This window comes from Scyliorhinus canicula, chromosome 17 (assembly GCF_902713615.1).
Source record: "Scyliorhinus canicula chromosome 17, sScyCan1.1, whole genome shotgun sequence".
NCBI lineage: Eukaryota > Metazoa > Chordata > Chondrichthyes > Carcharhiniformes > Scyliorhinidae > Scyliorhinus > Scyliorhinus canicula.
This window is the reverse complement of record NC_052162.1, coordinates 101724066-101796154: the sequence shown is the minus strand read 5'-3', so window position 1 is coordinate 101796154 and position 72089 is coordinate 101724066. Positions and strand designations below refer to the sequence as shown.

Here is a 72089-nt window from a genome sequence, read left to right as displayed (position 1 = left end):
AAGAAAACACGAGAAAACCCCAGTTCTAAAGGGGGGGTTACATATATACCACACAATGTAACTTAATTCTAGTCTCAGGTCCAGTACAGAATCACCATCATTCCATGGCCAGGATTCTCCGAGCCTCTGCATCTTAATTGCACTCGGCATGAGGGTGGAGAATTGGGCGTCAGCCGCTCCCACGATTCTCCAGGGATCGGAGAATCACCGCCAATCGCGCGATCGACGCTGCGCCAGTCGGGGGCCATTGAAAGAGGCCCTCGTGGCGATTCTCTGGCAGCAACTGGCCAAGTTCCAGCCGGTATGGTTCACTCATGATTCCACCCAGTGGGCACCCGGAGTGGGGGCATCCATCACCAGCGGAAGCCTCCAGGATGGCCAGGCTCGCAATCGGGGACCACCAATCTGTGGGCGGGCGCGATCTCGGGGGGGGGGGGGGGGGGAGAGGTCTATATTCTCACGGCCAGTCCCCTGTGTGGGTCCACTATGTTGTGTGGGGCCTCCGACACAGGCGGCTGCCGCGCACATGTGCGGACCTCCGGCCGGAAGTGCAGAGCTCCGTATCGACAGCCAGCTGTGAGGATTACTCCAGGGTCCTGCTAGCCCCCTGGAAAATGGAGAATCACTCTGGACTTTCTCCAGGTTACTATTACTATTAATGAGTTTGAGAGATAACATCCGCAAAAAAGGGATTAATGAGTATGTGAATGGTAAAGCGAAAGATTGGGAGACTTTAAAATTGTAATGTGAGCTTTGGGATAAAGACCATCAAAATGATAAAAAGCAATCTGGCAATAACAAACCTCCTGTTAGCAGAAAAGTAGGACTGGCCAATCAGATTATACGAAAGGAGGATCCTCCCAGTTGCTCTGGTATGCCGATGTTCCCCTACTCAGGCAATACGGAAGACAAGGAGGATTGCAACCCTGGACCCCACCCTCATACTCCCCGATCCTACAATTCCACTGTCCCAAGTCCTGACTCCCTCTTCTGATCCCATTACCAATGAAACTCCCGCTAACGTGTCCCCCTTAGCGACACGCACTCGGTCACAGACGCAAGCCATAAATATCGAACAACCCTTCTCTTCGGAAGACATGATAATTGACTAAAAGGTGTTGATTAAAAGGTCCACAGTAAGGAAATTATAGAAGTGAAGTTAATAAGTTACCAATTTAGAAGCATGCTGGCAATAATGACTAAAGTTTAACATTGCTTTTGAACGAAATTTAGTAGATCAGATGATGTAAACTAATACTGCTTGGAATGTTGTACTGGCCTTATTATGATAACAAGTGGTTCTTCTGAAGAACAACAAAACGTATACTCGTATTATTTTTAAACTAATGGCAAAACATTCATAATTCCTCTTGCAAATGTTCCCAAAGTTGTTCAGTTCACACTATATCAGTTTAAAAGAAAGTAACTTTACAAATAAGAGTAATTGAAATATGAATAAGTTTTTAGATTGCGTGAAAAGACGTAAATGGCATCACGCCAAGTTCTCCGCCCCTTAGATTCTGCAGGAAACATTAACCATTTCAGCAGACAGTTGATCTTTTTTGAATTGACAAAGAAAAAATACACGTCTCTAAGAATAGCTAATGCCTCTAAAATTAATCAGTGCAATTGACTTAAATGGAATAACACAGATAAAGTTTTCGAAGAAGAATGAAAAATTTTTGTTCAAAATTTGTCCCCAAGGACAAGTGCTGAATCCAAGAGAGAGAAAGAGAGACAGAGGAAGAGATTGAAGGAGAGAGAGAGAGCCAGGAACAGAGACAGGAACTGTTAGAGACAGCGAAAGTTGAGAGAGCGAAAGAGAGAGCGAGTCAGGGAGAGGCAGAGATGGAGAGGTAGGCAGATAAAGAGAAAGAGCAACAAGAGTTCCAAAGACAGACAGAGTTACGTAGAGAGGGAGAGAGATAGATAAGAGAGAGAGGGAAATAATTCGTATTTCATTTTTCAGACTTTGACTTTAAAAATTATGTTTCAAGCTGTGATTATTTGAAAGAGGTAAAGAGATATTGATGCCAACATGGTCCTTGTTATTACCTGAAACCTTTGCGATAAAAGGTTCCCGTTAACTTTGTAAGGCGGGTGACATAGAATCTTTACGGTGTCATCTTCGAGCTGTTAATTGGTTTGCATGGAGCGCGATTACTCCGTGATTTAAATTATAATCTCCTGCAGATGCAGATAACTCTGCTTAACAACAAATAAACAGGGCAAAAAGCGTGCGGACCCTGACATAAAACATCATACACGTAATTTCCTTAATCAATTGTTAAAATTGTAATCGGAAGGACCATCTGGTATCAGACAAAGGGTGCAATGGGTAAAACTTTAGATACAACTTTTAAAATGGCAGCATACTGCAAACGCTGTGTGAACAATACCGGGGGGAACTAAAGACCTATAAACAGTCATAGAAGCTCAACAAGTGATTTGGGAAAATAATAGGGGGTCAACTGCTAAAATGTTAGTTGCTGCATGGAGGGAATATTGTCCAAAATTGAAGGATGCCTCCTTGTTAGCCAGCTGGCAGAATAAAGAATTAAAATTGGGTATAGAATTGACAGGTCTTGAAAACGGAATGCGCATATGGGAAAAGAACCAAGTTAGGCTATCCACCTTGATCAGAAAGGGGCTAAAGCACTCCATTAGAGATCCAGCAGAGGGCAGCAGAGTAGAGCTACTGATCAGCTGTTCTGGGGAAATTTGCATACGTGCAGTGCGGTCAGCCTAAATTGAAGGTGAATCTGCGAAGGAGACCCGAGGAGTTTGAGTAAAGGCAATCATCCAGCAGAGGGCAGCAGAGCAGAGCTACTGATCAGCTGTTCTGGGGAAATTTGCATACGTGCAGGGCGGTCAGCCTAAGTTGAAGGTGGTTTGTGGAGAGGCTGTTGGCAAGTGACAGTTAAACCTGAAACACTTTGTGAGTGTTTCCCACCCTACCTCCTCCTCTAACCAACCCCCCCCACCCCACGGTGGTTGGGAAGCGGGAGCAGGGGCCTGTCGTGAAGGTGAGTGAGTGCCTTTAAATTTGCTTACCTTTCAGCGGGAGCAGGGTTTGACGTAATATCAGGTAAGCTCTTCCTTTCTTTTTCTTGTTTTTTTTTAAATCTAGAGGTGATGTCAGGGAAGGCAGTACAATGCTCCTCCTGCAGAATGTTTGAGGTGAGGGACGCCGTCAGTGTCCCTGCTGATTTCATCTGTGGGAAGTGCACCCAACTCCAGCTCCTCAAAAACCGTGGTAGGGACCTGGAGCTTGAGCTGGATGAACTTCGGATCATTCGGGAGGCAGAGGGGGTCATAGATAGGAGCTTCAGGGAAGTAGTTACACCAAAGACTGGAGATAGATGGGTAACTGTAAGAGGGACTGGGAAGAAGCAGTCAGTGCAGGGACCCCCTGCGGTCGTTCCCCTGAGTAACAAGTATACCGTTTTGGATACTTGTGGGGGGGACGACTTACCAGGGGTAAGCCATGGGGTACGGGCCTCTGGCACGGAGTCTGTCCCTGTTGCTCAGAAGGGAAAGGGGGAAAGGAGTAGAACATTAGTAATTGGAGACTCAATAGTCAGGGGCACAGATAGGAGATTTTGTGGGAGCGAGAGAGACTCACGTTTGGTATGTTGCCTCCCAGGTGCAAGGGTACGTGATGTCTCAGATCGTGTTTTCCGGGTCCTTAAGGGGGAGGGGGAGCAGCCCCAAGTCGTAGTCCACATTGGCACTAACGACATAGGTAGGAAAGGGGACAAGGATGTCAGGCAGGCCTTTAGGGAGCTAGGATAGAAGCTCAGAGCGAGAACAAACAGAGTTGTTATCTCTGGGTTGTTGCCCGTGCCACGTGATAGTGAGATGAGGAATAGGGAGAGAGAGCAATTAAACACGTGGCTACGGGGATGGTGCAGGCGGGAGGGATTCAGATTTCTGGATAACTGGGGCTCTTTCTGGGGAAGGTGGGACCTCTATAGACAGGATGGTCTACATCTGAACCTGAGGGGCACCAATATCCTGGGGGGGAGATTTGTTAGTGCTCTTTGGGGGTGTTTAAACTAATTCAGCAGGGGCATGGGAACCTGGATTGTAGTTTTGGGGTACGGGAGATTGAGAGTATAGAGGTTAGGAGCACAGATTTGACTTCGCAGGAGAGTGCCAGTGTTCAGGTAGGTGGTTTGAAGTGTGTCTACTTCAATGCCAGGAGTATACGAAATAAGGTAGGGGAACTGGCAGCATGGGTTGGTACCTGGGACTTCGATGTTGTGGCCATTTCAGAGACATGGATAGAGCAGGGACAGGAATGGTTGTTGCAGGTTCCGGGGTTTAGGTGTTTTAGTAAGCTCAGAGAAGGGGGCAAAAGAGGGGGAGGTGTGGCGCTGCTAGTCAAGGACAGTATTACGGTGGCGGAAAGGATGCTAGATGGGGACTCTTCTTCTGAGGTAGTATGGGCTGAGGTTAGAAACAGGAAAGGAGAGGTCACCCTGTTGGGAGTTTTCTATAGGCCACCTAATAGTTCTAGGGATGTAGAGGAAAGGATGGCGAAGATGATTCTGGAAAAGAGCGAAAGTAACAGGGTAGTTGGTATGGGAGACTTTAACTTTCCAAATATTGACTGGAAAAGATATAGTTCGAGTACATTAGATGGGTCATTCTTTGTACAATGTGTGCAGGAGGGTTTCCTGACACAATATGTTGACAGGCCAACAAGAGGCGAGGCCACATTGGATTTGGTTTTGGGTAATGAACCAGGCCAGGTGTTAGATCTGGAGGTAGGTGAGCACTTTGGAAACAGTGACCACAATTCGGTGACCTTTACGTTAGTGATGGAAAGGGATAAGTATACCCCGCAGGGCAAGAGTTATAGCTGGGGGAAGGGCAATTATGATGCCATTAGACATGACTTAGGATGTGTCGGTTGGAGAAGTAGGCTGCAAGGGTTGGGCACACTGGATATGTGGAGCTTGTTCAAGGAACAGCTATTGCATGTTCTTGATAAGTACGTACCAGTCAGGCAGGGAGGAAGGGGTCGAGCGAGGGAACCGTGGTTTACCAAAGAAGTGGAATCTCTTGTTAACAGGAAGAAGGAGGCCTATGTGAAGATGAGGCGTGAAGTTTCAGTTGGGGCGCTTGATAGTTACAAGGAAGCGAGGAAGGATCTAAAGAGAGAGCTGAGACGAGCAAGGAGGGGACATGAGAAGTCTTTGGCAGGTAGGATCAAGGAAAACCCAAAAGCTTTCTATAGGTATGTCAGGAATAAAAGAATGACTAGGGTAAGAGTAGGGCCAGTCAAGGACAGTGGTGGGAAGTTGTGTGTGGAGGCTGAGGAGATAAGCGAGATACTAAATGAATACTTTTCGTCAGTATTCACTCAAGAAAAAGATAATATTGTGGAGGAGAATGCTGAGACCCAGGCTATTAGAATAGATGGCTTTGAGGTGCGTAGGGAAGAAATGTTGGCAATTCTGGACAAGGTGAAAATAGATAAGTCCCCCGGGCCGGATGGGATTTATCCTAGGATTCTCTGGGAAGCCAGGGAACAGATTGCTGAGCCTTTGGCTTTGATTTTTAGGTCATCATTGGCTACAGGAATAGTGCCAGAGGACTGGAGGATAGCAAATGTGGTCCCTTTGTTCAAGAAGGGGAGTAGAGATAACCCCGGTAACTATAGGCCGGTGAGCCTAACGTCTGTGGTGGGTAAAGTCTTGGAGAGGATTATAAAAGATACGATTTATAATCATCTAGATAGGAATAATATGATTAGGGACAGTCAGCATGGTTTTGTGAAGGGTAGGTCATGCCTCACAAACCTTATCGAGTTATTTGAGAAGGTGACTGAACAGGTAGACGAGGGTAGAGCAGTTGATGTGGTGTATATGGATTTCAGTAAAGCGTTTGATAAGGTTCCCCACGGTCGGCTATTGCAGAAAATACGGAGGCTGGGGATTGAGGGTGATTTAGAGATGTGGATCAGAAATTCGCTAGTTGAAAGAAGACAGAGAGTGGTAGTTGATGGGAAATGTTCAGAATGGAGTGGCGTACCACAAGGATCTGTTCTGGGGCCGTTGCTGTTTGTCATTTTTATCAATGACCTAGAGGAGGGCGCAGAAGAATGGGTGAGTAAATTTGCAGACGACACTAAAGTCGGTGGAGTTGTAGACAGTGCGGAAGGATGTTGCAGGTTACAGAGGGACATAGATAAGCTGCAGAGCTGGGCTGAGAGGTGGCAAATGGAGTTTAATGTGGAGAAGTGTGAGGTGATTCACTTTGGAAAGAATAACAGAAATGCGGAATATTTGGCTAATGGTAAAATTCTTGGTAGTGTGGATGAGCAGAGGGATCTCAGTGTCCATGTACATAGATCCCTGAAAGTTGCCACCCAGGTTGATAGGGTTGTGAAGAAGGCCTATGGTGTGTTGGCCTTTATTGGTAGAGGGATTGAGTTCCGGAGCCGTGAGGTCATGTTGCAGTTGTACAAAACTCTAGTACGGCCGCATTTGGAGTATTGCATACAGTTCTGGTCGCCTCATTATAGGAAGGACGTGGAAGCTTTGGAACGGGTGCAGAGGAGATTTACCAGGATGTTGCCTGGTATGGAGGGAAAATCTTATGAGGAAAGGCTGATGGACTTGAGGTTGTTTTCGTTAGAGAGAAGAAGGTTAAGAGGTGACTTAATAGAGGCATACAAAATGATCAGAGGGTTAGATAGGGTGGACAGCGAGAGCCTTCTCCCGCGGATGGAGGTGGCTAGCACGAGGGGACATAGCCTCAAATTGAGGGGTAATAGATATAGGACAGAGGTCAGAGGTGTGTTTTTTACGCAAAGAGTGGTGAGGCCGTGGAATGCCCTACCTGCAACAGTAGTGAACTCGCCAACATTGAGGGCATTTAAAAATTTATTGGATAAGCATAAGGATGATAAGGGCATAGTGTAGGTTAGATGGCCTTTAGATTTTTTTCCATGTCGGTGCAACATCGAGGGCCGAAGGGCCTGTACTGCGCTGTATCGTTCTATGTTCTATGTTCTATTAGTTTTTATTCAGGAATATCTGAGGATGACAAATCTCCCAAAATGAAAAAAAGGGGAGCAAAGTCAATACAAGATTACGGTTAGGAACTTAACAATGGATTCTTGTCTAAAATAACTTCAGATCGTTTCAGGCGTCCAGATGGACTCGGCGGTGGTTCAGTTCATTTGAAATAAAAAAATAATAAACATCCAGTAATGTCTCTTTCCCAAAAAAAACTGGTTAAATTGCAAACATTGAAAATTGACTACTCCTAGCCCTCTCCCAGGAAGGATGTACCTCAACTAGCGACACCTGACCCTATTAGGCAGACAGACACTGCAAATTCGGAGCGGTAATACAAGTGCATTGATAATGGAATGTTTATAGAACTGTCTTAAATACGAGGTCACCAGCTGCAGAATTTAATAACTATTGAGCCTGCGCCTGATTGCTCTCTGTTCTATGCTGGCAGCTAACGTTAACCCTGAGTACCACTGTTTAAAAAAATAAAAATCTAAAAACTGCAGGAAGTCTTACAAAAGATTAATGACACTTGGGCACAACTATTAAAACACCCGATAGAGTCCAGATGAGAGAATATAGTGACCCAAGCCTTGATAACGGCATTACTATGTCACCTATCCCGCAGGCTAAGCTTCGAAATTTTCCCTATACAAGCTGATCCTTTCCTTAATGGTAGTCAAACCCGACCTGCCCATTTGTCCTCATTGGCACACTGCACCATCATCATTCAACCCAATCTACGACTTCTGAACTACCCGCAGATTTATGGGCAGCCTCCAAACACGAAGTTGGTCTCACTAATGTCCCTCCCATTGTTATTAGAATCAAACCTGATATGCCCTTGCCCTCGATTTCACAGTACCCTTTGCGCCCCAAGGCTGAAGAAGGAGTCTCGGTCATGATTCAATCGTTCCTTCAACAGGGAATTTTGATACCATGTCAATCGCCCTGTAATACCCCGATTCTTCCAGTTCCTAAGATAGGAAGACCATCCGAATGGCGTTTGGTCCAAGACCTCCAGCGTATTAATCAGATAGTAGAACCCTTACATCCTATTGTCCCAAACCCGGCGACAATAGGGCAGCATGGTAGCATAGTGGTTAGCATCAATGCTTCACAGCTCCAGAGTCCCAGGTTCGGTTCCCGGCTGGGTCACTGTCTGTGCGGAGTCTGCACGTCCTCCCCGTGTGTGCGTGGGTTTCCTCCGGGTGCTCCGGTTTCCTCCCACAGTCCAAAGATGTGCGGGGTTAGGTGGATTGGCCATGCTAAATTGCCCGTAGTGTCCTAAAAAGTAAGGTTAAGGGGGAGTTGTTGGGTTACGGGTATAGGGTAGATACGTGAGTTTGAGTAGGGTGATCATTGCTCGGCACAACATCGTGGGCTGAAGGGCCTGTACTGTTCTAAATTCTAAATCTTTAGTAATGTCCCACCGGAAGCGACTATTTTCACCCTTGTTGATTTACAACATGCCTTTTTTGCGATACCTCTGCCCCTGAATCACAGTATTTGTTTGCCTTTACATTTAAGGGCAAGCAATACACTTGGACTAGGCTCCCACAGGGCTTCATTCATTCTCCAACCCTTTTCTCACAGGCATTGCACTCCCAGTTATTGACATTAGCACCTCCTAGTGGCTCCACCATCATTCAATATGTTGGTGACTTATTCCTTGCCAGCCCTGATTTCATCGCTAACCAGCGTGACACCTTTTACCTGCTCATCCGTCTCCATTCATGGGGATATGTGATCCCGCCCGCTAAACTTCATAAAGGCCAACGACAGGTCAGATTTTTGGGTGTCCTAATAAGTGCTACTGATCGCTCCCTTACTCAGGAACGCATTACTCCTATACTCCAGGCCCCATTTCCTACATCGCCCAAGCAGGTGCGAGCCTTTTTAGGATTAGTGAACTTTTGCAGACAATGGATTCCGAATGTTACTGTACATACTAAAGAATTAACTCCGTACTCCTCTCAAAATGCTCCTCTTAAGTTTGAACTACCTGATTCAGCAAAGCAATCTTTTATTACTCTGAAAAACGCCCTGGCTACCGCCCCAGCACTAGGACGACCTATGTATGACAGGCCTTTCCAGCTGTACGTTAATGTTCTTGATAAATGCGCCACTGGTGTTCTTACACAAGAACACGGTGACCAGCGTCGTCCGGTCGCCTACTATTCTACCAAATTAGATCCTGTAGCTTGTGATCTACCTCCCTGCACCCAAATTCTTACTGCTGTCCATTTGTTAGTCCAGGCAGCCTCTAATCTAACCCTTCACCAGCAAGTACAAGTGCATACTTTACACTCTATCGTGGCTCTCCTAACGTCTCAGCAAACCCAACATCTGATTCAAGCGTGCTTGAGCCGCTATGAGGTTTCACTATTGCAAAACCCCTACCTCTCTTTTCATTATTGTTCAACCTTAAATCCTGCTGTGTTCCTCGAACAGCCCCCCGATAACCTAGGGGACCCACCACACGATTGTTTGCTTCGGAATCACTTCCTTACCGCACCTCGCCCGGATTTAACAGACAGGCCTATTGATAATCCAGATCTAATTTTTTATGTTGATGGCAGTTCTTCCATTTCCCCATTTGGCATCCCACAGTCGGGATATGCTGTGGTAACCGACACCGACGTGCAGGAAGCAGCAGCCTTCCAGACCCCTGTCTCTGCACAAAAAGCCGAGCTATTCGCCCTTACTCGAGCATGTATTTTGGCCACAGACAAAAGTACTAATGTTTACACTGATTCTAGGTATGTCTTTGGCGTGACCCATGATTTCGGCCGCCTCTGACAACAGCGATATTTTCTCACCTCTGCGGGAACTCCCATTCAAAATGCTCTTTGGGTTAAAAATCTCCTCGATGCTATTCAGCTTCCCCGTCAATTGGCAATTATTAAATGCGTTGCGCACACGAAGGGTGACACTCCTGTTTAATTAGGAAATGCCCGTTCTGATTCAGCTGCTAAAACTGCAGCTTCATCAACCTCTTTAATTGTTCCCAGTGGGGCTAATCAGGCTCTAAACCAGGTACCTGCATTAAGGACGAAGGGCATGCCAGAGATAGCTGAAGTTCAAAATTTACAGAGGGACGCCTCTGATTCTGAGTGAACACTATGGAAGTCAATGAGGTGTTTGCACTCCTTGACACGAGACCTCTGGCTGACTCCAGTTGGTCAAGTTTGTATTCCAAATTTTTTATTGCCGGTACTTGTTGATTATTTGCATTCTTGTACCCGTCTTGGCAAGGAGGGAGTGGTACAGCTACTCCTAAAAACTTGGTGGCACCCAGATTTGAATACAGCAGCGCAAACGCGGCTGGATCGATGCGTAATTTGCATGAAACATAATAAGGGTAAAGGTATTCAATTCCCTCCGGGAACCACTCCCTTGCCAGATGATCCTTTTGCTTGTATACAGCTTGATTTTATCAAATTGCCAAAAGCACAGTGCTATAAATATTGTTTAGTAATAATCGATGTGTTTAATAAATGGATTGAAGCCTTCGCCACCACTAATTGTACGGCACATACAGTAGTGAAGTTGTTGTTAACGGAAGTCATTCCTCATTTTGGGGTACCAAAATGGTGAGCTCAGACAATGGACCACATTTTGTAGCTCGGCTCAATACTGAATTGTGCAAAGCACTTGTAATTAAACAGCAACTGCACTGCGCGTATCACCCGCAGGCAGAAGGAATTGTGGAAAGAGCCAACGGGACTTTAAAAGAAAAATCATCTAAATTAACTGAAGAAACTGGGTTAAATTGGCTAAAAGTATTACCCTTGGCACTGTTTCACATGCAAGTGACTCCCCATTCGCGGACCGGACTGTCAGCTGCAGAGATAGTCTATGGTCGGCCAATGAGGACTCCCTGGGATGCCCATGAAAAACCTAGAGGGAGTAGACCTCCATGTGATGGGGGAACAAATGCAGAACTATTTGAAGCAATTAACACTTTCTTTGAAGTTTCTCCACTCACAGGTAAAACAGGCACATCTCCCAGTAACGACAGGGACAGCCGTCCCTCGATATCCAGTGGTCAAACCCGGAGACCACTTGTTGGTGAAAAACTGGGACAGAAAGAAACTAGGACAACGCTGGAGCGGACCCTTCCTCGTACTACTGACGACACCGACTTCGGTCAAACTTGAAGGACATGCCAGTTGGATACATCTATCCGATTGCAAGAAGATAGTCTCCAACCCAGACGAGAACACAGGATGAAGATCTTCAGTATAACTTTTGGACTTTCTGGACTGTTTAGCCTTAATGGCCACTTGGTAGTAAAAAAACGAACTAAATGAGACCTGCCTTCCAATACCTATTTACATATGTCATATCTTTACGCCGAAAAATTGAATATTAGCAAGTGTTGGGTTTGTACCCACATCACCATCCATTCGAGGGAAGGAATACCTCTCCAATCCCTCCCCTTTCATACCGCAGAGACAGTTGAATGGGTTTTACGACAAAATTAAACAGGCATCGGGGAGATAGGGGGAATATGAAAATATGGAGATCTGCTGGCTATGACATGACTAAATTTTCAGCTTCATATCAACCTACCTATAATCATGCCTTAACTCCACCCTTCCTCACTGTCAACTCGTATAATGTTCAAGGTTCCATATGTTTTAATAAATCAGGGAAAGGAAAGTTAATGGGGCAAAGTAGGTGCAACTTACCAATACAATCCCCTGGATGACATCAGCTGATGATGTTACAGCCTACAATGGAACCTATTTCATATGCGGCACTAAAGCATATCCGTGGCTCCCCATTGATTGGACAGGATCCTGCTTTCTGGGATATGTCGTACCCTAAATGCATCACCGACCCACCCTTAAGCACTCCCCCTCGTGAGCAAAAAGAACAATTTCTAAAACGGAACAGTTCCTTATGTTGGCCTTTCCCTTGTACGGAACAGGCAAGGCATCCAACGAACTGATCTACATGGCCTCAGCATTGGAACATCTGGCAAACGTAATGGCAACAGAAGCCAGGGACACTGGACAGGCACTGGCCGAGGTCTCAGCTGAGCTAGTGGCTGTCCGGACCATGGCATTACAAAATCGACTGGCTTTGGATTATCTGTTAGCCTCGCAGGGAGGAACGTGCGCTATCATAGGCCAAGAGTGCTGTACTTACATTCCAGATGGCCCTGAAAATATCACTAACCTGGCCGACCATATTAAGAAACAGGCTGCTCAAATTCAAGAAATTGGCAGCGAATTTCACGACTATAACCCGCCGGGTTGGCTAGGGTGGTTGGGTCATGGATTATTTGATTGGATCTTTAAGGCCTTTATTCTACTACTACTACTAATGCTACCAGGGATAGGATTGCTTGCCTGCTTGTGTAAATGCATTTTCAAATGAATCATGGATATACCTATTTAGCTAGTTGTCATGATATGACAAAAGGGGGGAGTGTGGTATTGTGCAAAGCAAATAATGGCATGATGGGAAAACTAGTCAAGGCTTCTTGGTACAATTGAATTTAAACTGACTTCACATAACCTAAGGCATAAATACAAACAGCCAAGGTCAACTTGACCTGAGAACTGGCTGACTCTAAAACTCGGATAAGGCGCGTTCGTCATGAGACCAGAGCAGTCTAAATACATACGATAAGCTAAAAGATTGTCTCTTCCTGTACTTAAACAAATTTGCTCCATCTCTTAAAACAAAGAAAAGATAATGATATGAGACCCCAGTCCCCTAAAGGTCAGCAACGTGACGCCTTTGTAATGATTATTACTTATGTTTTACGTTTGATCAAATTCCTGACCAAGCTGTATTCATGTTATCTTGATTCTATAATGTATAAAAATTGTCTTATTCTTCTGTGATATCGCAGACTTGGAAGGGAACCAGCAGTTTGTACTTGACTGCCTTTAAAACTTTGATCTAAGGCCCATCCTTGGCCTTTTCCATAACAATCTTGTATCTAACAGAGTTTTTATCACTGTCTGTAAAATGCTCCCTCCCTGATACTTCAACAACTTGCCAGGCTTTGTTACCTAAAATTAAGTCCAGGTCACCCACCCTCATGTAGCACTTTCTCCGTACTGGCTCAAAAAGTTCTCCTGGATGCATTTTAGGAATTCTGTTCCCTATAAACCTTTGACACTGTGGCTACCCCAGTTAATGTTGAAGAAGTTGAAATCGCACTCTATCACTACCCTATTGCTTTACCACTTCTCTGAAATTTGCCAATATATCTGCTCTCCTATTTCTCTTGGACTGTTAGGGGGCCTGTAGAACACTCCAAGCAATGTGATTTTTGGTTTTTAAGTTCTATCCATATTGCTTCAGTTGAAAAGACTTCTATGATGTCATCCCTCCTTACTGCTGTAATTGATTTCCTGATCAAATTTGTGACAGTCCCCCTTTTTTTTACCTCCATGCCTATCTCACCTGAGGATCCTGTCACCTGGAATATTGAGTTGCAAATCCTGCCCCTCTCTCAGCCATATCTCAGTGACAGCAATTACATCAAAACCCCATGTTTTAATTTGTGCCCTCAATTCATCTGCCTTACCTGTCAGACTCCTTGCATTAAAATAAATACCATCTAATCTTGCCAAACTCCCTTGTGACTTAATAGGTCTGGGCATGAATCAATACTCCAACATGTTGAACACCACTAAGACGAAGCAATGAGGGTGGCATCTAAAGTGGTTTGGTAGTACCACCACAGACCGAGCTGGCCGGGTCCCAAACGACATAGCTGCTAGGCTGGGGCTGCAGAAGGTGGTGAGGAAACCAACAAGAGGGAAAAATATAGTTGACCTCATCCTCACCAACCTGCCTGTTGCAGATGCATCTGTCCATGACAGTATCTGTAGAAATAACCACCGCATAATCCTTGTGGAGACAAAGTCCTGTCTTCACATTGAGGATAGCCTTCATCATGTTGTGTGGCTCTATCCCCATGCTAAATGAGATAGACTTCAAACAGATCTACCAAGTCATGAGGCGCTGTGGTCTATCAATAGCAGTGGAATTGTATTAAAGCTCAATCTGTAACCTCATTGCCCAGCATATACCCCACTCCTTTTTCATTATGCTTGGTATTGCTCCTGGAATACTCTCCTGCATTCTTCATTGTACCAGGGTTGATCCCCTGGCTTGTTGGTAATGTACAGTGAAGAGTATAGAAGAGTTTTCAAGGAGTAACACTAGACATACCAAAAATTGAGGTGTCAACCTGGTGAAACTACTTGTGTGCCATCTGTAGTTGCTTTAACAATGACCTCCCTTCCATAATAAGGTCAGAAGTGGGGATGTTCGCAGATGACTGCATAGCGTTCAGCATCATTCACACCTCGTCAGATAATGAAGCAGAAGCGAGGATCTAACTATGCCCTTGACATTCAATGGCATTCCCATCACTGAAAACCCCACAATCAACTTCCTAGGAGTTATCATTGATCAGAAACTGAACTGGACTAGCCATATTAATAATGTGGCTACCAGGCAGGTCAAAGGCTAAGAATCCTATGGTGAGTAACTCACCTCCAGACCACCCCGCCATCTGCAAGGCACAAGTCAGGAGTGTAATGGAATACTCTCCACTTGTCTGGGTGAGTGGAACTCCAACAACAATCAAGGACCTCAATCCGGGACAAAGTAGCTCACTTGATTGCTCCCCCTTCCACAAACGTACAAACCCTCCACCACCGACAAACAGTGGCTGCCATGTGTACCACCTACATGATTTACTGCAGTAACTCACCAAGGTTCCTCAGACAGCACCTTCCAAACCCACAACCATTATCATCTAGAAAGACTAGAGCAGCAGATACCAGGGAACCCCACCACCTGGAGGTTCCCTTCCAAGTCACATACCACCATGACCTTTTTGCTTTCATTCATTAGATGTGGGCATCACTGGCTCGGCCAATATTTATTACCCATTCCTGAGAGTATTGAAAAGTCAACCACATTCGGGCAGCACGGTAGCATGGTGGTTAGCATACATGCTTCACAGCTCCAGGGTCCCAGGTTCGATTCCCGGCTGGGTCACTGTCTGTGTGGAGTCTGCATGTCCTCCCCGTGTGTGCGTGGGTTTCCTCCGGGTGCTCCGGTTTCCTCCCACAGTCCAAAGATGTGCGTGTTAGGTGGATTGGCCATGCTAAATTGCCCATAGTGACCTAAAAAGTAAGGTTAAGGGGGGTTGTTGGGTTACGGGTATAGGGTGGATACGTGGGTTTGAGTAGGGTGATCATGGCTCGGCACAACATCGAGGGCCGAAGGGCCTGTTCTGTGCTGTACTGTTCTATTGCTGAGGATATGGAGGCATGTAGACCAGACCAGGTAAGGATGACAGATTTTGGTCCCTGAAGGACATTAGTGAACCAGATGGGTTTTAACAACAGTCAACAATGGTTTCATGGTTACCTTTAGACTTCTAATTCCAGATTTTTATTGAATTGAAATTTCACCATCTGCCATGGCGGGATTTGAACCCGGGCCCCCAGAGCATGACTCTGGGTCTCTGGATTATTAGTCTAGTGACAATACCACTACGCCACTGGAAATATATCACCTCCGTTTCTTCACTGTTGCTGGGACAAATCCTGTAACCCCTCCCTAACAGCACGGTGGATGTACCTACACCTCAAGGAGCTGTTCAAAACGGCCTTTCACCACCATCTTCTGAAGCTCAATTAGGGATGGGCAATAAATGCTGGCGTAATCAGCAAACCCACATCCTTAAATGAATTTCTAAAAACTTCTATGTATTCCTGACTCACTTAGTGTCTCCTCTAATTTTTGGTTGTGCATCTATAATCTGCTGAACATTCTCTCAGGATCCCAGGTCCCTGCAAGGTTAGTTTAAACCCTCCCTAATATCACTACCAAACCTCCCTGCAAGGGCACTGATCCCATTTTGGTTCACATGCAAACCATCCGTTTTGTACAGATCCCTACACCCCCCAAAATAGTCCCAATATCCCAGACATCTTAACCCTCCATCCTGCACTATTTTTCCAGCCACGCATTCCTCTGGGTGAACCTGCTATCTCTATATTCAGTAGCACGTGGCACTGGAAATAATCCAGAGATTACTACGGTCTGGTCCTGTTTTTTAATCTCCTTCCTAGCTCCATTTTTCTTTTTTTTGCTAAAATTTAGAGAACCCAATTATTTTTTCCAATTAAGGGGCAATTTAGCATGGCCAATTCACCTATCCCGCAAATCTTTTGGGTTGTGGGGGTGAAACCCACGCAGACAAGGGGAGAATGTGCAAACACCTCATGGACAGTGACCCAAAGCCGGGATTCGAACCTGGGTCCTCAGCGCCGTAGGCAGCAATGCTAACCACTGTGTCACCGTGCTGCCCCAGCTCCCTTTTTCTACCAATATTGAGAGTACCAATATGTACCACAATATCTGTTTTTTTTTGCCCTCCCCCTTCAGTATGTTCTGCAGCCATTCAGTGACGTCCCTGACCCTGAGAGGCAACATACCATCCTGGAGTCTCTTTTACGGCTACAGAAATGCCTGTCTGTTCCCCTTAAAATTGAATCCCCTACCATTATAGCCCTGCCATTCTTCCTACTCCCTCTTTTGCAGCAAACCCACCCATGGTGTCATGAAGTTGGCTGCCACTGTTTTCCCCTGCACAGTCATCTCCCCCAACAGTATCCAAAAATGTATATCTGTTAGAAAGGGGGATGGCCACAGAGGACTCGTGCACTACCAGTGTTCCTCTACTCTGCTTGGTGGTCATCCATGTCCTTTCTTCCTTTTACTTACCTCCCTTATGCTAACTTTACTTCCATCACCCTACTTTGCTTACTTATATAAATTTATTATAATAACCCTGACTTTAACTTATTTGTGCTGTTTCTCAGCTAATCCCTTCCTCCAAAAAAACTCTGTAAACTCATGACTGCTTCACTGTGACGCTGACTGCGAAGTCAATGGGAATAGAAATGTACGTAAACTACATCAACTACTCTACCCTCATCAATATATTTAGTTACCTTTTCAAATGTTATGGGCCAGGGTTTTGTACGCCACTCGTAACTGAACTCCATTCTGAACATTTGCCATCAACCACCAACCTCTGTCTTCTTTCAACTAGCCAATTTCTGATCCACATCTCTAAATCACCCTCAATCCCCAGCCTCCGTAGGAAGAAGCCGCGCTCCGAAAGCTCGTGTTTGAATCAAAACTGTTGGACTTTAACCTGGTGTTGTAAGACTTCTTACTGTGCTCACCCCAGTCCAACGCCGGCATCTCCACATCATAAAGAACTGAATCAACTTAGACAGAATTTCCCACCAACAACCCGTGTTGACTATTCCTGCCCTGATTTAGCCTGTCCTTCAGAATATTTTCCAATAATCTTTCTACCACTGACGTTGGACTAACTGGCCTGTAATTACTTGGCTTATCCCTGCTGTCCTTCTTGAATAAAGGTACCACTTTAGCTATCCTCCAATCATCCGCCACTTCACCTGAGGCCAGCGAAGATTTATCCCCACAATCTCCTTCCTTGCCTCCCATAGTAGCCTAGTATAGATCACATCATGCCCTGGGGATTTATTCACTTTGATGTCCACTAAAACATCCAACACCTCATGTTTATTAATCTTAACATGCTCTAGAACAAGGGTGGGCAAACTACCGCTTGCGGCCCGCCAAAGGTCTTTATGCGGCCCACCAAGTCATTAAAAAAAAAGAAATTTGTTTTTTATTATTTTTTTTAAGGTTAATGGGGGGGGGGGGCTGTTGGGTTACTCACTGGTACAGGGTGGATACGTTGACTTGAGTACGGTGATCATTGCTCGGCACAACGTCGAGGGCCGAAGGGCCTGTTCTGTGCTGTACTGTTCTATGTCCTATATGAGGCGCCCAGAATCATAACCGGGTGAACTAATTATTTTACTTAATATACTATGCGGCCCTTTAAAATTGTGAATTTCTGAATGTGGCCCTTGCACGGAAAAGTTTGCCCACCCCTGCTCTAGAACTTGCTAACTGACGTCTCTAGCGACCATATCTGTTATAACTCTGCATGGGTTGATTTGAAACAAACTTTGATTGTTCCATGCAGGGTTATAACAATGTCTCTCTCCTGAGTGAATACAGATGAAAAATATTAATTTAAGACCTTGTCCACATCCTCTGGCTCCATGCACATATTGCCCCTTTTGTTCCAAATGGTCATCCTCTTGCTATTATTATATTTATAAAATGCCTTGGGGTTTTCCTTAATCCTAGCTGCCAATGATATTTCGTGGCCCCTCTTTGCCCTCTGAATTTCTTTTTTAAGCTTCCCCTACAAGCGCTATACCCCTGAAGGATCACCCCTGTTTTTAGTGTTCCGTACCTACATATTCTTCCTTTTTTTTCTTCATCAAACCCTCGCTATCCCTTCACATCCAGGGGCTTGCCACCCTTTCCCTTCATTGATTTATATGGCTAACCCAGTTCAGTTTCTGGTCAATAGTAACCCCCAGGATGCTGATAGTGGGGGATTCAGCAATGGTAAGGCCATTGAATGTGAAGGATGATGGTCAGATTATCTCTTGTTGGAGATGGTCGTTGCCTGGCACTTGTGTGGGGTGAATGTTACTTGCCCCTTGTCAGCCCGAGTCTGCATATTGTCCAGGTCTTGCTGCATTTGGATATGCGTTGTTTTAAGTGGGGTGGAGCTAGTTAAAAGTCTGCCGTATCTTTCAACTACCTTAAATACGGGAGGTGTGAAAGGATTGGAGATTGGGACTGTGACACCCATATTCAAGAAAGAGTGCAAGGACAATCCAGAAAACTACAGACCAGTTAGTTTAACGTCAATGACGGGTAAGGTTTTAAAACAATAATCAGGGACACATTCATCCGGCACTTTCACAGTAACTTCATTGAAGCCTACTTGTGACAATAGGCGATTATTATAAAATAAATTAGGGACAGCCTGCATCTTTTGTTAAAGGCAGATTGTGTTTGATGTGTTGTGAAGGCTGAAGAAGGGAACATGGTTTGAAGAAAGGGTTTGACAAAGTACTGCATAAAAGGCTGGTCAACACATCTGTGGCTCCTGGAATAGGAGGGTTAATGTTCCCATAAATTAACATAAATTAAGGACAGAATTTCACAATCACGGTCAATATTACTTTGCCAGGTGGGAAAATTGCAGACATTGGTTTACCCAAACAGCCAGTGCTGGCACCACAGATGTTTCAGAAAATAATTTAGGAAAGTAGTAAACTTGGAGGAGTACTTCACAGTGAGAATGATGAAAAGATTTATGGGCAGCACAAGTGGCTAGCACTGTGGCTTCACAGCGCCAGGGCCCCAGGTTCGATTCCCCACTGGGTCACTGTCTGTGCGGAGTCTGCACGTTCTCCCCGCGTCTGCGTGGGTTTCCTCCGGGTGCTCCAGTTTCCACCCACAATCCAAAGACTTGCAGGTTAGGTGGATTGGCCATGATAAATTGCCCTTGGTGTCCAAAAAGGTTAGGAGGAGTTATTGGGTTACAGGGATAGGGAGGAAGTGAGGGCTTAAGTGGGTCAATGGGCAGACCCAATGGGCTGAATGGCCTCCTTCTGCACTGTATATGCTATGTTCTGGAGCAGAATGGGCAGCCAAGAGGCAGATGCAAAATGAAATTTAATACAGATGATGTGAGGTGCTGCATTTTGGTGGAAGGGCTATAGTGAGGCAATATAGATTGAATGGTACAGTTCTAAGGAATGTGCGGGGATAGAAAGAGATATTTGAAGATGGCAGCATATATTGAGATAGTGGTTAGCAAAGTGTATGGGATATTGAGCATCATAAATAGAGACATTGAGTACGGATGTGGGGAAGTAATGCTGAACCTTTATAAAACTATGGTTAGGCCTCACTGCAGGATTGCACCCAGTTTTGGTCACCACACTACAGGAAGGATTTGAGGGTCCTTGATAGCGGGTGGAGATTTACCAGAATGGTCCAGGGATGAGAGGGGTTGAGTTGGAGAAGCTGGGGCTGTTCTCCTTGGAGTGAAGGTGATTAACGGCAGATGTGATTGAGGTGTACAAGCTTTAGAGAAGATAAATTAGGATAAACTGATCCATTTGGATTATGGTACAAGGACTAGAGGGCACAGATGTAAGGTCTTGGGCAAGTGATGCAGAAAGATTTGGAATAATTTTACGCAATGACTGGTTTTGACCTGGAGCTCACTGTCAATGAGGGTGGTGGAAACAGACAATCGATGATTACAAAAGACAAACTTTCAGAGTTACAAGATGGAGAGTGAGATGGGACTGACTTTGATTGATTCATGGTGAGCTGGCGTGGACTTGATTGTTCTTGCTGGCATGACACTATGGCTCCACAGCTCTACAGAGGAACTTATCAGGGACACTGAGCGTGCAGAGGTAAATTATACGAATATTACAGTGAAATATGTTTTCTCGAATAAATAACAAAACATTGGTACTTACCAGGGACACTAACTGCCGCTAGGATGGGATAAAAAATCTGTTGTAGTTCATTCAATAGCTTTCTTATCCAAAGATTGTGAAAGAAAAATTGAAGATCAGTACTTGAAACCATGATTTCAGTTCTTTGATAATCGCCGGTAGCATTTGTACTTGAGGCAACAAACACAGATAATATAAGATAATGCAGTGAAGGGAAATCATCATATAGAGCTGAGAAATTCCCAAGTGCTATCATTAAGCAATGAAGAAAGTGGCATTAATTCTAGTCAATGAACAAACAAACGTATTGAGCCACTGTTGTTACAACACTTGGTTACGACAGAATCTAGTTCAGTGCATTCTACAGTTTGAGACTGAAATTGAGCAAGGGCAAAATACTTCAGCTGTGCAGAAAAGGCCAAAGACTGAGAGATTGGAGTTTCTCTTCCTCTGTTCGTCGAACATTGAGCACGCAAGAGGAGAAAGTGACTGGAAAATTAAGAAATTACTGAACAAGAAACCGCTCATCAAACTTTTCACTTTCCTCAAGAACAGAATCTACAAATTGCTGATTTCACGAATAGAACGAGTGAAGTGGCCTCTGCTTCCATCCAGGAATTTCATTCCCTCTGCCAACTCAGCTACACTACTTCTGCCTCAGTTCATGGAGTGGGTTCAGAAAGAGGCCATTCTGCTCCTCATGTCCGTACTAGTTCTCCACAGCAGACTCCACACAGACAGTAGCCCAAGCGGGAATCAAACCTGGAACCCTGGTGCTGTGAAGCAACAGTGCTAACCAGTAAGCTACCATGCCGCCCATAATGAGATCATGAATATTATAATCCTCAACTCCACTTTACACATAACCCTTGATTCCCTCACTGTCTATCTCAGCCTTGATCATACTTAACGACCCAGCCTCTTTTGCCCTGAACTGTAAAGAATTCCACAGATTCACTATCCTTGAGAGAAGAAATTTCTTCTCATCCTGTGGTGATATGCATAGTTTTGTATATGTTCAGTAATGCAACCTCCAACTGGCTGGTGGCATCAGACATCCGTCATGTGACTTGAGATACACGCCAGTTGGTAGTAAGATGAAGAACAGGATAGTCACACTTAGAGTAGCTCCAGGAGACTTCACCAAACTCATAGGTACATAGAAGATAGGAGAAGGAGGAGGCCTTTTGGCCCTTCGAGCCTGCTCCGTAATTTATCACGAACATGGCCCGGGAGAAAGGCCGCCAGGCGCCGCCGTTCTCCGTGCATGGACGCAGGTGGCAGAGGCGGTCAGCGCCATGGGCAACATCGTCTGGACTGGCATCTAGTGCAGGAAGAAACTGCACGACCTCCTCATGATGGCCAGGGTGAGTAGCAGCGCGATGCCACTGCCCACCCACACACCCACAACCTGGCCCTTCCCCCTTGGGGGATGACTGAACCCTCAGCCTGCCCCACATGCCACCACCCACGCCAGCCATAATGGCCAAGTGCCCTAGCCACTGATATACCCAACCCCTGGCAGACTGTCATTACTTGTGTTTGCAACCCCCTCCCCCCCCCCCCCCCCCCCCCCCCCCTTCCAGGAGACGGCCATGCACAACCGCCAAGAACGTGAGAAGACCGGAGGAGGCCCACCAGACCTGCGGCCCCTCACCATGCCTGAGCAGAGGGCACTGGACATGGTCGGCGGCCCGGAGGAAAGGGAGGTCGCCAACATGGAAGGCGGTGGCGGGCGAGCAAGTGGACACCCTGTGCTGTTGCGGATCATAATGACACATTATGACTCCTTCATTACATGTTTTTAAGGTAAAGATAGATAGCTTTTTGAAGAATAAAGGGATTAAGGGTTATGGTGTTCGGGCCGGAAAGTGGAGCTGAGTCCACAAAAGATCAGCCATGATCTAATTGAATGGCGGAGCAGGCTCGAGGGGCCAGATGGCCTACTCCTGCTCCTAGTTCTTATGTTCTTATGTTCTTATGTGTAGGCACCACCCCCCACACCCCTCACCCACAGCCCCCCCCCCTCCCCAAGCCCCCCAGCCCACTGTCTAATCATACATGTCGTCTTGTGTCTCACAGGACCTGCCGGAGGTGAGGCCATTTCATCTGGAGCCCCCCGCCCGAGCCAGGACACTCGGAGTAGGGGTCAGAGGAGGTCACTGACTTTCCGTCACTGCTGTCTCCAGCACCCTCCACCATTTCAGAGACGATCACCTCGGTTGGGCACATTAGTGAAGAGGTTCCTGGGACACTCTCTGGTGCGCACCACACAGTCGGTCCGGTACAGCAGGTGGAAGTAGGAGCAGCCGAGGGGCCGGACAACGGAGGGCAGACAAGCCCCAGGAACCAACTGCTGTCCAGACGGGTCCTGGGGTCCTGGAACATCCAGTCCCACCACAGTGCAGGTGCAGTCAGAGATCTAGGGACTACAGGAGGGAATGTCGGCCGACTTTGAGCAGTTGCTGCCGTAGGTGGAGGAGTCCATCCGCGTGCCGGAGCAGGGGGTGGTTCCGGTCATGCGTGCCACCGAGGCAACACCGCATGGGTGGCGTCCGTGATGGAGGCAATAGCAGCAACAGTGTTGGATATGGGTCAGAGTGTGCAAGGCCTGAGGCATCCTTTGCAGGCGGGGGCTGAGGCCCAGGACAGGGCCGGCCTCCCACAGTCAGCCATGTGCCAGAACCACCTGGAGATCGCGGTGGCACTCCTCAGTGTGGCCCAGTCACAGCAGGCCATGGCTGAGAATGTCAGTGGCATTACCCAGGCGCTGGCCGCCGTGGCGCAGACACTGGGCTGGTTGACCCAGTCCCGGAGGGGCGTGGCCCACACCCAGATGGAGGTGGCCCAGTCACTTCCGATGTGGCACAGACCCTCATGTGGTGGCACAGTCGCAGACGGAGATGGTCCACTCTCTGTGCTCCATGACCGTGTACGTGCAGGTCAGGTGGCGGGGGGGCCTCAGGGGATGGCTCTGGGAGCACCTCCATCCCATGGAATAGGGCCCATGCCGGTGACCCCCATCGGGGAGGTGCCGGCACAGCACAGCGCCTCGGACTCTCCCCACCCCCCTGTCCGTGGTGCATCTGGTGGGCGACAGTGAGGCACCACGCCACCCAGGACGCCCAGGCCCATCTAGGCCGGGTCGCCCCAGATGACATGCTCCAACGGAGAACCTTGTCACAGGGTAGGCGTCACAGCAGGCCCCCTCCACTCCTGCTGTATCGTCTGGAGGTAACCACCTAGGCGTAGTGTTGGGGTATCTTGCAGAGCTGCAGCCATCACCATGGCTGCTAGTATCATGGGTTGCTGTCCAAATGTCATTCTCTGCAGGGGGTAAAAGGCCAACATTTTAGCACGGTGCGTACTCCCATGCCCATCTAGGTACCATGAGCTACATGATGTTCCGGTTGACACGGTGGGCCCTACCTACACATGCCACCCCCCGCCCCCAGACTCCGGCCCTGTCGGATGCCCCCGGCCCCATCAGTCCTCCGGTCCTCGTGCCCATCCCTGCTGCCAGGGGTACCATTGGCTGGCACTGCCCTCACTGAGAGCTGCCCTGGGTGGTTCTCCCGGTGGTTGGGTTGTTCGGGGGAGGGTATGTCCATACCAGTGTCACTGTTTAGATCCAGGGGCCGCGGTGGGTGGTCAGCAGGATGGCCGCTGTGATTGCGGTCGGTGCCTGGCCACCATTTAAGTCCTGCCCGGTTGCTCGGCCTATACCCCCACTACCCCTCACGTCCCCCACCCGTGGCAGACCCCCCCCCCCCCCCCCCCCCCCCCGCCGTGGCCAGAGTGGTGTCTGGGATGGCAGCCCGCAGTCACTTCATTCCATTTCCTACCTCCTCTCTCTCAGCAGCCAGGACGCCAGGTTCACAATTTTTATCACCACATGTGAACAATCCTGGCGGGGACTCGGCCCATCGGAGGTGGTGAATCGCAGAGGCCCCGGAGCATCGGGTGTCAGGTCCGCTAATGTCCACCGTACATTCAGCCCGCGTGGCGAGCGACGCATATACGCCAATTTCAGAGCGCCGGAGCATCCCTATTTGACGTCAAATCGGCACCTACCGCGATTTTGCCGTCAGAATGGCAGGAGGTTTTGGGAGTTATTTGGGAGGCACAACAGAAATTCACCCCAAAGAGGAGGAAACATGTTAAGGGTAGTACAAGGCATCTCTGACTGATGAGGGAAGTCAAGGACAGCACAAAAGCTAAAGGAAAAGCATACAAACGGACGCGGATTAGTGGGAAGCCACAGGATTGTGAAGCCTTTAAAAGCGAGCAGAGGACAGCTAAAAAAGCAATAAGGGGGAAGAAGATGAAGTCTGACTGCAAGTTAGCTAGTAATATAAAGCAAGATAGGAAGAGATTTTTTCAACATATAAATGGTAATAGAGAGACAAAAGTAGACATTGGACCACTGGAAAACCTGGCTGGAGAAGTAATAATAGGAAACAAAGAAATGGCAGATGAATTCAATGGTTAGTTTGCATCAGTCTTCACGGTGGAAGACACCAGTGGGATGTCAGAGCTCCAGGAGAACCAGGGGGCAGAGGTGAGTGCAGTGGTCATTACTAAGGAGAAGGTCTGGGAAACTGAAAGGTCTGAAGGTGGATAAAGCTCCTGGACCAGATGGACTACAGCTCAGGGTTCGAAAAGAGATAGCTGAGGAAATTGTGGAGGCATTTGACCTGATCGTTCAGGAATCACTGGAGGCAGGAAGGGTCCCAGAAGACTGGAAAGTGGCTAATGTAACATGCCTGTTTAAGAAGAGAGGAAGGCAGAAGACGGGAAATTATAGGCCGGTTAGCCTGACTTCGGTCATTGGTAAGACTTTAGAGTCCGTTATTAAAAATGAGATCGCGGAGTACTTGGAAGTGTATAGGGCTGAGTCAGCATGGCTTCGTCAAGGGGAGGTCATGTCTGACAAATCTGTTAGAGTTCCTTGAGGAGGAAACACGGAAGTTAGACAAAGAAGAACCAGTGGACGTGATTTATTTAGATTTCCAGAAGGACTTTGAAAAGGTGCTTCATAGGAGACTGTTAAATAAGTTAAGAGCTCATGGTGTTAAGGGTAAGATCCTGGCATGGATAGAGGATTGTCTGTCAGAAGGCAAAGAGTGGGGATAAAGGGATCTTTTTCCGGATGGCAGCCGGTGACTAGTGGTGTGCCTCAGAATATATTTTCACAATATATATTAATAATCTGGAAGAAGATGTGGTGATCACAAGTTAACTAGATGCAATACAACTGAGCAAACGCTAGAGGGGGCACGGGAGAGCCATATAAATAGACGGGGACAGGAAGTGAGGACACACTTCACAGAGGGCAGATCTTGGAGCAGGACACATACACCCACACCAGCTAGGAACACTGAAGGTAACCTTAGGAAACAGCTCTGAAGAGAGAACAAACTCACAATAAAGCATCTTCTCCACATTTGAGACTACGAGCTTTATTAAGACACGAGTAATAACACATGGTACCCAGGAGTGGCTTCAGACGCTTACTACAGGACAACTCAGTGGCAGATACAGAAAGCTCAAAATGGCATGGAAATCTCCTACTGGACATTTGACTTGGGAAGACATCGCTAATTCGAGGATGTGGCTTGGATACCCAGAGCAGCTGGACCTGACTGGCAATGTAAGAAATGTCTGGAAAAGGTTTAAACAAATGTTTGATCTTAATCTGATAGCTAATGATGTACAAGAAGCCTCAGACAACATTAAAATAGCAATTCTCACCGCAGGGCCTGTAAATAGGAAAGTGTATAATGGATTTAAATACTCAAAAGATGAAGACAGAAACAGCTTACAAACGTTACTAAACAAATTTGAAGAGTACTGTGAGAAATTTGAACAGCAAGGCATGCTCAGAGTCCAAACTGCACAGAGACTGAGTGATGCAAAACTTAAAAAATCACAAAAAGAACAAGAAATCGCGAATGAAAAGTACAGATCAAAAAGAAGAAATAACAAGAATTTCTCACAAAGCCAAAACGCTGAAACCCTGTCCAAATCGGGAAGAGAAGATTACTTACGAATTTTGGAGATCGAGTCCTGGTGGGAAAGAAAAATCCCTGAAATCCGCGAACACATTTTGCAGTCTCCGGTAAGCAAAGAACTACAAATGGCGTCTGCGCATGCGCCGGAACCGGAAGCCGCGCATGCGCAGTCTAAAAAAGATCGCGGTGCCGATCGTGATGCGCATGCGCAAGCCGCGCATGCGCAGTCAAAAAAAGTCTTGGTCGCGGATCGTCATGCGCATGCGCAATTCATTCCTACGCGTGACGTCATGACGTCTGAGCATCCCGACAACGCCCACTTAAAAGGGAAATGCCCGAAAATTGAAAATAAGACACTTAAAGTGGTAAACACAAATTTTCTTGCCTCAGAACACAGAAAAACGCCTGAACTTAAACCAACAGTTAAAAACAACTTGCACAACACCCTGAAAAAAGCAGTCTGCACCACCCAAAGTGAAGAGAACAAAAAGAATTCCGAAACAACAAAAGATGATTTGTTTTTCGAAGATTACCTCTCAGACATGGCTGAGACAGTCGGATATGCTTATCACAGCATCAGCGACACGGTCGCAAAGTTCAACACGAATCAACTCGTGGTCGAAGAATCCAACCAGGATGATTTGGTTTTCGAAGAATACTACTCAGACACAGCTGAGTCAGTCGGATATGCTTATCACAGCATCAGTGACACGGTTGCAAAGTTCAACACGAATCAACTCGTGGTAGAAGAAGCCAACGAAGATGAAATGGGTATCAAAGAATACTACTCAGACATGGAGGAGTTATTTGGACATGCTGATCACAGCATCAGCGACACCGTTGCAAAGCTCAACACGACTCTACTCATGGTAGATGAATCCAACACCATGATCCCATGGCAGCTCGTCGATACATTGGACGACAGCAATACCCTAGACGAAGACGACGCCACACAGAGAGCACAGGAAGAATCCACAGAGCGAGCGATGACAGGCTCCACAGTGCGAGTGATGAAAGACTCCAAAAGGGATGCAAGCAAACACTCCCTGGCGAACACCATGCATGAACAAGACCATGCAAGTAAACCCGCTGTATCTGAGCAACCGCAAGCAGACTATGAAAGTCTACCAAGCTCACAGGAACAAGAAGAAGACAGCGTACATCTAACCACTGACACCATGCATGCACAAGACTATGAAGGTCAACCTGCCGTATCTGAGCAACCGCAAGCAGACTATGAAAGTCTAACAAGCTCACATGAACAAGAAGAAGACAATGCACCTCTACCCACTGCATGCGAAGACAGTGACAAGGTGATCACACTCGACGTACAGGATCACAGTGAGACTGACAGTTCTCAGCTTGTCTGTACCGAAGCACAGAGCGAAAACAGTAACAAGGTGATCGCACTCGACGTACAGGATCACAGCGAGACTGACAGTTCTCAGCTTGTCTGTACAGAAGCACAGAGTCGGGCCACCCAACAGTCCAGAGAGACGATGCCAAAAGAAAACATGCAGATTTTGACTCCAGAAGAGGAGCACCTGGAGTCCAGAGAGACAACGCCGAAAGAAACCATGCAGATGCTGACTCCAGAAGAGGAGCACCTGGAATCCAGAGAGACCAAGCCAAAAGAAACCATGCAGATTTTGACTCCAGAAGAGGAGCACCTGGAGTCCAGTGAGACAACATCAACGGAAATCATGAAGATTTCAACTCCAGAAGCGGAGCACCAAGAGTCCGGAGACACCACGTCAACTGAAATCATGCAGATTTGGACTCCAGAAGAGGAGCGCCAGAAGTCCACAGACATCACGTCAATTGTAATCATGGAGGTTTTGACTCCAGAAGAGGCGCGCCAAGAATCCAGAGACACCGCGTCAAATGAAATCGAGAAGAATTTGACTCCGGAAGAGGAGCACCAAGAAAGCAAAGATGAGGAATCCAATTCTCCACAAATGATTGAGGTCACCTGCACCGATGCAACATCAGATCATTCGCACCACTCTCGAGACGAAATGCTCAATGACTCAAATTATCCACTCGGGACACGAATAGAGTATAACAAGAAAAACAAAAGTCAAAAGAAGCACAGCAGAAACGGGACAAACAACAGCAAGAACAAAAGCAACATGAAGCGCGACAAGACCAACAACAATAGCAAGAAGCACAGCAGAAACGAGAACGACAACAGAAAGAACAAAAGCAACATGAAGCGCGACAAGACAAACAACAAAGTCAGGCACAAAGATAGCGACAACGACAGAGACAGAGACAACAAGAACGGCAACGAAAACAACAAAGTCAGGAACAAAGATAGCGACAACACCAAAGACAGAAACGGCAAAAACAGCAACACGAACGGCAACGAAAACAACAAAGTCAGGAACAATGACAGTGCCAACACCAAAGACAGAAACGACAAAAACAGCAACAAGTACGGCAACGAAAACAACAAAAACAGGAACGACAGAAACAACAGCAATGAAACGACTTGTACACAATGGTACTACTCGGCACATGAAGGACAATGCCACAGCACACTGCAAAACGATGACAAGACTACAAACATGTCATGGGATGACATCGAATCGCACAAACTCACGTCTGCTCCAGAACGAGCAAGCACACCAGCATCCAAGACGGATGAGACAATAAATCAACACCACAAGCACAGAAAAAAGTCCATGCCAGTCAACATCAGTGAGGTGACCATGCAAACACCTCGGGATGATGCATTGGGTACTTAAAATAACAAGGAACACCAACAACATTCACAGCGGACTTGCAATATCAATATCACCACGTCATCAACAACAAAAAGAAAAAAAAGCTCTGAACAAATTCATCAAGTTTGGGCTCATAAATTTTTTTATTAAGATTGGACATATAACTACATTGGCTTTGTACAATATGCAATAGCACCATCACCTGTATAGATACGCATATCATAAGTAACTGTTTTCTATAATTTTCTTTAACGATGTACAGCAAATATGTAAAGAGAAAAAGGGGGATGTGGTGATCGTAGATTTACTAGATACAAAACAACTGAGCAAACACCAGAGGGAGAGCTATAAATACACCGGGACAGGATGTACAATTTTCTTTAACGATGTACAGAAAATATGTAAAGAGAAAAAGGGGGATGTGGTGATCACAAGTTAACTAGATGCAATACAACTGAGCAAACACTAGAGGGGGCACGGGAGAGCCATATAAATAGACGGGGACAGGAAGTGAGGACACACTTCACAGAGGGCAGAACTTGGAGCAGGACACATACACCCACACCAGCTAGGAACACTGAAGGTAACTTTAGGAAACAGCTCTGAAGAGAGAACAAACTCACAATAAAGCATCTTCTCCACATTTGAGACTACGAGCTTTATTAAGACACGAGTAACATCACAGAAGAAACTGAAGGCACTGTTGCGAAGTTTGCAGATGATCCAAAGATCTGTAGAGGGGCAGGTAGTATTGAGGAAGCAGGCGGGCTTCACAAGGACTTGGACAGTCTAGGGGGCAATGAAGTGGCAGATGGAATACAATGTAGAAAAGTGTGAGGTTATGCACGTTGGAAGGAGAAATGGCGGCATAGATTATTTTCTAAATGGGGAGATGCTTAGGAAAGCAGAAGAACAAAGGGACTTGGGAGTCCTGGTTCACGATTCTCTTAAGGTTAATGTGCAGGTTCTGTGGGTAGTTAGGAAGGCAAATGCAATGTTAGCATTCATGTCGAGAGGGCTAGAATACAAGACCAAGGATGTACTTCTGAGGCTGTATAAGGCTCTGGTCAGATCCCATTTGGAGTATTGTGAGCAGTTTTGGGCCCCGTGGCTAAGGAAGGATGTGGTGGCCTTGGAGAGGGTCCAGAGGAGGTTCACAAGAATGATCTCTGGAATGAAGAGCTTGTAGCATGTGGAATGGTTGAGGACTCTGGGTCTGTACTCGTTGGTGTTTAGAAGGATGAGCGGGACCTTACTGAAACTTACTGCCAGGCCTGGATAGAGTGGACACAAAGAGGATGTTTTTACTTGTAGGAAAAACTAGAAGCAGAGGACACAATCTCAGACAAAAAGGATGATCCTATAAAACAGAGATGAGGAGGAATTTCTTCAGCCAGAGGGTGGTGAAGGCTCTGGAGGCTAAATCACTGAATGTCTTTAAGACAGAGATGGATAGGTTTGTGATTAATGAGGGGATCAGGGGTTATGGGGAGAAGGCAGGAGAATGTGGTTGAGACAAATATCAGCCATGATTGAATGACCAAGCAGACTCGATGGGTCAAGTAGCTTAATTCTGCTCCCATGTCTTGTGGAAGCTGTTCTCCACCCAATCGCATGGTGTCTCCGAGTCACATGCCTGCATACGCGCACCACCTGCTGGTCAGATGCTAGAACTACAGCAGTAAAACACATCACTTATAATACAGATGATGATCATCTTCTCATATTATATACAGATGAAAATTGACCTGTCATCACACAATTAGGTGGATTGGTCATGCTAAATAGCCCCTTTGTGTCCCCATGAGGTATGGGCAGAAGGTCTTCAGTGGGGTGTTCTTTCGGAGCATTGGTTCAAACACGATGGACTGAATGGCCTTCTTCCGAACTGTAAGGATTCTAAGTATTTTACCACTATAGCCTTGCCGCTCGTTTCCTCCCCTTCTGTGCAGAAGAGCCACCTGTGGTGCCATGAACTTGGCAGTTGCTGGTTTCCCCGAGAGACCATTCTTCCCAACAGTATCCAAAGCTGTTTGAACAAAGAACAATACAGCATGGGAACAGGCCCTTCAGCCCACCAACCCTATACCAGTCATGATACCAACCTTTGCCAACACCCTCAGCACTGATGTACACATTTAGTACCTCACTCATTTCCTCTGACTCAATACATAGATTCCCCCCACTGCCCTTAAGTGATCCAATCCTTTCCCTGGCCACCCACTTGCTTTTTACATATGAATAGCTAGAATAGCCAGAAAGCGGCGGGAGTTCAGAGATAGAGAGAGAGCCCAGAAAGAGGCGGGAGTTCAGTGACAGAGAGCCCAGAAAGCGGCGGGAGTTCAGAGACAGAGAGCCCAGAAAGCGGCGGGAGTTCAGAAACAGAGAGAGAGCCCATAAAGCAGCGGGAGTTCAGAGAGAGAGAGCCCATAAAGCAGCGGGAGTTCAGAGAGAAAGCCCAGAAAGCGGCGGGAGTTCAGAGACAGAGAGAGAGCCCAGAAAGCGGCGGGGGTTCAGAGACAGAGGGAGAGCCCATAAAGCAGCGGGAGTTCAGAGACAGAGAGCCCAAAAAGCAGCGGGAGTTGAGAGAGAGAGATCCCAGAAAGCGGCGGGAGTTCAGAGACAGAGGGAGAGCCCATAAAGCAGCGGGAGTTGAGAGAGAGAGATCCCAGAAAGCGGCGGGAGTTCAGAGACAGAGAGAGCCCATAAAGCAGCGGGAGTTCAGAGACAGAGAGCCCATAAAGCAGCAGGAGTTCAGAGAGAGAGCCCATAAAGCAGCGGGAGTTCAGAGAGAGAGCCCATAAAGCAGCGGGAGTTCAGAGAGAGAGAGAGCCCATAAAGCAGCGGGAGTTCAGAGACAGAGAGAGAGCCCAGAAAGCGGCGGGAGCTCAGAGACAGAGAGAGCCCATAAAGCAGCGGGAGTTCAGAGACAGAGAGCCCAGAAAGTGGCGGGAGTTCAGAGACAGAGAGCCCAGAAAGCGGCGGGAGTTCAGAGGGACACAGGATAAAAGAACGTGAGGAGAGCGGCAGTGAGCCAGTGAAAGACCAGGAGGGAACACATTGAGAGCGGCGCGGTACCAGTGGGAGCAAAGATAATATAAGGCGGGAACCGGAAGTACGACCCGCGGACTTCTGGGAAGGATTTTCTCCTAGCCAATAAATTCTGGTGGAGAGGATACCCGAGACACTACACGTGTAGTGTCTCCCACCCGCCCTCCTCCTCTAACCTAATAATAAGACCCATTGGTGTGAGCAGGTAAGTGCTATGTTATATTATTATTTTTTATCTGTTTTATATTTGTTTACCAGAACTTGTTTGAAATTAAGTGGGATGGCAGGGAAGGTAGTGCAATGTTCCTCCTGCAAGATGTTTGAGGTGAGGGATGCCGTTAGTGTCCCTGCTGATTTTACCTGCAGGAAGTGCAGCCAGCTCCATCTCCTACAAGACCGAGTTATGGTACTGGAGCTGGAGTTGGATGAACTTCGGATCATTCTGGAGGCAGAGGTGGTCATAGATAGGAGCTTCAGGGAAGTAGTTACACCAAAGACTGGAGATAGATGGGTAACTGTAAGAGGGACTGGGAAGAAGCAGTCAGTGCAGGGACCCCCTGCGGTCGTTCCCCTGAGTAACAAGTATACCGTTTTGGATACTTTTGGGTGGGGGACGACTTACCAGGGGTAAGCCATGAGGTACGGGACTTTAGCACGGAGTCTGTCCCTGTTGCTCAGAAGGGATGGGGGGAGAGGAGCAGAGCATTAGTAATTGGGGACTCAATAGTCAGGGGCACAGATAGGAGATTTTGTGGGAGCGAGAGAGACTAACGTTTGGTATGTTGCCTCCCAGGTGCAAGGGGAAGTGATGTCTCGGATCGTGTTTTTCGGGTCCTTAAGGGGGAAGGGGAGCAGCCCCAAGTCGTAGTCCACATTGGCACTAACGACATAGGTAGGAAAGGGGACAAGGATGTCAAGCAGGCCTTTAGGGAGCAAGGATGGAAGCTCAGAGTGAGAACAAACAGAGTTGTTATCTCTGGGTTGATAGTGAGACGAGGAATAGGGAGAGAGAGCAATTAAACACGTGGCTACAGGGATGGTGCAGGCGGGAGGGATTCAGATTTCTGGATAACTGGGGCTCTTTCTGGGGAAGGTGGGAACTCTATAGACAGGATGGTCTACATCTGAGCCTAAGGGGAACCAATATCCTGGGGGGGAGATTTGTTAGTACTCTTTGGGGGGGTTTAAACTAATTCAGCAGGGGCATGGGAACCTGGATTGTAGTTTTGTGGTACGGGAGATTGAGAGTAGAGAGGTCAGGAGCACAGATTTGACTTCGCAGGAGGGCGCCAGTGTTCAGGTCGGTGGTTTGAAGTGTGTCTATTTCAATGCCAGGAGTATACGAAATAAGGTAGGGGAACTGGCAGCATGGGTTGGTACCTGGGACTTCAATGTTGTGGCCATTTCAGAGACATGGATAGAGCAGGGACAGGAATGGTTGTTGCAGGTTCCAGGGTTTAGGTGTTTTGATAAGGTCAGAGAAGGGGGCAAAAGAGGGGGAGGTGTGGCGCTGCTAGTCAAGGACAGTATTACGGTGGCAGAAAGGATGCAAGATGGGGACTCTTCTTCCGAGGTAGTATGGGCTGAGGTTAGAAACAGGAAAGGAGAGGTCACACTGCTGGGAGTTTTCTATAGGCCACCTAATAGTTCTAGAGATGTAGAGTAAAGGATGGCGAAGATGATTCTGGAAAAGAGCGAAAGTAACAGGGTAGTTGTTATGGGAGACTTTAACTTTCCTAATATTGACTGGAAAAGATATAGTTCGAGTACATTGGATGGGTCGTTCTTTGTACAATGTGTGCAGGAGGGTTTTCTGACACAATATGTTGACAGGCCAACAAGAGGTGAGGCCACATTGGATTTGGTTTTGGGTAATGAACCAGGCCAGGTGTTAGATCTGGAGGTAGGTGAGCACTTTGGAAACAGTGACCATAATTCGGTGACCTTTACATTAGTGATGGAAAGGGATAAGTATACCCCGCAGGGCAAGAGTTATAGCTGAGGGAAGGGCAATTATGATGCCATTAGACATGACTTAGGATGTGTAGGTTGGAGAAGTAGGCTGCAAGGGTTGGGCACACTGGATATGTGGAGCTTGTTCAAGGAACAGCTATTGCGTGTTCTTGATCAGTACGTACCAGTCAGACAGGGAGGAAAGGGTAGAGCGAGGGAACCGTGGTTTACCAAAGAAGTGGAATCTCTTGTTAAGAGGAAAAAGGAGGCCTATGTGAAGATGAGGCATGAAGTTTCAGTTGGGGCGCTTGATAGTTACAGGGAAGCAAGGAAGGATCTAAAGAGAGAGCTAAGACGAGCAAGGAGGGGACATGAGAAGTCATTGGCAGGTAGGATCAAGGTAAACCCAAAAGCTTTCTATAGGTATGTCAGGAATAAAAGAATGACTAGGGTAAGAGTAGGGCCAGTCAAGGACAGTGGTGGGAAGTTGTGTGTGGAGGCTGAGGAGATAAGCGAGATACTAAATGAATACTTTTCGTCAGTATTCACTCAGGAAAAAGATAATATTGTGGAGGAGAATGCTGAGATCCAGGCTATTAGAATAGATGGCATTGAGGTGCGTAGGGAAGAAGTGTTGGCAATTCTGGACAAGGTGAAAATAGATAAGTCCCCGGGGCCTGATGGGATTTATCCTAGGATTCTCTGGGAAGCCAGGGAAGAGATTGCTGAGCCTTTGGCTTTTATTTTTAGGTCATCATTGGCTACAGGAATAGTGCCAGAGGACTGGAGGATAGCAAATGTGGTCCCTTTGTTCAAGAAGGGGAGTAGAGATAACCCCGGTAACTATAGGCCGGTGAGCCTAACGTCTGTGGTGGGTAAAGTCTTGGAGAGGATTATAAAAGATATGATTTATAATCATCTAGATAGGAACAATATGATTAGGGATAGTCAGCATGGTTTTGTGAAGGGTAGGTCATGCCTCACAAACCTTATCGAGTTCTTTGAGAAGGTGACTGAACAGGTGGACGAGGGTAGAGCAGTTAATGTGGTGTATATGGATTTCAGTAAAGCGTTTGATAAGGTTCCCCACGGTCGGCTATTGCAGAAAATACGGAGGCTGGGGATTGAGGGTGATTTAGAGATGTGGATCAGAAATTGGCTAGTTGAAAGAAGACAGAGAGTGGTGGTTGATGGGAAATGTTCAGAATGGAGTTCAGTGACGAGTGGCGTACCACAAGGATCAGTTCTGGGGCCATTGCTGTTTGTCATTTTTATAAATGACCTAGAGGAGGGCGCAGAAGGATGGGTGAGTAAATTTGCAGACGACACTAAAGTCGGTGGAGTTGTAGACAGTGCGGAAGGATGTTATAGGTTACAGAGGGACATAGATAAGCTGCAGAGCTGGGCTGAGAGGTGGCAAATGGAGTTTAATGTGGAGAAGTGTGAGGTGATTCACTTTGGAAAGAATAACAGGAATGAGGAATATTTGGCTAATGGTAAATTTCTTGGTAGTGTGGATGAGCAGAGGGATCTCGGTGTCCATGTACATAGATCCCTGAAAGTTGCCACCCAGGTTGATAGGGTTGTGAAGAAGGCCTATGGTGTGATGGCCTTTATTGGTAGAGGGATTGAGTTCCGGAGCCATGAAGTCATGTTGCAGTTGTACAAAACTCTAGTCGTGCCGCATTTGGAGTATTGCGTACAGTTCTGGTTGCCTCATTATAGGAAGGACGTGGAAGCTTTGGAACGGGTGCAGAGGAGATTTACCAGGATGTTGCCTGGTATGGAGGGAAAATCTTATGAGGAAAGGCTGATGGACTTGAGGTTGTTTTCTTTAGAGAGAAGAAGGTTAAGAGGTGAATTAATAGAGGCATACAAAATGATCAGAGGGTTAGATAGGGTGGACAGCGAGAGCCTTCTCCCGCGGATGGAGGTGGCTAGCACGAGGGGACGTAGCCTTAAATTGAGGGGTAATAGATATAGGACAGAGGTCAGAGGTGGGTTTTTTATGCAAAGAGTGGTGAGGCCGTGGAATGCCCTGCCTGCAACAGTAGTGAACCCGCCAACATTGAGGGCATTTAAAAGTTTGTTGGATAAGCATATGGATCATAAGGGCTTAGTGTAGGTTAGATGGCCTTTAGTTTTTTCCATGTTGGTGCAATATCGAGGGCCGAAGGGCCTGTACTGCGCTGTATCGTTCTATGTTCTATGTTCTATTAGAATCCCTTTGGTATTCACCTCAATCCTACTTGCCAAAGACTTTTCAGGACCCCTCCTCGCCCTCCGAATTTCCCTCTTCAGTACCTTCATACTTTATACTCCTCAAAGGTTTCCACTGTCCCCACTCTTCCAGACCATACAAAAACCTCCTTTTTGTTTTTGACGAGGTTCACAATATCCCTCGTTATCCAAGGCTCCTTAAACTTCCCATCTTTATCCTTTGTTCTCTCAGGAACATGACTTCCCTGAATTTGAATCAACTTTCACTTGAAAGACTCCCATATGTAATAGAACATAGAACATACAGTGCAGAAGGAGGCCATTTGGCCCATCGAGTCTGCACCGACCCATTTAAACCCTTCACTTCCACCCTATCCCTGTAACCCAATAACCCCATCTAACCTTTTTTTTTGGTCACGAAGGGCAATTTGTCATGGCTAATCCACCTAACCTGCACATCTTTGAATTGTGGGAGGAAACCGGAGCACCCGGAGGAAACCCACGCAGACACTGGAGAACGTGCAAACTCCGCACAGACAGTGACCCAGCGGGGAATCGAATCTGGGACCCTGAAGTGCTGTCCACTTGTTCTACCGTGCTGCCCCAAATGTTCAATGTTGATTCACCCTCCAACAGCCGCACCTAATCCAAATTCTTCAATTCCTGTCTAATGTTACCAGAATTAACCGTTCCCCAGCTCAGCACCTTATCATGAGGGTTACCCTCATCCCTGTCCGAAAGTACTCTAAAACGTACGGAACTGTGGTCACTACTCCCAAAATGGTCCCCTGCTGAAACCTCAACTGCCTGTCCAGGCACATTCCCCGATGCCAGTTCCAGTACTGCCTCTTCCCTAGTTGGACTATCTACATATTGCATCAAGATACACTGGATACACCTTACAAACTCTGCCCATCCTGGATACACCTTACAAACTCTGCCCATCCAAGCCCCTCGCACTAAGTTATTACTCCCTACCACAACAACCCTGTTACTTTTGCTCCTATCCAAAATCTCTCAAACTATCTGCTCCTCTATCTCTCGCTGGCAGTTGGGGGCCTGCAATAAACAGCCAACATTGTGATTGCCCCCTTCCTCTTCCTGAGCTCTACCCAGATTGTCTCATTGTATGAGTCCTCAGAGCTAAGAGATGTTCTCCCACAGTACGGCTATAATATTTTCCTTAACCAGTAATGCTACTCCCCCACCCCTTTTACATCCCCCACTATCTCTCCTGAAGCATCTATATCCTCCAACATTCAGCTGCCAATCCAACCCTTCCTTTAAAAAAGTTTCTGTTTTGGCCACAACATCATAATTCCAAGTACTAATAAGTGCTCGATGCTGGTCTGCCTTCCCCTCTATACTTGAAACAAATACACTTCAAACCACTGTGTTTGAAGGGCAGCACGGTGGTGCAGTGGGTTAGCCCTGCTGCCTCATGGCGCCGAGGTCCCAGGTTCAATCATGGCTCGGGGTCACTGTCCGTGTGGAGTTTGCACATTCTCCCCGTGTTTGTGTGGGTTTCGCCCCCACAACCTAAAGATATGCAAGATAGGTGGATTGACCACACAAAATTGCCCCTTAATTGGAAAAAATTAATTGGGTACTCTACATTTTATTTTTAAAAAACACTGTTTGAGTAGACAGGGTGATGTTGTTCTCTTATTTTTGTTCTCTATTTCCTCTTCAGTTATTACACCTTCTAAACTAGCACTCTGGCTCCCACCCCCCCTGCCATGCAGGTTTAAAACCTCCCGAGTGACTCCAGCAAAGCTCCCAGCCAGGATATCGGTGCCCCTCCAGTTCAGATGCAACCCGTCCTTCTTGTACAGGTCACACCTACCCCAGATGAAGTCCCATTGGTCAAGAAATCTGAAACCCACACCCTCTTTCCTCTTTGCACTTCTTTCCTGGAATTTATTATTTGTCTGTTGGTCATCCATTCCCCTTCTATCTGTGCAATCGTCAACTGTGCTATGTCCACCTTGCTAAATGTGCCACCCATCTTACTCAGCATCGCAAAAGCTCCACAATGAGTCCACCTAGAGCTCCAGCTCCAAAATTCGATTAGCAGCAGCCACTGTTGGACACACTTCCTGCACACGTGGTCATCAGGGACATAAGCAACCCTTATTTCCCACATTGTGCAAGAGAAGCACACCATGCGCCTGAGGGCTCTTGCCATAACCTTGCTCTAGATGAAGCAAGTTACTCCCTTTAAGAGAATGTAATTAATCTAGGCACCTTCCTTTGTTTCAAACACGTCTAATATAATCAAAAGTCCCTACCTTAATTTAAACTCTATTATGTAAGGGTCCTTCTTGTTGATTAAAGGCAAATTACTGCGGATGCTGGAATCTGAAAGCAAAGAGAAAATGCTGGAAAATCTCTGAAGGTCTGGCAGCATCTGCAGGGGGAGAAAAGAGCTAACGTTTCGAGTCCAGATGACCCTTTGTCAAACCTCTGTTGCAGCTTTGACAAGGGGCCATCTGATTCCTCCTTGTTGATTCCCTTATTTCCCATTTATTTTATTTTGTGGTTATCATTTTGATCCATTTATATTTAATGAACATATACCTATAAGTCGAGCAGAGGAAGTGAGGAACTCAGACATTTTACACTGTGCTCTCGGAGATTTAGCTTTTGAACAGCATAATTCAGTCTTTCTGGCACTCAAGAAATCAGAGGGATTCAATTTGATTGGTTGGTTGGTGGCCAATGAATTTGCCAATGGCCGTATTCTGCCCAGTGACAGGTGATGATGGGTCCTACCCATGCGGGATGGTTTTCAGAGGACCCATGATGGGGCAGTCAGGTTCTGCACACTGAGGGAAGAAGTTGTGACCGGCTATCTCTCTCCTTCTCTCTCTTTTTCTCTTTATCCAGAAATGCAGCCTACTTGCTGTATTCATCATGAGCCCTCCCTCTTCTACCCCATCTCTTTGCACAGCCTTCCTTCCATATTGCCCACCTTGTCTTCATTAGACCCAAATCCTCTATCCCTGGGCTCACAGCACACTCCACCCCCAGTCCAACTGTGGACCTCTGTTGCGGTGGCTGCATGAGTCCCACAGCACAGTCCTGAACAGATTGTCCCTGGTATCATACAGCAGTGTACATGAGGCCCCTGTACTCCCCAACCCCAGGTTCTGTACTAATCGGATTCTGGGACCGGCAGCACAGTTTTGTCCAGATAGACGCCCCAATTCCTGTACCCCACAATCTCAGGCTCTGTGCGATCATTTGTAATGGCGAGAAGGCTGGTAATCCCGTGAGGAACGAACCAAAAGTAGGAAGGAACAAGAAGTCATGTGGGCTAAAAAGGGTCATGAAAAGTCATTGGCAAACAGGATTAAGGAAAATCCCAAGGCTTTTTATACATATATAAAGAGCAAGAGGGTAGCCAAAGAGAGGGTTGGCCCACTCAAGGACAGGGGAGGGAATCTATGCGTGGAGCCAGAGGAAATGGGTGGGATACTAAATGAGTACTTTGTATCTGTGTTCACCAAAGAGAAGGACTTGGTGGATGATGAGACTGGGGAGGGGATTGTAGATAGTCTGGGTCACATTGAGATCATAAAGGATCATAAAGGTGTTGGGCATCTTGAAAAACTCTAAAGTAGATAAATCTCCAGGACCTGATGGGATCTCCCCCTGAAACCTGAGGGAGGCAAGGGAGGAAATTTCTGGGACTTGGCAGGAATCTATTTATCCTCATTGGCAACAGGTGAGGTCTCAGAGGAATGAAGAATAGCTAAAGTTGTTCCTTTGTTTAAGAAGGGTAGCAAGGTTAATCCAGCAAATTACAGGCTGGTGAGCCTCAGTTCAGAGGTAGGGAAGTTATTGTAGAGGATTCTTCGAGACAGCATTTACTCCCAGTTGGACGAAAATGGACGTATTAGTGAGATGCAGCATGGTTTTGTGAGGGTAGGATTACTAACTTGATCAAGTTTTTTGAGGAAGTGACGAAGATGATTGATGAAGGTCGGGCAGTGGATGTTGTCTACATGGATTTCAGTAAGGTCTTTGACAAGGTCCGTCATGGCAGACTGGTACAGAAGGTGAAGTCAGATGGGATCAGAGGTAACCTGGCAAGCTGGATACAGAACTGGCACGGTCATAGAAGGTAGAGGGTAGTTGTGGAAGTGTGCGTTTCTGAATGGAGGACTGTAACTAGTGCTGTTCCGCAACGATCAGTTCTGGGACGTTTGTTGTTTGTGGTGTATATAAATGATATAGATGAAAATGTAACTGATCTGATTAGTAAGTTTGCGGATGATAGAAATTTAGAGTACCAAATTATTTTTTTCCAATTAAGGGGCAATTTTGTATGGCCAGTCCACCTAACCTGCAAATCTTTGGGTTGTGGGGGTGAAACCCACACAGACACGGAGAGAATGTGCAAACTTCTCAAGGACAATGACCCAGGGCCGGGATCGAACCTGGGTCCTCAACACCATAGCCATTAGTGCTAACCACTGTGCCACCGTGCCGCCCACACAGGCGACTCAAAGGTTGGTGGAATTGCGGATAGTGATGAGGATTGCCTGAGGATACAGCAGGATGTAAATCAGTTCGAGACTTGGGCAAGGGAGATGGCAGATGGAGTTTAATCTGGACAAATGTGAGGTCATGCATTTTGGAAGGTCTAATACAGATGGGAAATATACAGTAAATGGCAGACTCATTGACAGGCAGAGAGATCTGGTTGCACATGACCACAGGTCACTGAAAGTGGCAACGCAGGTGGAGAAGGTAGTCAAGAAGCTACACAGCATGCTTGCCATTATCGGATGTGGCATAGAGTATAAATATTGGCAAGTCATGTTGCAGCTCTCCCAGGGTGGAAGGGTCAATTACTAGAGGATATAGGTTTAAGGTGCGAGGGACACAGTTTAGAGGAGATGTGAGAGGGACGTTTTTTACACAAAGGTTGGGGATGCTTGGAACTCGCTACCGGAGGAGATGGTGGAAGCAGGTATGATAGTGAGGTTTAAGGGGTGTCTTGGGAAATATGTGAATAGTATTTGAATTGAGGAAGATGGGCCGGGATTCTCCCCTACCCGGCGGGACGGGGGGTCCCGACGTATTGGAGTGGCGTCAACCACTCCGGTGTCGGGCATCCCCAAAGGTGCGGAATTCTCCGCACCTTTAGGGGCCAAGCTCTCGCATTGAGGGGCTAGTGGCGCCGACCGGCTTTTGGCACCCTGCCAGCCGGGGCGGAAAGGCTTTTGCCGGCCGGCGGAGGTCCGCGCAAGCGCTGGTGCGTCAGCGGCTGCTGACGACATACCGGCGAATGCGCAGGGGAGGTGGTCTCTTCCGCCCCCGCCACGGTGAAGGCCATGGCGTGGCGGAAGAAAAAGAGTACCCCCACAGCACAGGCCCGCCTGCCGACCGGTGGGCCCCCGATCGCGGGCTAAACCACCGCGGGGCAACCCCCGGGGTCAGATCGTCCCGCGACCCCCCCCCCCCCCCCCCCCCCCCCCCCCGCCAGACCCCGGAGCCCGCCCGCGCCACCAATCCTGCTGGCACCAGAGGTGTTTTGATTCCCGCCGGCGGGATTGGCCTGTCAGCGGCAGGGCTTCGGCACATCGCGGGCCGGAGAATCGCCGCGGGGGACCCGCCAACCGGCGCAGTGGGCCCGCCGATTTCCGGGTGTCGGCGAATTCGGGCCACGGTGGGGCGGGATTGACGCCGGCGCCGGGCGATTCTCCAACCCCCCCGGGAATCGGCAGACCAGAATTCTGCCCCTGGTCCCCGGAAATGTAAAAGATTTGAGGTTAGATGGGCAGCCTGTTCAGCGCAGGCTTGGATGGCCGAAGGGCCTGTTTCTGTGCTGCACTTTTTTCCCTTCGTTATTCTTTGATAAGAGGGGAAGATGTGATGAGGTATTGAACTTGATCAGCTGTGATCATAATGAATGGTGGGGATGGAGGTAGGAACTGGTCTGCCCCAGCAGTGGCAAACAGCACATCAGGAGCTGTGCAGCACCATGGCAGAAAGTTGTTGCACTCACCCCCAAGTCTTTGGTGAACTGCAGACCACCATGTACCCACCCGCCATTATTGTCAAACAGGTTTGAAACTGATGTGAATTCCCGCTGGTGCAATGCAAGATTGAAAATTTGGAGGGCAGACCGACGTGCAGCTGTTTTATCAGCATTCATGAGCTGCAAATGGCGTCCGTACCAGCTGCGAGTGGGAAGAACATTCCCTCCACCCCCCCCCCCCCCCCCCCCCCCCCCCCCCGCCCCCATCCCTGTAATTTAACCTGCACACCTCTGGACACCAAGGGGCAATTTTAGCCTGGCCAATGCATCGAACCTGCACATCCCTGGGCACCAAGGGGAAATTTTAGCCTGGCCAATCCACCTAACCTGCACATCCCTGGGCACCAAGGGGCAATTTTAGCCTGGCCAATCCACCTAACCTGCACATCCCTGGGCACCAAGGGGCAATTTTAGCCTGGCTAATCCACCTAATCTGCACATCTTTGGATTTCATTTGCAATCCTCCAGTGTCCTGGCATAAATCCCATATCCAAGGAGTATTGAAAGATTCTGAACATCTCCTCTGGTATTTTGTCCATTGCCATCTGTCCTGAATAAATGTTCCACTTTGTGGTATAAAAAGTGTTGGATGGAAAGGGGTTAACTGACATGTTTGTTCAGCAACTGGAACTAACGTCAGTCTCTATTGACCCAAATTGTGATATCCTTCTGCTATTAATAAGCCACTGAGTTCACTGTTTTGTTCCATAATATAAGTCTGCACTAACAAGGATCAGCACAACCTAAAAAGAGGAGAGTTCAGAATCTGAGGGCAGGATTTTGGAATGGCTTGCAACCAGAGTATAATGGATTGGAATGCTACACAAAAGGACAAGAGTTTCTCCTGGGAGTTTGATTATCTGTCTATGTATTATGATAGATTACCCTTAACACACCGGATAAAGTTGGCACTCCTGATTATTCAGAAGGTTTACTATCCTCTCCTTGCCTTTGTTGGTGTTCCTGGTAAGTCTGTTAACTTTCGAAACCATTGGTAACTGCATTCCGAACATTTATTATCCCCTTCTTGCTGTTATTGTTCCCGTTAAGTCTCTGATTAACTCCACAACCCTTTGCCAGATATATTACGGATGTTTTATTTTGTTCTATCTTGTTTGATGCTGTTGGTAAATTTCTATATCCAAACGTTAGATCTGAAAACTATCTTTCACAAAATTATTTCTTGTTGTTTCACTCTTGGGAAGATACAATGGTTGTCTTCAGTCCGTAACTTCCAACAAGTTCATCTCCCTCCCCAGTCAATGTCTCACCTGGAACCAGGCTGTTAATGTTGTCTTTATACTTGATCCAAAATTGATTTACAATTCCATATCCGCCCTTTGACCAACTCTGCCCACTGCCATCTCTATCATATCACCTAGCTCCACCCTTGCAAGAACACATCTTCTACATAATTCTCCACCCATGCCTTTTTTACAACCAGTTTGGCTATCCCAATGCTACCTTGGATAAGCCTCAACAAACTGAGCTCATCTAGAAATCCCTTCAGCTGTCAAAGCAAATGGAACATTGGAGACTGGCTGGTAGTGAGTTGGAATAGTCAAGTCTGGAGGTAACAAAGACATGGATAGGCATTTCAGCAGCAAAAACCTGAGACAGCAATGGAGTCAACTGATGTTACAGAGGTGGAAATGCAGTTTCAATGTCTAATATTTGACCCAGACATGTTTTACCAAACTATGTCTGCACCATCTCTCTGAGCAGTCTACTTTGGTCTAGTTCTCATTGCCATTGAGAGGATTGGAGTCAGTGTCTGAGGAATGGAGTTAGTGGTGGGGACTGAAAAAAGCAGCTTAGATCTTCCAGGATATTTATTTGGAGGAAACATTTGTTCATCCAGAACAGTATGTCAAACGAGGGATTTGATCATTTTGAGATGGAGTAAGAGAGATGGTGAGGAAATGGACCTGGGGATTGGTCACTTAGTTATGGAACCTGATGTGTATTAAGATTTCTGATAGACAATGGGCTATGGCGGGGCATATCGACAATGGGTTATTGTGGGGGTGGGGGGGGGGGGGGGTGAGCAGGGGGGTCAGATGAACAATTGGCTATGGGGGCGGACAATGGGGGAATACAATCAGTTATGGGAAATAGATAGAAAATGCATTATGGGGGAGGGATAAACAATTGATTATGGGTGACAGATATACAATGTGTCATGGGAGATAGGTAGACAATGATTTATGGGACACAGATAAACATGGGTCAAAGGAGGCAAATAGACAATGGTTATGGTGGGCAGATAGACAATGGATTATCGGGAATAGATAGGCAATGGGTCACGGGGATAGATAGATAATGGGTTATGGGGGGTAGATAAACAATGGGTTATGGGAGATAGATTAAACAATGGGTTTTGGGGAACAGATAAACAATGGGTTACAGGGGACAGATAGATAATGGATTATTGGGGCTAGATAAGCAATGGGTTATGGGGACAGATAGACAATGGGTTATAGGGGACAGATAGACAATGGAACCAAAAGAGAAAATGCTGCATAATCTCAGCAGGAATGGCAAAATCTGTAAGGAGAGAAAAGAATGAACGTTTTGAATTCAGATGACCCTTTGTCAAAACTAAAAGGCATAGAAAGTGGGAGATATTTATATTGTGAGGCGAGGGAATGAAAGATGAGTCATAGCCACAGAAACCAAAGGAAAAGAGTACTAATAGCCACAGAAACTAAGTGGAAAGAGTGCTAATGGCAGTCCCTAGAAAGAATAAAAGATATGAAAGGCCAAACAGCAGAGAAACTACAATCAGAGTGTAACAGATGTAGGGGGGAAGCGGGAAGCAAAAGGGAGAAAAGGCCAGTAGGGGGGATCAGATAGGGGCGGAAATATATATATATAGATAAAGGAAGAAATAAAAGATAAAAGACAGTTAACATGAAATGGAATGAGTAGCACAGTGGCGCAGTGGTTAGCATTGCTGCCTCATGGCGCCGAGGTCCCAGGTTCGATCCCGGCTCTGGATCACTGTCTGTGTGGTGTTTGCACATTCACCCCATGTCTGCATGGGTTTCACCCCCACAACCCAAAGATGTGCAGGCTAGGTGGATTGGCCACGTTAAATTTCCCCTTAATTGGAAAAAATGAATTAGGTACTCTAAATTTATCAAAAGAAAAATGAAATGGAATGAAAACAAAGGTGGTGAGGTGCGGTCGACCTAACCATCTGAAGTTGTTGAATTCGATGTTGAGTCCGGAAAGGCTGTAGCGTGACTAACCGGAAGGTGCGATGCTGTTACTCCAGTTTGCATTGTGCTTCACTGGAAAACTGCAGCAGGCAAAGATAGTCATGTGGGCATGGGAGCAGGGTCTTGTGTTAAAATGGCAAGCAACAGGTAGGTCAGGGTCCAGTGTGCGCAAAGACCATGATTTCTTCCTCAACTATGATTACCCACCTACAATTGTTGACATTGCCCTCAACAGTGTGCGGTCCATCTCCCACCCTCTCCCCTTCCCCTTCCTCTCAGAACAAGGATAGAGTCCCCCGCATTGTCACATTTCACCCAACCAGCCTCCGTATGCAACCATGATCCTCCGCTATATTAGCCAACTCCAACTTGATGCCACCACCAAACACATCTTCCCTTCACTCCTTCTGTCAGCAGTCCGCAGAGACCATTCCCTCCAAGATAATCTAGTTCACTCCTCCACCATACCCACCTCCCCTCCCATCAGCCATGGCTCCTTCCCATGCAATCGCAGAAGGTGTAACACCTGTCCCTTTACCTCTTCCATGTTTGATATTCAAGGTCCAAAACACTCATTCCAGGTTAAGCAGTGTTTCAGTTGCATCTCTTTCAATTTGGTCTATTGCATTCGCTGCTCCCCATGTGGTCTCCTCTATATCGGAGTGACCAAATGTAGACTGGGTGATCATTTTGCAGAGCACCTTTGGTCTGTGCACATTCAGGACCCTGTCCTTCCTGTCGCTTGCTATTTTAACACAAGTCCCTGCCACTGGGAGACTAAAACTGCACATAATATTCTAGATGTGGTCTCACTAAGGCTTTGTATAATTGCAACAACACATCCCTGCTCCTGTACTCAAAACCTCTCGCAATGAAGGCCAACATACCATTAGCCTTCTTTACCGCTTGCTACACCTACATGCTTACCTTTAGCGACTGATGTACAAGGACACCCAGGTCCCGCTGCACACTCCCCTCTCCCAATTTTCGACCGTTCAGGTAGTAACCTGCCATCCTGTTTTTGCTGCCAAGGTGAATAACCTCACACTTATACAAATTATACTGCATCTGCCATTGATTTGCACACTCGTCCAACCTGTACAGACCTTGCTGTAAGATCTCTGCATCCTCGTCACAGTTCCCCCTCCCACCCAACTTGGTATCATCTGAAAACTTTGAGATGTTACATTTTGTTCCCTCATACAAATTTTTTATATATATTGTGAATAGCTGGGGTCCCAGCACCGATCCACTGGTTACTGCCTGCCAATTTGGAAAGGACCCATTAATCCCTACTCTTTGTTTCCTCTCTGCCAACCAGTTTTCTATCCACCTCAATACACTTCCCCAAACCCATGCACCTTAATATTGCACAATAATCTCTTTGTCACTTGACACGATTTTGTCAAGCGCCTTTTGAAGGTCCAAATATATCACATCGACTGGCTCTCCCTTGTCAACTGTACTTGTTACAACTTCAAATAATTCCAACAGATTTGTCAAGCATGATTTTCCCTTCATAAATCCATGCTGACTGAATGATCCTGCCTTTAGTTTCTAAATGTTCCGCTATAAAGTCCTTGAGAATGGATTCAAGAATTTTCCCCACAACCACTTACTGGTCTATAATTCCCTGCTTTCTCTCTAGAACAAAGAAGGCCCTCCCAGCCTGCGCAGATCCAGATCCTTTATCTAAACCTGTTGTCTATTTTTCAAGGTCTACTTCTCTCTGTTCCCCACCCGTTCATATATCTGTCCAGATGCATCTTAAATGATGCTATCGTACCCGCCTCAACCACCTCCACTGGCAAAGCATTCCAGGCACCCACCACCCTCTGCGTAATAAACTTTCCACGCACATCTCCCTTAAACTTCCCCCCTCTCACCTTGAAATCGTGACCCCCTTGTAATTGACACCCCCACTCTTGGAAAAAGCTTGTTGCTATCCACCCTGTTCATACCTCATAATTTTGTAGACCTCAATCAGGTCTCCCTTCAACCTCCGTCTTTCCAATGAAAACAATCCTAATCTACTCAACTTTCTTCATAGCTAGCACCCTCCATACCAGGCAACATCCTGGTGAACCTCCTCTGCACCCTCTCTAAAGCATCCACATCCTTCTGGTAATATGGCAACCAGAACTGCACGCAGTATTCCAAATGTAGCCTAACCAAAGTCCTATTCAACTGTAACATGACCTGCCGACTCTTGTACTCAATACCCCGTCCAATGAAGGCAAGCATGCTGTATGCCTTCCTATCACTCTATCGACCTGCGTTGCCTTCTTCAGGGTACAATGGACCTGAACTCCCAGATCTCTCTGTACATCAATTTTCCCCAGGACTCTTCCATTGACCAGATAGTCTGCTCTTGAGTTAGATCTTCCAAAATGCATCACCTCGCCTTTGCCTGGATTGAACTCCATCTGCCATTTCTCTGCCCAACTCTCCAATCTATCTATATTTTGTTGTATTCTCTGACAGTCCTCCTCGCTATCTGCAACTCCACCAATCTTAGTATCATCTACAAACTTGCTCATCAAACCACTTATACCGTCGTCCAGATCATTTATGTATATCACAAACAACAGTGGTCCGAGCACGGAAACCTCTGGAACACCCCTAGTCACCTTTCTCCATTTTGAGACACTCCCTTCCACCACTGCTCTCTGTCCCCTGTTGCCCAGCCAGTTCTTTATCCATCTAGTTAGTACACCCTGAACCCCATACGACTTCATTTTTTCCATCAACCTGCAATGGGAAACTTTATCAAACGCTTTACTGAAGTCCATGTATATAACATCTACAGCCCTTCCCTCATCAATTAACTTTGTCACTTCCTCAAAGAATTCTATTAGGTGTGTAAGACATGACCTTCCCTGAACAAAACCATGCTGCCTATCACTGATAAGTCTATTTTCTTCCAAATGTGAATAGATCCTATCCCTCAGTATCTTCTCCAACAGTTTGCCTACCACTGACGTCAAGCTCTCAGGTCTATAATTCCCTGGATTATCCCTGAAATCTACCTATCTACCTCCCTTTTTGAACATTGGAGTGACATGAGCTACCCTCCAATCTGCAGGGACTGTTCCAGAGCCTCTAGACTCCTGGAAGATGACCATAAATTCATCCACTATTTCCAGAGCCACCTCCTTAAACACATGGGATGCAGATTATCAGGCCCTGGGGAATTTTTTACCTTCAGTCGCATCAATTTTCCCCAGCACCATTTCTCTACTAATATTGATTTCCCTTAGTTCTTCCCTCTCACTAAATCTTTTATTCTCCAACATTTCTGGTGTCCTCTTTTGTGAAGACAGAACCAAAGTACGTATTCAATTGCATTTGCAGGTATACATTTCTTTGTCCCTTATTATACATTCCCCCGATTCTGTCTGCAGGGGGCTTACATTTGTCTTCACTAATCTCTTTCTCTTCATGTCAGTCTTTATGTTCCCTGCAACTCTTTTTCATACTGTACTTTCCCCTTCTTAATCAATCCCTTGTTCCTTCTTTGCTGAATTCTAAACTGCTCCCAATCCTCATACCTATTATTTTTCTTGGTCAATTTCCTTTTTAAGCCATGGATTTGTCCTCTTACCGATTTTTCTTTTGTGCCAGACAGGAATGAACAGGTGCTGCAGTTCCCCATGCATTCCTTCAATGTTTGCCAGTGCCTATTCACTGTCATCCCTTTAAGTAACTCTCCCAAATTTATCAAGGCCAACTCACGCCTCATATCTTTATAGTTTCTTTTATTAAGATTCAGCACCCTAGTTTCTGAATTGACTACCTCACACTCCACCTTGATAAAAAATTCCATCATGTTATGGTCGCTCATCCCCAAGGGGTCTTGCACAGCCAGATTTGCAATGACTCCCTTCTCATTACACAGTACCCAGTCTAAGATGGCCTGCTCTCTGGTTGGTTCCTCAACATATTGGTTCCACATGTTGGTTCCTCCACAGGCAGCACGGTAGCATTGTGGATAGCACAATCGCTTCACAGCTCCAGGGTCCCAGGTTCGATTCCGGCTTGGGTCACTGTCTGGACGGAGTCTGCACATCCTCCCCGTGTGTGCATGGGTTTCCTCCGGGTGCTCCGGTTTCCTCCCACAGTCCAAAGATGTGCGGGTTAGGTGGATTGGCCATGATAAATTGCCCTCAGTGTCCAAAATTGCCCTTAGTGTTTGGTGGGGTTACTGAGTTATGGGGATAGTGGAGGTGTTGACCTTGGGTAGGGGGTAGGGTGCTCTTTCCAAGAGCTGGTGCAGACTCGATGGGCCAAATGGCCTCCTTCTGCACTGTAAATTCTCTGTAAATATTGGTCACGAAAACCATCCCGTATACATCCCAGGAATTCCTCCTCTAAGGCATTGTGGCTAATTTGATTTGCCCAATCTATGTGAAGATTAAAATCACCCATGATCACCACAGGTAGGCAATGTGCCATTAGGGGGACAGATAGATAATGGGTCATTGGGGGACAGGTAGACAATGGGTCATTGGGGAGACAGGTATACAATGGGGCATTGGGGAGACAGGTATACAATGGGTATTGGGGAGACTGGTATACAATGGGTCATTGGCAAGACAGGTATACAATGGGTCATTGGGGAGACAGGTATACAATGGGTCATTGGGGAGACAGGTATACAATGGGTCATAGACATAGACATAAAACAGTACAGCACAGAACAGGCCCTTCGGCCCTCGATGTTGTGCCGAGCAATGATCACCCTACTCAAACCCACGTATCCACCTTATACCCGTAACCCATCAACCCCCCCCCCCCCCCCCCCCCCCCCCTTAATCTTACTTTTTAGGACACTACGGGCAATTTATCATTGCCAATCCACCTAACTTGCACATCTTTGGACTGTGGGAGGAAACCGCAGCACCCGGAGGAAACCCACGCACACACGGGGAGGATGTGCACACTCCGCACAGACAGCGATCCAAGCCAGAATCGAACCTGGGACCCTGGAGCTGTGAAGCGATTGTGCTATCCACAATGCTACCTTGCTGCCCAGGTAGACAATGGGTCTTTGGTGGGCAGGTAAGCAATGGATCATTGGGGGACAGGTAGACAATGGGTCATTGAAGGACAGGTAGACAATGGGTGATTGGGGGGTTGGTAGACAATGGATCATTAGGGGGATAGTTAGACAATGGGTCATTAGGGGGACAGGTAGACAATGGGTCATTGAGGGACAGGTAGACAATGGGTCATTGAGGGACAGGTAGACAATGGGTCATTGAGGGACAGGTAGACAATGGGTCATTGAGGGACAGGTAGACAATGGGTCATTGAGGGACAGGTAGACAATGGGTGATTGGGGGGCAGGTAGACAATGGGTCATTAGGGGGACAGCTAGACAATGGGTCATTAGGGGGACAGCTAGACAATGGGTCATTGGGGGAACAGGAAGACAATGGGTTATTGGGGAGACAGGTATACAATGGATCATTGGGGGACAGGTAAACAATGGGTCAATGGGAGGACAGGTAGGCAATGAGTCATTGGGGGACAGATAGACAACTGTCATTTGCGGAACAGGTAGAAAATGGGTCATTGGGGTCAGGAAGACAATGGGTCTTTGGGGGGCAGGTAAGCAATGGGTCACTGGGGAATAGGTAGCCAATGGGTCATTGGGGGATAGGTAGGCAATGGGTCATTGGGGGATAGGTAGGCAATGGGTCATTGGGGGATAGAGAGGCAAAGGGACATTGGGGGGACAGGTAAGCAATGGGTCATTGGGGGACAGGTAAGCAATGGGTCATTGATGGAACAGGAAGACAATGGGTCATTGGGGGATAGGTAGACAATAGATCATTGGGCGGACGGTAGGCAATGTGTCATTGTGGGACAGATAGACAATGGGTCATTGTGGGACAGGTAGCAATGGGTCACTGGAGGGACAGATAGACAATGGGTCATGGGGGGGACAGGTAGACAATAGGTCATTGGGGGGCAGGAAGACAATGGGTCATTGGGGGGGGGGCAGGGAGACAATGGGTCATTGGGGGGCAGGTAGACAATTGGTCATTGGGGGGACAGGTATACAATGGGTCATTGGGGGGACAGGTATACAATGGGTCATTGGAGGGGACAGTTAAACAATGGGTCATTGGCAGACAGATGGACAATGGGTTATGGAGGGCAGATAGACAATGGATCATTGGGGGACAGATAGACAATGCGTCATTGAGGGACAGATAGACAATGGGTCAATGGGAGGACAGGTAGGCAATGAGTTATTGGGGGACAGATAGACAACGGTCATTTGCGGAACAGGTAGAAAATGGGTCATTGGGGTCAGGTAGACAATGGGTCTTTGGGGGGCAGGTAAGCAATGGGTCATTGGGGAATAGGTGGCCAATGTGTCATTGGGGGATAGGTAGACAAAGGGACATTGGGGGGACTGGTAAGTAATGGGTCATTGGGGGACAGGTAAGTAATGGGTCATTGGGGGACAGGTAAGCAATGGGTCATTGATGGAACAGGAAGACAATGGGTCATTGGGCGGACGGTAGGCAATGGGTCATTGGTGGATAGGGAGGCAATGAGTCATTGAGGGGACAGGTGCACAATGGGTCATTGGGGACAGGTACACAATGGGTCATTGACTGACATGTAGACAATGTGTCACTGGGGGATAGGTAGCCAATGGGTCATTGGAGGAACAGATAGACAATGGGGCATTGTGGGACAGGTAGACAATGGGTCGCTGGAGGGACAGGTAGACATGGGTCATGGGGGGACAGGTAGACATGGGTCATGGGGGGACAGGTAGACATGGGTCATGGGGGGACAGGTAGACAATGGGTCTTTAGGGGACAGGTAAGCAATGGCTCATTGTGGGATAGGTAGGAAATGGGACATTGGGGGGACAGGTAAGCAATGGGTCATTGGGGGACAGGTAGACAATAGGTCATTGGGGGGACAGGTAGACAATGGGTCATGGGGGGGGCAGGGAGACAATGGGTCATTGGGGGCAGGTAGACAATTGGTCATTGGGGGGGGACAGGTATACAATGGGTCATTGGAGGGGACAGTTAAACAATGGGTCATTGGGGGGGCAGGTAGATAATGGGTCATTGGTGGTCAGATGGACAATGTGTTATGGGGGGCAGATAGACAATGGATCATTGGGGGACAGATAGACAATGAGTTATTAAGGGACAGGAAGATAATGGGTCATTGGGTGGACAGATAGAAAATGGGTCATTGTGGGACAGGTAGCAATGGGTCGCTGGAGGGACAGGTAGACAATGGGTCATGGGGTGGACAGGTAGAAAATTGGTCATTGGGGGACAGGTATACAATGGGTCATTGGAGGGGACAGTTACACAATGGGTCATTGGGGGGGGCAGGTAGGTAATGGGTCCTTGGCGGAGAGATGGACAATGGGTAATGGGGGGCAGATAGACAATGGATCATTGGGGGGACAGGTAGACAATGGGTCACTGGGTGGACAGATAGACAATTGTTCATTGAGGGACAGGTAGACAATGTGTCATTGGCAGATAGGTAGACAATGGGTCATTGTGGGACAGATAGACAATGGGTCATTGTGGGACAGGTAGCAATGGGTCGCTGGAGGGACAGGTAGACAACGGGTCATGGGGGGGACAGGTAGACAATAGGTCATTGGGGGGCAGGCAGACAATGAGTCATTGGGGGGCAGGCAGACAATGAGTCATTGGGGGGCAGGCAGACAATGAGTCATTGGGGGGCAGGGAGACAATGGGTCATTGGGGGGCAGGAAGACAATTGGTCATTGGGGGGACAGGTATACAATATGTCATTGGAGGGGACAGTTAAACAATTTGTCATTGGGGGGGGCAGATAGATAATGGGTCATTGGCGGACAAATGGACAATGAGTTATGGAGGGCAGATAGACAATGGATCATTGAGGGACAGATAGACAATGGGTCATTGAGGGACAGGTAGACAATGGGTCATTGGGGGACAGGTAGACAATGTGTCATAGGCAGATAGGTAGACACTGGGTCATTTGGGGACAGATACACAATGGGTCTTTGGGGACAGTTACACAATGGGTCATTGGGGGACAGGTAGACAATGGGTCATTGGCGGACAGGTACACAATGGGTCATTGGCGGACAGGTACACAATGGGTCATTGGCGGACAGGTAAACAATTGGTCATGGGGGGTCACGTAGACAATGGGTCATTCGTGGACAGGTAGACAATGGGTCATTGGTGGACAGATAGACATTGGGTCATTGGCGGATAGATAGACAATGGGTCATTGGTGGACAGATAGACAATGGGTCATTGGTGGACAGATAGACAATGGGTCATTGGGGGGGACAGGTAGACAATGGGTCATTGGGGGACAGGTAGAGAATAGGTCATTGTGGACGAGGTAGTGAATGGGTCATTGGGGCACAGGTAGGCAATGGGTCATTGGGGGGAAAAGTAGACAATGGGTCATTGGGGGACATATAGACAATGGGTGATGGCGGGGGGGTAGACAATGGATTATGTCGGGCAGGTAGACAATGTGTCATTGGGGGGGACAGATAGACAATGGGTCATTGGGGGACAGATAGACAATGAGTCATTGGGGGGAGAGGTAGACAATGGGTCATTGAGGGACAGGTAGTCAATGGGTCATTGGCAGACAGGTACACAATGGGCCATTGAGGGACAGGTAGACAATGGGTCATTGGGGGACAGATAGACAATGGGTCATTGGGGGGAGAGGTAGACAATGGGTCATTGAGGGACAGGTAGTCAATGGATCATTGGCAGACAGGTACACAATGGGTCATTGGCGGACAGATAGACAATGGGTCATTGGGGGGGGACAGGTAGACAATGGGTCATTGGGGGGACAGGTAGACAGTCGGTCATTGGGGGGTGCAGGTAGACAATGGGTCATTGGGTGCACATTTAGAGAATGGATCATTGGGGACAGGTAGAGAATGGGTCATTGTGGGACAGGTAGACAATGGGTCATTGGGGACAGGTGGACAATGGTCATTGGGGACAGGTAGACAATGGGTCATTGGGGGACAGGTAGACAATGGGCCTTGGGGGGCAGGTAGACAATGGGTCATTGGGGGACAGATAGATAATGGGTGATTGGGGGTGCGACAGATGGCCAATCAGTTATGGGGGGTCATACCGGCAATGAGCTATGGAGCTGATAGACAATGGATTATGTCGGGCAGATAGACAATGGCATATGGGGGACAGAAAGACAGTGGGTTATGGGGAACAGATTGGCAATGGATCAGGGAGGGTGCAATGTCTGATCTGGTTTTACGAAATCTATTTCGCCATGATCAATTTGAATGGTGGAGATGGCTCAATGGTCTGAATGGTCTACTCCTCCTCCTATGTTCTTCTGTGAAGGGGCTGGATAGCATCTGGATGAATAATAGGAGGGGTGCAAGTATAGATCCTTGGTGCATACCAGAGGTAAGCAGTGATTTTCTGGATATGATTAGAGTGGTAAAAATGTAACCAGACGAGCGGATTACCAATCAGCTGGGATAACAGTTGAGATGTGATGGGGTAGGATGATATGGTCAGTCATGTTTAAAGCTGAAAACAGGTCAGGAATCGTCCTTTAGAGGATGAGAAGTGAGATTTAATAATGGGAGATGCGGAAATGGCTGAGGAACTGAAAAGTGTTTTTGGTTGGGTCTTCACAGCAGACCAAGGCAGGCCAGCAGCACGGTTCAATTCCCGTACCAGCCTTCCCGAACAGGCGCCGGAATGTGGCGACTAGGGGCTTTTCACAGTAACTTCATTTGAAGCCTACTTGTGACAATAAGCGATTTTCATTTTCACAGAGAAAGACACAAATAACATGCCAGTGACTGATAGAAATGAGGCAATGATAGGTGAGGACCTTGAGAGGATTGTTATCACTAAGGACGTAGTAATGGGAAAGCTAATGGGGCTAAAGGTAGACAGGTCACCTGGCCCTGATGGAATGCATACCAGAGTGAAGAAATACCAAGAAAGAAATAGTGAGGTATCTGGATGGAAATTGTCCCATTGGGCAGATGCAGCATGGGTTCATAAAGGGCAGGTCGTGCCTAACTAATTTAGTGCAATTTTTTGAGGACATTACCAGTGAGGTAGATAATGGGGAGCCAATGGATGTGGCATATCTGGATTTCCAGAAAGCTTTTGACAAGTTGCCACACAAAAGATTGCTGCATAAGATAAAGATGCATGGCGTTAAGGGTAAAGTAGTATCATGGATAGAGGATTGGTGAATTAATGGAAAGGAAAGGGTGGGGATTAATGGGTGTTTCTCTGGTTGGCAATCAGTAGCTAGTGGTGCCCCTCAGCCAGTGTTGGGCCCACAATTGTTCACAATTTACATAGATGATTTGGAGTTGGGGATCAAGTGCAACGTGTCCAAGTTTGCAGACGACACTAAGATGAGTGGTAAAGCAAAAAGTGCAGAGGATACCGGAAGTATGCAGAGGGATCTGGATAAGTGAATGGGCTAGGGCAGGGGTGGGCAAACTACGGCCCGCGGGCCGCATGCGGCCCGCCAAAGGTATTTCTGCGGCCCACCAAGTCATTAAAAAAAAAAAAAAAAAAATTTTTTTTTAATTTTTTTTTTTTTTTTTAATTTTTTTTTTAAGGTTAATGGGGGGGGGGCTGTTGGGTTACTTACTGGTATAGGGTGGATACGTTGACTTGAGTAGGGTGATCATTGCTCGGCACAACATCGAGGGCCGAAGGGCCTGTTCTGTGCTGTACTATTCTATGTTCTATATGAGGCGCCCAGAATCATAACCGGGTGAAGTAATTATTTTACTTAATATACTATGCGGCCCTTTGTGAATTTTGAATTTCTGAATGTGGCCCTTGCACGGAAAAGTTTGCCCACCCCTGGGCTAGGGTCTGACAGTTGGAATACAATGTTGAGAAATGTGAGGCTATCCATTTTGGTCAGATTAACAGCAAAAGGGATTATTATTTAAATGATAAAATATTAAAACATGTCACTATGCAGAGAGACCTGGGTGTGCTGGTGCATGAGTCGCAAAAAGTAGGTGATTAAGAAGGCAAAAGTAGTTTTGATCTTCATTGCTAGAAGGATGGAGTTTAAGACTAGGGAGGTTATGCTGCAATTGTATAACAAAGAAGAAGAACATTACAGCACAGGAACAGGCCCTTCGGCCCTCCCAGCCTACGCCGATCCAGATCCTTTATCTAAACCTGTCTCCTATTTTCCAAGGTCTACTTCCCTCTGTTCCCGCCCATTCATAAACCTGTCTAGATGCCTCTTTAATGATGCTATCGTGCCCGCCTCTACCACCTCCGCTGATAAAGCGTTCCAGGCACCCACCACCCTCTGCGCAAAAAACTTTCCACGCACATCTCCCTTAAACTTTCCCCCACTCACCTTGAAATTGTGACCCCTTGTAACTGACACTCCCACTCTTGGAAAATGCTTGTTGCTATCCACCCTGTCCATACCTCTCATAATTTTGTAGACCTCAATCAGGTCCCCCCTCAACCTCCGTCTTTCCAATGAAAACAATCCTAATCTACTCAATCTTTCTTCATAGCTAGCACCCTCCATACCAGGCAACATCCTGGTGAACCTCCTCTGCACCCTCTCTAAAGCATCCACATCCTTCTGGTAATGTGGCAACCAGAACTGCACGCAGTATTCCAAATGTGGCCTAACCAAAGTCCTATACAACTGTAACAAAACCTGCTGACTCTTGTAGTCAATACCCCGCCCGATGAAGGCAAGCATGCTGTATGCCTTCTTGACCACTCTAACAACCTGCGTTGCCACCTTCAGTGTACAATGGACCTGAACTCCTAGATCTCTCTGTACATCAATTTTCCCCAGGACCCTTCCATTGACCGTATAGTCTGCTCTTGAATTTGATCTTCCAAAATGCATCACCTCGCATTTGCCTGGATTGAACTCCATCTGCCATTTCTCTGCCCAACTCTCCAATCTATCTATATTTTGTTGTATTCTCTGACAGTCGTCCTCACTATCTGCAACTCCACCAATCTTAGTATCATCTGCAAAATTGTGAATCAGACCACCTATACCTTCCTCCAGGTCATTTATGTAGATCACAAACAACAGTGGTCCGAGCACGGATCTCTGTGGAATGCCACTAGTCACCCTTCTCCATTTTGAGACACTCCCTTCCACCACCACTCTCTGTCTCCTGTCACCCAGACAGTTCTTTATCCATCTAGCTAGTATACCCTGAACCCCATACGACTTCACTTTTTCCATCAACCTGCCATGGGAAACTTTATCAAACGCTTTACTGAAGTCCATGTATATGACATCTACAGCCCTTCCCTCATCAATTAACTTTGTCACTTCCTCAAAGAATTCTATTAGGTTTGTAAGACATGACCTTCCCTGCACAAAACCATGCTGCCTATCACTGATAAGTCTATTTTCTTCCATATGTGAATAGATCCTATCCCTCAGTATCTTCTCCAACAGTTTGCCTACCGCTGACGTCAAGCTCACAGGTCTATAATTCCCTGGATTTTCCCTGCTAACCTTCTGAAACAAACTGACAACATTAGCAAGGATGCTGCAAAGATATCTGTTAAGGCCCCAGTTATTTCAACCCTCGCTTCCCTCAGTAACCTGGGCTAGATCCCATCCGGACCTGGGGACTTTTCCACCTTAATGTCTTTTAGAATACCCAAAATTTTCCCCTTCTGTATGACAACTCAACCTAGAGTATTTAAACAACCATCCCTAGCCTCAACATCCGTCTTGTCCCTCTCCTTTGTGAATACCGATGCAAAGTACTCATTAAGAATCTCACCCATTTCCTCTGAGTCCACGCATAAATTCCCTCTTTTGTCTTTGAGTGGGCCAATCCTTTCTCTAGTTACCCTCTTGCTCCTTACATATGAATAAAAGGTTTTGGGATTTTCCTTAACCCTGTTAGCCAAAGATATTTCATGACCCCTTTTAGCCCTCTTTATTGCATGTTTGAGATTTGTCCTACTTTCCCGATATTCCGCCAAAGCTTCATCAGTTTTGAGTGGCCTCGATCTTATGAATGCTTCCTTTTTCATCTTAGCTAGTCTCACAATTTCACTCGTCATCCTTGGTTCTCTAACCTTGCCATTTCAATCTCTCATTTTCACAGGGACGTGTCTGTCCTGCACTCTAATCAACCTTTCCTTAAAAGACTCCCAAATTTCAAATGGGGATTTACCCTTAAACACCTGCTCCCAATCCACATTCCCTAGCTCCTGCCAAATTTTGTTATACTCTGCCTTTCCCCAATTTAGCACTCTTCCTTTCGGACCACTCTTGTCCTTGTCCATGAGTATTCTAAAACTTACGGAATTGTAATCGCTATTCCCTAAGTAATCACCGACTGAAACATCAACCGCCTGGCCGGGATCATTCCCCAATACCAGGTCCAGTATGGCCCCTTCCCGAGTTGGACTATTTACATACTGCTCTAAAAAACTCTCCTGGATGCTCCTTACAAACTCTGCTCCATCTACGCCTCCAACACTACACGGATCCCATTCAATGCTGGGGAAGTTGAAATCTCCCATCACAACCACCCTATTGCTCCGACATTTTTCTATAATCTGCCTGCATATTTGTACCTCTACTGTTAGTGAGGCCACACCTGGAGCATTGTGTTCAGTATTGGTCCCCTTACCTGAGAAAGGACGTACTGAGGCTGGAGGGTGTGCAGAGGAGATTCACGAGGTTAGTCCCATAGATGAAGGGGTTGGGTTACAAGGTGAGGTTGAGTAGACTGGAACTGTACTTGTTGGAATTTAGAAAGATGCGGGGGGGGATCTTATAGAAACATATGAAATTATGAAGGGAATAGATAGAATAGATGCAGGCAGGTCGTTTTCACTGGTGGGTGAAAGCAGAACTAGGGGACACAGCCTCCAAATAAGGGGAAGTAGATATAGGACTGAGTTTAGGAGGAACTTCTTCACCCAAAGGGTTGTGAATCTAGGGAATTCCTTGCCCAGTGAAGCAGTTGAGTCTCCTTCATTTAATGTTTTAAATGTAAAGATAGACAGTTTTTTGAAGAACAAAGGGATTAAGGGTTATGGTGTTCGGGCTGGAATGTGGAGCTGAGTCCACAAAAGATCAGCCATGATCTCATTTAATGGTGCAGCAGGCTCGAGGGGCCAGATGGCCTACTCCTGCTCTGAGTTCTTATGAATGATGAGGGGGGTCATAGGAAGTCATCTGTGACTTGGATAAGAGTTGTTTCAATACTGTGTCATGGGCAAAATCCTGACCGGGAGGAATCCAAACATGGAACCAAAGATGGAGGTGAAATATTCAAATTCTCAATTTTAATATTTGCATTCAGATGTTCAAATTCCTCCATGGCCTCACCCCTCCAATTAATCCCTTTCATAAGAACCCCTACCGTGCACGAGGCCATTCAGCCCAAGTCTGCCCCGACCCTCCAATTAACACTTTACTTCAGCCCATTCCCCCACCATATCTCCATAACCCCTTAATCCCTCCTAACCTTTGGATATTAAATGGTAATTTTAGTATGCCAAACCACCTGACCTGCATATCTTTGGATTGTGGAAGGAAACCGGGGCACCCAGAGGAAGTGGCCTGGTCTGGTCTGGAAATGGTCTGGTCGCCACATCCAGGATGTGGAGAGGGTTATTCAGAAGCTTTTTCCCAGGGTGGAAAGTCAATTCCTAGGGGACATAGGTTTAAGGCACGAGGGGCAAAGTTTAGAGGAGATGTGCGAGGGAAGTCTTTTTACATAGAGGGTAGTGGGTGCCTGGAACTCGCTATCGGAGTAGGAAGCAGGTACAATAGTAAGGTTTGAGGGGTGTCAACAAATACATGAATATGATGGGAATAGAGGGATATGGACCCCGGAAACGTAGAAAGTTTTAGGTTGGTCGGTGCAGACTTGGAGGGCTGAAAGGCTAGATCTGTGCTATACTTTTCTTTGTTTTTTGTTCGTTGAAACTCACGTAGACAAGGTGGTGGGACGGTGGTACAGTGATGAGCATTGCTGCTAGGGTCCTGGGTTCAATTCCAGCCTTGGGTGACTGTGTGTAGTGTGCACTTTCACCCCGTGTCTGTGTGGGTTTCCTCCGGGTGCTCCAGTTTCCTGCCACAGTCTAAGGAAGTGCAGGTTAGGTGGATTAGCCATGCTAAATTGCCCTTTGTGTCCATGGTAGGTTAGTTTATGGGTTTGCCAGGATAAAGAGGTGAGTGGGCCTAGGTAGGGTACTCTTTCAGAGGGTCAGTGCAGACCTGATGGGCCAAAAGGCCTCATTCTGCATTGTAGGAATTCTATGATTCTATTCTAGTATCGGTCAACAACAGGAAACTTTTTTAAAATAAATTCAGCGGACCCAATTACATATTTTTTCTTTTCCAATTAAGAGCAATTTAGCATGGCCCATCCACCAAACCAGCACATCTTTGGGTTGTGGGGTGAAACCCACGCAGACACGTGGAGAATGTGCAAATCTACACAGTGACCCAGGGCCGGGATTCTAACCCGGGTCCTCAGCGCCGTAGTCCCAGTCTAACCACTGCGCCATGTGCCGCCCCTAACAACAGGAAACATAATGGATTCTCCCACACAAACCCAGTGTCACTGAGTATTGGTGAGCAACAGGAAACCAATTGATTCTCCAACACTAATCCAGTGTTGGTTAACAACAGGAAACAGGTTGATTTCCCACACTAACCCAATGTCATTGTCTTGCATTAGGATACGGTTGGTGTGTTCTGTGTTTCCTTTTTGATTCATGTGCTGGTGATTGCTTTAATCTAAAGACTTCTTGCTAGCTGCTGCCACAGTGAGATCTTTTCCTTAAAACTACAGGCTTTAGGCAAAGTTGAAACCCCCTGGTCTAATGGACTTGCCACAACTTCACTTTTAGGCTCTGTGACAGAGCGCATGATGTCAGTTTGATAGACTTTGCAAACAGCCGATCAGTGAGGCTGAAATTACCTACTGTTGTTTGCGATTAGCTGAGCCATTCAGAGTCCTCTGGAAGGAAGGCGGGTCATCTGGAGAGCTCCATTTTGTCCTCAGTTCTAAGAAGAGATTCAGCCAGGGTGCAGCTGGAAATCATTTTTTCTCTTTGCTCTCTCTGCCAGGTGATTTAAAAGGTTGCCTGTCAGATCTGTGAAGGCACTCTTGTTTAAAAGACACAGGCAGCAATCAGGGGCTGGATTCTCCACTTTCGGGATCCTCCGTTCCACTGGCAGTGCTCCCAAGCCTAGGTATTTCCAAAAAATCCCCATTGGCCGGCGGGCAAGCCAGAGAATCCCACTGCCGGGGGTGGGCACTAGAAATCTGATGCGGCGAGATGGAAAATACCACCCCAGATTTGTGAGGGGACCTAGTGGAGTGCCAGAGGGCAAGGTTTTTTTCCTCAAGTCTGGAACATTTAAAATATCTGTCTTAATGGCTGGGAAGAACCTAATCTGCGAACACTCTTTGTAATACAGCTGATGTTTCGGCACAAAGATCAGGCAAATGAAAGAGCCTGTAAAATTCTCAGGTTTAAACTTCGAATAATATCTCAGGGAGACGGGAGCTCAATGCAGTGGCTGGTCAGAATTGCACTGGCATGAATCTCCTGTGTGAGCTCCATCTGGTGGTCATATGTCAGAATTACACTGTCCTCAAACGCTTGTATAAATCATTCCCGCAGAAGGTCACATTTGGAGGAGTCCATCATCTACAGAGGCCACAACCGCAGCAGTGAAGTTTCATCTCAACCCTTTCCCTTCAGTTCCCGTTATTCAAACCCTTTTCCCATCTCTACACTGTGTGTCTATTTTCTGTGTCTGGGAAGAGGGTGGGGTGGGGTTCTGGGTGTAGGTAGACAAGTAGATCAATGTTCTGTTATTTCCTTTTTAGGTTTACCTTTTACTCTTGTTATAAATAAACAATTTATTAATGCTTTACTTATAAATCTGGTGTCTGTAACTCATTGCAGCAGTCAGAGTTTGAAGATCTCGGGAAAACACAAATTATTAGTTAACTCACTTATGTTGGGACTGCAAGGTCTGTGGGGCTGGAACTGACTGCCCACTCACCCAGGGTGTTGTAACAATTGGTCAACATCAGGTAATACGATTGATTCTCCCACATTAACCCAGTGTCATAGAATTTATAGTGCTCATCGAGTCTACACCGTCCCCCGGAAAGAGCACCCTATCCAAGCCCACCCAGCCTCCACCCTATCCCCATAATCCAGTAACCCCACCTAACCTTTTTTGGACACTAAGGGCAATTTTTAATGGCCAGTCCACCTAACCTGCACATCTTTAAATTTTGGGAGGAAATCGGAGCACCCGGAGGAAACCCACACAGACACAGGGAGAACGTGCAGACTCCACACAGTGACCCAAGCCGGGAATCGAACCTGGGACCCTGGAGCTGTGAAGCAACTGTGCTAACCACTGTACCACATTGCTGCCCTCTGTCACTGAGTAATGATCAACAACAGGAAACCCAATTGATTCCCCATACTGATTCCAATGTTTTAGTTTTATTTCCCGAAGCGAAGCTTCGCTCAAAGCCTTAATGGTCTTGAACAACAGTCAGTAGTTTGTACTGGAGTTGAGAAAAAAAACATGACCGCTTATAAAGTTAATTTCATCAGGAGTCTTTCATCCAAAATATTGTTATGACACCCTTGGTGGTTGTGTGGTCAATTCCAGCCCACAGACCCCCGAGTACCAACAGAAGCGCATTAACCAATAATTCAAAGATTTTACAGAGATCTTTGATCATTGACTTACAGGGACCAGATTTGTAAGTACAACATTGAAACTGTTACATCAAGAGTAGGGATACACATGAAATTGAAATTAATGAAACAATTGTCTGCTTATCTAATTATTCTCCAAACCCTGTCCCATCCTCCACCCAGACATATACAAGATAGACTCATGGTGAGGGAGTAGGAAAGGTTAACAAATAACAGGGATTTAAAGGGCATGACATGAATCTTTGCTGCTGAGGGGGTAGCCTTTGTTTTTGGCAACCCTCCAAGTGATGCACAGTGTTGAAATCGTCGGTTGATTTGGATCTTCTAATGTTTGTCTGAAATTAGAACTCTCAGGCTGTAAGGCTTCCTTTGGCAAGTCACCTGCACTTCCACTGACATGGGCTTTCAAAGAGAAGATACCAAAGAACAAAGGACATTACAGCACAGGAACCGGCCCTTCGGCCTTCCAAGCCTGTACCGGTCATGATACCAATCTTGGCCAAAACCCTAAAGAACAAAGAACAATACAGCACAGCAACAGGCCCTTCAGTTCTGTGCAATTCTAGCTTGTGCCCACCATCTATCAGCCTCACTGAGCTAAATCTACAGTTCTCAACATGAGGATTTTAAATCGGTTTTCAAACAGCCCCTCTCTTTATAATGAACCCTCAGGAAGAATCCCACAGGTGACTGAGAATTCAGAGCTCTGGTCTCAGAGTTGCCTAATCAGAACAAAAATGACTACTTGCCAACAGCTCCCAGGTCATTCTGAAAGATGAAGATCACAAGTGCTCAGCTAAGAAATATCTGCGTTAGCTTCCAATGGAACTTTTACAGGCTGGCTGGAAGCATTTTAAATCACCAGCTTGAGAGGTGATAGAGAGAGTCCAGACTTGCTGTGTGTAGCCTTCGAGGTCCAGGCAGAGACTAAAAGACAAAATGGAATCTGCCTTCTTTTCAAGAATCCTTCCAGAAACTTCTGGAGGGGTCCACCAATCACAATTGAGAATTGAATGAGACCCGGAATCCCAGAATAGCCAATTGGCTGCTGGCCAAGTCCATCAAAATGACATCACGGGACACTTCAACACAGCACAATTGAGCCACGTCAAATACCAGCTTCCGGGTGAGGGGAGGGGGGAATTCAAATTAAGAAAAAAGTCTGCAATTTAAACTCAAAATCTGCAATGTTCCAGCAGCCAGCAAAACAGTAAAAGCAACACAAGGATCAAACAAGGATTTAAAAGAGGTTCCTTGCAATATTAATTTCTAATTGAGGATTTATTTCACTGAATAGTGAAGGTTCTATAAGTACTCACTCAAACTGATAACTTTGTTATTAGAATAATGTTTATTTCCTTTCTTTACAGCTAACTTAGTTACGATCGTGATACTATCTCGAGAAAACTGTGGTCTCTCCAAATGTGTTACTTGCTATTTGGTGGCCATGGCTGTAGCAGATCTACTGGTCGTTATCCTTGACTTAATATTGAGACACATTCCAATTGTTTATTGGTATCAGTTTACTTTCATATATTCTATCCCTCTGTGTAACGTTCATGCTGTCCTGATTTTTGCAACCACTGATTGTTCTGTCTGGTTCACTGTCTCTTTCACCTTTGATAGATTTGTGACCATTTGTTGCCAGAAGCTGAAAATAAAATATTGCACCCAGAAATCCGCAGCTGTGGTTCTGGGAACAGTGACCATGTTGAGTTGTTTAAAGAATATCACCTGGTTTTTTGCATATGCAGGTGAATATAGGCTTCAGAATTTTCCCTGGTTTTGTTATGTAACGATCAATGTTGGGCAGTCACTGGGCTGGGCAGTAATTGAGCTGCTTCATTATATTGTAACACCAGCAGTTCCATTTTTGCTGATTCTTCTGCTCAATGTTTTAACCATCAGACACATTTTAATGGCCAACAAGTCCCGCAAGAGGCTCCGGGCTCACAGCAGTGGAGAGAATTCCAGTGATCCAGAGATGGAGATCCGAAGGAAATCCATCATTCTACTATTTGTTATCTCAGGGAATTTCATATTTTTATGGTCAGTGTTTGTGGTGAATTCAATATGGTCACGAATGTGGGATTTTGGGGTTGTGTTAGTCCGTTTACCTGATTTTGTACAAGAACTGGGGTTCATGCTCCAGCTCCTCAGTTGTTGCACAAACACATATATTTATGTGGTGACACAAACCAAGTTCAGAGAGCAGTTAAAGAATGTGGGGAAATATCCCTTTACTCTTTTTGTAAAACTCTTTAAATGAAAAGAACTAAATACCTTCCACCACCAGAACTCAATCCAGTCTTAGATTCCATCCAACTTCCTCTCCACCATGGGGCCAGTGGTATGTTTACTATCAATAAGCTCAATCATAGTGTGACTCCGCTGGCAGCATTCTTATCCCCGAGTCAAGAAGTTATGGGTTCAATTCCCACTCTAGGATTTCAGTACAGATATAGTAGTTGACACGCCAGGGCAGTATTGAAGAGCTGAGACATTAAATGATACAATGTCTGTCCTCCAAAGATGGATGTAAAAAGACCTTCAAGCACTACTTTGCAGAAGAGCAGGAGTATTCTCCGGGTGTCCTGGCAATATTTATTCTTCAATCAACACCATGAACAGAGACGATCTGCTTCTCGTTGCATTGCTGTTTGTGCGAAACTGTTGTATACAATATGGCTGTTGTATTAAAACTATGAATACACTTTAAAAGTACTTCATTGGTTGAGAATTGCTTTGGGATGCCGGGAGATTGGGAAAGCCATAGAATTCCAGACTGGTTACGGTGCAGGTCATTCTATCCCTCATGTCATGCAGAATCTCCACAAGAGCAATTCAACCAGTTCCACTCCCCACTTGAAACTTTTCTCACTTCAGCTGCTTACTCAAAACCCTTTTGAAAGTCTCAACTGAAGCCACCTCAACTACACTCTCAGTCAGTATCCATATGTGTGGAAGTAATTTTGACTTTACACAAGTAACATGTGTCATCACTTCACACTCAACCAAAACCAAAACCTGGACGAGGGTTTTGAAGATGATTTGAGCAAATACCACAGATATTTCGCTCCCCTATACGTTACACTTCCCAGCACAAATACTGGTCGGAAATCAGAAACACGACGCCTAGCTGATATTTCAAAGCTTCCTTAGTTTGATGAGGCCAATTACAGTCCTCCAACTTCTAGCCCGGGGTTAAGTGATTTATCAAGTATTTTGTTTGTTTATTTATCCCCACTCCTTACATCTTCCTCCATCATTTGCTGTCTTCAAAAACCAAAGATGAATGTCTTTTTAACCAAGCCTGTATTATGAACTTGATAGGGATGACACAGTTCCAAGCCATGCAAACAGGACACAGGTTTCCTTCACGTGCTCTGGTTTCAGCTCATTTCTTTTCCAGTATTGACCTTACTGAGATTGGGAATTGTACCTTCATTTTTTAATGTACACCATTAGTCTTTAAAAAAAAATTACATGATTCATTTTGAGCAGTGTTACGATACCCTGGGCAAGTGCACGGTCAATTCCAGCCCACATGCCCCAGAGTCACAACACAAGTGAATTAACCAATAATTCTTATAAACAATCCAAAATCTTTGAGCCTTGGCTGCCCAGTAATTACAGTCAACAGGTTTGTAGGTTGAAACACAATTATCGTTATTTATACCAGGAATAAAGATGAAATATACAGTAATTACAGCTAGATAAGAAGCAAGCTAACTTACTGCCACAGGAAGGGGTTCTGCTCCCTAAATGCCCGACCTAAAGATCATAGAATTTACAGAGCAGATGAGGCCATTCGGCCCATTGTGTCTGCATTGGCCCTTGGAAACAGCACCCCACCCAAGCCCACACCTCCACCCTATCCCTCGTAACCCAGCAATCCAATCTAACCTTTTTGGACACTAAGAGCATGTTAGCATAGCCAATCCACCTGACCTGCACATCTTTGCACTGTGGGAGGAAACCGGAGCACCCAGAGGAAACCCACGCAGACACAGAGAGAACGTGCAGACTCTGCATAGACAGTGACCGAAGCTAGGAATTGAACCTAGGACCCTGGAGCTGTGAAGCAACTTTGCTAACCACTGTGCTACCGTGCTGCCCGATTATGTGTGTGCGCATTTCCCCGGGTATGTGCACAGCAGCTACATAATAATATTCCTGGAGTAGTCGGAGCTCCCCGGCATCGTCGAGGGACACCGCAGAGTGATCGGCTGACTCTTGTGGGATAAAGGGACCTCTTAGGACCTGGCTAATGACACCAGTACGGAGGCAAGTGACTGACGCGGAGACCCAATATAAGTAAGGGTCTTACATTGACGGTAGCACAGTGGTTAGCACTGTTGCATCACAGCGCCAGGGACCCAGGTTCAATTCCTGTCTTGCGTCACTGTCTGTGCGGAGTCTGCACATTTTCCCTGTGTCTGCGTGGGTTTCCTCCGGGTGCTCCTGTTTCCTCCCACAAGTCCCAAAAGACGTGCTGTTAGGTAATTTGGGCATTCTGAATTCTCCCTCTGTGTACCCGAACAGGTGCCGGAATGTGGCGACCAGGGGCTTTTCACAGTAACATCATTGCAGTGTTAATGTAAGCCCACTTGTGACAATAAGAAAGATTAGTATTATTATAGAAAATCATCACCCACCTAAGCCGACTAGGAAATATCGCCAAGGTAAAAGAGACACTAATCTGATGGGTCTTCGTAAAGACACCAACAAAGTGAAGACACCAGCAAAACCTAATGGTTAAAAAGGCTGTATCAGCATATGGAGCATACACAGTGGAGGTCTGTAGTGAAGAACAGGATGTGCGGTCAGGGAGTGAGCACAGTAACTGATTGGACAATGGTTGTTATGCCTTGGACAGACAGTGATCATGTGTTCCTGAGAGAATTACAGCCCCTGAGTCAGTCACGATTCTTTGACAATTTTTGATCAGAAAGAACAGTGGTCGAAGAGTGCTGTCCTGTGAGCACATGAATGGAGGCATTAGATCAGTGCTAGTGAGATCAGAATAAGAAGGAGAGACAAAGAGATTTCATCAGTGAAACCTCAAAGAATGAAGCCTCATGACTCCAGTTTGAAGACGGTGTCTGATTCTCCCTTGTGCCTGGGCAAGTGTGTTTGGGTAGTGAAATCCTCAACAAGTGCACTACGAGAAGTTAGATAAATATTAACAGTCTAAACTATGTTTGTGAACTTGTAGTTGTAGCAAAGGAACAATACAGCACAGGAACGGCCCCTCAACTCTCCAAGCCTGTACCAGTCATGATACCAATCTTGGCCAAAACCCTCAGAACCTCCTTGTGTCGTATCCCTCTACACCCATCCTATCCATGTATTTGTCAAGATGACTTTTGAACGTTGTTAATGTATCTGCTTCTGCAACCTTCTCTGGCAACAAGTTCCAGGCACTCACCACCTTTGGCATAAAAAACCTGCCTCGCACATCTCCTCTAAACTTTGCTCCACGGACCTTAAACCTATGTCCCCTGGTGACTGGACCCTCCACCCTGGGAAAGATCCTGCCCATCCACACTATCCATGCCCCTCATAATCTTGTAGACCTCGATCAGATCACCCCTCAAACTCCATCTTTCTAATGAAAACAGTCCAAATCTATTCAGCCTCTCTGCATAGCTATCACCCTCCAGACCAGGCAACATTCAGTACAATATTCCAAGGGCAGCCTCACCAAGGTTCTATACAATTGTAGTATGACTTACCAGTTTTTATACTCGATGTTCCTTCCAATGAAGGCAAGCATTTTGTTTGCTTTCATGACTACCTTGTCCACTTTTATTGCCACTTTCAAAGGTCTGTGGACCTGCATGTCCGGATCTCTCTGGCTTTCTATATTTCTAAGAGTTTTTCCATTTACGGTATATTTCCCCTCGATGTTAGACGTACCAAAATGCATTACCTCACATTTGTCCGGATTAAACTCCATTTGCCATTTCTCTGCCCAAGTCTCCAACCTACCTATGTCCTGCTGTATCCTCTGACAATCCTCAACACTATCTGCCACTCCATCAACCTTGGTGTCATCCGTGAACTTACTAATCAGACCAGGTACGTTTTCCTCCACATCGTTTATGTACACTACGAACAACATAGGCCCCAGCACCGATCCCTATGGTACACCACTAGTCACAACCTTCCATTCAGAAAAACACACTTCTACTGATACTCTTTGCCTTCTGTGACTGAGCCAGTTTATATCCATCTTACCACCTAACTTCTAGTCCCCTGTAACTTCACCTTTTGTACCAGTCTGCCATGCGGCACCTTGTCAAATTCCATGTAAACAACATCCACCGTCCTCCCCAAAGATGATTATTTTTGTCATCTTCTCAAAAAACTCAAGTTAGTGAGGCACGACCGCCCCTTCACAAAAACAATGCTCTCGCTAATGAGTCCATTTGTTTCCAAATGGGTATAAATCCTGTCCCTGAGAATTCTCTCCAATAATTTATCTACTACCGACGTGAGGCTTGCCAGCCTACAGTTTCCAAGATTATCCCTGCTACCTTTCTTAAACAGCAGTACTACATAAGCTATCCTCCAGTTCTCTGGGATCTCATCTGTAGCCAATGAGGACACAAAGATGTCAGTCAAGGCCCCAGCAATTTCCTCCCTTGTGTTGCCCTTTGTTCCCCTCTCTATTGAGGATATCTGGGTAAAACCTTTGCGTAAATAAACTATCTGAATTGGGCAGATACAACATTTGACATCTCCAGTGTGGGTATTCGATAAGAAGTGACCACATTGTTTCGAATCCGAATCCACCAACCTTGTATTAAAAAAACAAAGAAGAGTACAGCACAGGGACCTTCTTCCCTGTAACCCTAAGCTAAAATCTTCTCCACATATTCCTCTATTCTCACCCTATTTATGTATTTGTCAAGATGCCCCTTAAATATTGCCATCATATCTGCTTCCATCACCTCCTTCGGCAGCGAGTTCCAGGCACCCACTACTCTCTGCGTAAAAAAACTTCCCTCGCACATATCTGAACTTTGCCCCTCACACCTTAAACCTCTGTCCCCTAGGAATTCACTCTTCCGTCCTGGGAAAAAGCTTCTGCTATCCACTCTGTCCATGGCCTTCATAATTGTGTAGACTTCTATCAGGTCGCCCCTCACCCTCTGTCGTTCCAGTATTCTCCAACACTACATCTGACCTGAATTAAGAGGACAAATATCCCACATGACGGACAGCCTTAAGTCAGTGAAGAACAAATACGATTTTCGACCAGTGAATTGGGCGATAAACCAGGGGTGAGTTTCTCCCATCAGCCGACGCCAAAATCAGGAAAGGCAATTGAGTGGAGAATCGCTCGGGAGGCCAAAATCACGGCCAGAGTGAGGCGTCCGCCAGAATGCTATGTTCCATTGCTACATCCTGCAAGGCAGCCATCTTGCTGTCCACCCCACTGACCGCCCACCGTGACCTGTGGTTATGCAGACATCCCTTGGATGAGGTATCAGGACAATTGTCCAAGAGTAAATAGCCCCATTTTCCATCCAATCCATGCACCTGTTTCAAGGTTTGGTCAACGTGCCACACTGGTTAGTTTGTTTGGTTACGGTGTGTCATAACCCTTCCGTAAACAGCAGCACACAGTGGAGCCTGAACCTGCAAGCTCTGCCCGATTGAAGTCGACGAATTCAAACTCAGAGAACCTATCCAGTCGTGGTACACATCGGTACCAACGACATAGGTAAGAGAAGGGACGGGGATTTAAAACAGGAATTTAGGGAGCTAGAGTGGAAGCTGAGAGCCAGGACAAACCATGTTATCAACTCTGGTTTGTTGCTGGTGCCACGTGCTAGTGAGGTGAGGAACAGGGAGAGAGTGCAGATAAACACATGGCTGCAGGGATGGTGTAGGAAGGAGGGTTTCAGTTACGTGGATAATTGGAGCACATTCTGGGGAAGGTGGGACCTGTACAGTCAGGACGGTTTGCACCTGAACCAGAGGGGCACCAATATCCTGGGAGGGATATTTGCCACGGCTCTTCGGGGGGGAGGGGGTTTAAACTAGTTTGACAGGGGGCTTGGAAACGAGCTGTATTCCAGAAGCCAGTGTTGAGAATAATGAGGTACTGAGGAGGGTATCAAGGTCGCAGGAGTGAGGCAGACAGAAAGGTGGGTTGAAGTGTGCCTACTTCAATGCAAGGAGCATCCGGGATAAGGTAGGTGAACTTGGAGTGTGGATTGGTACTTGGGACTAGAATGTTGTGGCCATTAAGGGGACATGGTTAGAAGAGGGACAGGAATGGTTGTTGGAAGTTCCAGGGTATAGATGTTTGAGTAAGAGTCTGGTAGGTGGTAAAAGAGGTGGAGGAGTTGCATTGTTAATCAAGGATAGTTTAACGGCTGCAGAAGGCAGTTCGAAGGGGATCTGCCTACTGAGGTAATATGGGCCGAAGTTAGAAATAGGAAAGGAACGGTCACATTGTTAGGAGTTTTCTATAGGCCCACAAATAGTAATAGAGATGTGGAGAAAGAAATGGCAAAACAGATTATGGATAGGTGTGGAGGTCTCAGGGGAGTTGTCATGGGTGACTTTAACTTTCCAAATA

At 46.6% G+C, this 72089-nt stretch overlaps 1 protein-coding gene across 1 annotated transcript; it reads left to right on the top strand.

Annotated features, from left to right (window-relative positions):
* Positions 1-43173: 43173 nt before the first annotated feature.
* LOC119952353 (probable G-protein coupled receptor 139) lies at positions 43174-66198 on the top strand. The gene is made up of 2 exons (XM_038776046.1): positions 43174-43458; positions 64861-66198. Exons 1-2 carry the CDS (start codon positions 43278-43280, stop codon positions 65757-65759), a joined length of 1080 nt encoding a protein of 359 aa, XP_038631974.1. The 5' UTR covers positions 43174-43277; the 3' UTR covers positions 65760-66198.
* The last annotated feature ends 5891 nt before the right edge of the window (positions 66199-72089 follow it).

Coding starts and splice junctions, on each gene's coding strand:
- LOC119952353 (XM_038776046.1), top strand. CDS start 43,278: ATGGCTTGCAACCAGAGTATAATGGATTGGAATGCTACACAAAAGGAC. Junction 43,459..64,860: donor TGCCTTTGTTGGTGTTCCTG/GTAAGTCTGTTA, acceptor CTTTCTTTACAG/CTAACTTAGTTACGATCGTG.